Source organism: Cucumis sativus, chromosome 3 (genome assembly GCF_000004075.3).
Source record: "Cucumis sativus cultivar 9930 chromosome 3, Cucumber_9930_V3, whole genome shotgun sequence".
Lineage (NCBI taxonomy): Eukaryota > Viridiplantae > Streptophyta > Magnoliopsida > Cucurbitales > Cucurbitaceae > Cucumis > Cucumis sativus.
Window position 1 is genome coordinate 22,259,485 of NC_026657.2, and position 72,089 is coordinate 22,331,573.

Consider the following 72,089-nt stretch of genomic DNA (forward strand, 5'->3'; position numbering starts at 1 on the left):
TGTTACTACTATGAAGTGGGATAATCACAAATTAGTGTCTTCAAACATTGCACTTTTCATGCATTATATGTCATGTTAATGCTCCTAATTATGAGAATTACCTTCCACTATAATTAGATTCAAAATCATTTTAATTTCCAAATGCCTCTTTAGAACCCCTAGACATTCTACATTTCTCGTGATATAGTACAGGAAATATGTGGTGGTCAATCAATTAATGACAAACTATATCCTGTCACTTGAAAGATCAAGTATACAAAGATAAAAACACAAGAAACCAAAAGTAATCAAAACAGAAAAAGAAGATAAATGCACTAACCATGGTGATTTGGCACACTAGCTGACTTCCAAACTCCAACCTACACAGGGAATGCAGGGAAGAAAAAAAAAAGAGAAATATGAAGTAAATAGAAATGATGTGTGGAGACACTGAAGAAAGATGCAGTACTATGAACTGCAAGAACAAGCAATCTCTTAAGCTAGAAAAAGAAGAAACATGAAAACCAAGGATGTAATTGTTGAATTTATGGAATAAATCTATATTTCATTTATTATTTAGTAGAGATACAAGCCTATATATAACCATAGAGAAATACACTTAAGGAAATAATATCAAATAATATCTCCAGAATAATATCACCTAAGAATAATCTAATTATATTAATAGTTATTATCTATATCTCATTTATATGACGTAAATCGTCGGAGAAGAAGGAAGATGAAGACAAACCCTTCAAGTCCAAAACTTTAGACGACATGATGGAACCGAAAAAGAACAAATCCCAAAATAAAGAAAGAAACTCAAAAAGCTCTGTAAAAAAGGACGCCAAAAATTGCAACCCCACTCCTTCAGAAGGCAATTCAAAAACTTCCTCCAGCCTACAAAACTCTGCAGGTTGAGCAAAACATTTCATGAGTAGAAAAAAAATAAAAGAAATTAAATTACAAAATGAAGAACCATTGATTAAACTAACTTAAACACCACAATTCATATGTACCACATAGTCAAACAAGAAAGTAATGCAACAAATTAAACAAAACAAATCATAAACATTAATTAAGAGATCGCCTTTCAAAAATTAAGTTTCAAAAACACACAAAAACAACTGAAATAGAAGGAAATAAAAAGGTTCTCTCCAACCCTATTTGTTAAAACAAAATCCAGACAAGAAATGGTTTCCTAATTACTATTTCCTTTCTTCTATGCAGCTGCATAACACTTGGCTAAAACCATGAATGCTACTAATACTTTGGTTGAAAATGTTGGTTAAATGGTCAATGGAATCCCATATAATCAAATTTTCACATTTACATAAGAACTAGCAGTTGTAGGGTATGGAGAAGAAAGTTTCTTAATCATTAAAAAGTTGGAAGATTCTAAAAGTAGGGCTTATATTTGATAAAAAACAATACATAAACTTTAAGAACAACCAAATCAGACAAATAAGAAAAAGAGATAAATAACAAAACCCATGAAGAGCAAGGAAAAAGGTACCTGCAACGATAAGGAAATGTCATTTTTTTGATAGATTAAAATAATAAATCTTGAATGTTCATGTGATAAATTTTGGTTGTATACAATTACACAAGTTGTATAAATATATAAATATATAATTTATTTATGTAAATATGGTTGAAAGAATGAAAATAAAATGTGGAAAAGATGATAGCATATAAGGAAATGTCATTTTTTGGGGGGAATGAATTAAAAACTGCCCATGAGAATCAATACCCTGCTGCCTTAATGCCTTTGATTCTCAATCACAATATTCCTCTATATTTCACTTTTAAATTTCATTTATTAACAAAAATAGTTCCTATAATAAAAACTTATAATTACCAATTCCAAAATTCATGCACAACTTCTATTTTTATTATTTTGAAAGAAAAAAAGAAAGAAGCTTAACCTAATCAATGGAGATGGTCAAAAACTACTGAAGAGTAATGGCAGAATCCTCTCTGAGTGTTGAGGAAATTAGCTAAGTATCCCTAACCATGAAGGGAGTTTGAGAAAGCTTACCACTTCTAATAAATTGGCTCCTTCACTAAGTCCCTCCAGCTCTCTTGGATCTTGGTGAACAGGTACCACCCTAAATAGTCAGAAACATGGAACTATTTCTCATCTCTATTATCGTAATTATTTGTGAACTCTCAATGTTCAAGAGGTTGAGTAGCTTTATATGAAATAGGTGCAAGAGCGGTTTGAAGTTCTTAAAAAGAGAGAAACATCAGGAAGCTTCACAGAGCAAGGTAAAGCTTAAGAATTCAGAGTTAGTTAAGATCAAAACCATAATCATAGAACAATCAACAACAAACAAATCTCATATCTCATCAATTTTTTCAAAAAGATAAATAATAGAAAACAAGTAAGAATCAGACAAGCAAACATACAATGTCTATTTTTCCATTTGAATTTTTCTACATCTGTTAAGTTCCAAATATGTTTTTGAGTCATTGGAAATTACTTTTTATATTACAAAATCACTTTTAAAAGTAGACACAAACAAAGGTTAATATGGCTAATGGAACAGTAACCTACAAATTTGTAGGTACTCTACCCTACAAATTAAATTCACAATTCTTGCAACAATGCTTTTGACTTCATTTATATCAAGATATTGATGTCACACCAGTGATACTAATAACAAGAAACAAAACCAAGAATCAATAGTTTCATCATTTTTTCTTTTCTCTTGGGCATTGCCGATCTCATTCTAAAGTGATTTTCCTTAGCCAAAACAACAATGAAATCAAATCACAGTTACTATGAAAATGTTAGTGTAAAGTACGAAGCATTCTTCTTCATTTTTGGTTGATCCATTCTCCATTGTACTCAATGGAAAATTAAATAAAATTATGGAACTGTTTCTTCATCCATTTCCAATAAACCCAGTAAAGAAATCACTCAGAACAACAATAAAATGATAATAAATATATAGCAACTTTGAACAAGAAAACATGTTTTTGAATTGAATCTTTCCCTTAGCCAATATCAAAGTTTTAATACAATCAAAGAACACTTTTAACAAAACATTTATTAATAAAAATAAACTTTGTTAACTAGTTTCTAAAAACACTCTTAAATATGCCTTCCATAACCTGGTTTAAGTTTTGAAGAAAAATGACTAATGGGCTGGGATACTCATGCCATGGAGTGGCAAAAAAGAGACTGAGCTTTGTATTTGAAGTATCATGTTGGTGAAGACATGTAAAAGGTCTTATGAACATTTCAATTTAACTCTTTTGTCTCTTGAGTACTATAGCTTTAGACTAATGATTATTTTCCAGCAGTTTGTCTCTACACAAAAGACCAGTTTGTCCATTTCTACTTTAATTGTCAGCCTTCCAAGCTTGTCAAATACATCAGTTTTTAAGATTTATGTGCACCCCATGTCATTAATCCCTTCCTAAGCTGATTTTCCTTCGTAAATATATATTACACTTAACACTTAAACACACATATTTCAAAGATTGATTCCAAAACGAAAATGAGAAATGAATGAAACTCAAATCAAAATAGAGAAATAGATAGTGGAGGTGAAAATAACCAGAAAATTTACAATAATGCTATGGAGGAAAAGAAGATAAGTAACTGAAGGAAATGAGGACTCATGGAAAAGACTCCTATTGGAAGAAGGAACTAAGTTACCATTTTGAAATTTCAAGAAAGAAACTGATGGATTTGAAATGGGTGTATGTATCTCTATTAGCAACCCAAACTACCGTTTGAACAGAGATTTTATTATACCAAATGCTTATGTAATACTTGGATGAAGAAGATGAAGATTTCATGAGTAGAAAAAAAAAAAAGAGAAATATGAAGGAAACAGAAATGATGTGGGGGGACACTGAAGAAACAGATCCAAAAACATGTTGTACTATGAACTGCAAGAACAAGCAATTTCTTATGCTAGAAAAAGAAGAAACATGAAAAACCAAGGATGTAATTATCTATACCTCATCTGTATGACGTAAATCGACGGAGAAGAAGGAAGAAAGACAAACCCTTCAAGTCCAAAACTTTAGACAGCATGATGGAACGAAAAAGAACAAATCCCAAAATAAAGAAAGAAAACTCAAAGAAGCTCCATAAAAAAGGACGCCAAAAATTACAACCCCACTCCTTCAGAAGGCAATTCAAAAACTTCCCTGGAGCCTATAAAAATCTACAGGTCGAGCAAAACATTTCATGAGTAGAGAAAAAATAAAAGAAATCAAATTACAAAACGAAGAATCATTTATTAAACTAACTTAAACACCACAATTCATATTTTTTTAGAGTTACCCATTGTGCACCCACCAAATCATTCTTAAGAGATTTAAGTTTAACAGTAAAGATCAGAGATGGATCAAACTGTTACACCATTGTTAAAAAGAAAAAAGAAGCCCATAGAAAGGAAGCTATTAAGGAAGATATTTCATTGTTGGCAAAGAGCATTGAAAGGTTGGGTGTGCAGGCTGGACAGCAACAGCAGCAACAACGAACTTTCATGAAATATACTTAAGGAATGATTAAGGGAAAGACAACATGGGAAGAAGTTCCAGAAGGTTCGTCCAACAAGAAAGAAACTATGATTGATGTCAGTGATTCATTTGTGATGGGAGGAAAATCGGAAGAAAAATACATCAAGTTGGAAGGAGAAGAATCTGCAGGGGATCGAAGCAAATTCAAGAAAATTGACATGCCAGTTTCCGCGAGTGTTGCCCGGATTCTTGGTTATTTAGAGTAGAACGTTATTTTCAGATACACAAACTTACTGAGTTAGAGAAGATGACGGTGACAATCATTAGGTTTGATGGTGCAGCCTTGGATTGGTATAGATCTCATGAAGACCGGAACCGTTTTTAATTGGGAAGATTTAAAAGAGAATACTTATTATTCGATTTCGATCAGACCGTGAGGGATCAATATTGGGCAGATTTTTAACGATAAAACGAGACACTACAGTGGATGAATACATAATTTTTTTTGATAAAGTAGTGGCACCTTTGCCTTTTCTGCATAAGACAGTTATAGAAGAGACATTTATGAATGGTTTGAAACCTTGGATTAAGACAAAATTGGAATGTTGGGAACCTGTTGGGCTTGCTCAAATGATGAAATTGGCCCAGAAAATTGAGAACCGAGAGGTGATAAGGGTGAATCTGACTTAAAATGTGCAGGGGATGATAAAACCCAGGTTTCTACTTCTTTAAATACTCAATTTCATGTAGTTTCCAATGACAATAAGTCAGAAGGTACTGTTCCAGTAAGGGCTATCACACTTCGAGGGGCTGCATAAATTAATTGACGGGAAGGACCACCAAGACGACTTTTTGTGATGCTGAGTTTCAAGCTAGACGTGAGAAAGGGATCTGCTTTTGTTGTGAGGAAAAATTTTGTGCAGGCCATAGATGTAAGGTGAAGGATCAGAAGGAACTCAGAGTGTTAGTTGTTCAAGCAAATGGGGAGGAATTGGAAGTAGTGGAAGAGGATGATCGTATAGAGGAACTTGAGGTAAAAGCTAATGGAAAAATAAAATTCTATTTAAGTTTGTTGAACTTGGTATAGAATAAAAAGAACCAGTGATAGAATTGTCATTAACTTCATGGAACACCGGATTAAATGCGATATCAAGTGCTGCTTAATTATCACACCACAATTTTGCTGGTGTGGTGATTTCAAATCCCAACTCAACAATAGTCAAAAAGTTGATATATCCAAATCAATTTGATATATCCAATTCACACAAAAACTGTGCAATTGCTCTATATTTTTTATTATGCACTTGAATGTGACACCACATTTTGTTTCTTACTTTTCCAAGACATCAAATTGCACCAACAAAAACAAATATCCTGAAGTTGATCTTTTGTCTTCTTTAGATTTTACCAATTAACATCTGAGAAATATTCAATATTAGTATGACTATAATCCTTATATAATAAAACCATGCCCGAGAGCAGCCTTCAAATAACACTGAATCATTCCAAAGCAGCTGAATGATCAACTTTAGGGCATGACATATATTGGCTCATAATACTTACTAAATAGGCTATGTCGAGTCGAGTCACTGGAAGGTAATTAAGTTTTCCCTCTAACCTCCTATATCTTTCAAGATCTTTCAACAATTCTCCATCTTTTGTGAGCTATAAGTTAGGCATCGTTGGGTACTACATGGCTTAGCCCCTACCTTCCATGTTTCAGTCAACAAGTCCATATTTTCTCTGTGATAATAGTATTGCTTTCTTGCCTGTTTTTACCTCTAATTCCTAGGAGGTATTTCAACATGCTCAAATCTTTTATTTGGAATTGGCAATAGAGAAAAGTCTTCAAGGACTGGATATCTAAAGAATCATCACCAACAACCACAGTTGCATCAATATATACTACTATTAGGATCACCCACTCTCGGATCTTTTAAAAAAGTTTGAATGATCTAACGGGCTCTTTTGCATTCCAAAACTTTGATCACCTTAATAAATTTGCCAAACCAAGCCCGTGGACTACGTTTTAGTCCATCTAAAGATTTACAAAGGCGACACGCCTTTCCATTCTTCCCCTGAGCAACAAACCCTAGTGGTTGCTCCATATACACCCCTTCTTGAGGATCACCATGAAGAAATGTGTAAGGACCCTAGATAGAAAAATAGTGGATTATTAGAAAGATGGAAAAGACTCGATCGCAGTTGAGAGAGGGACTTGGGAGCAAGCACTTAAATGGGCTGCTAATTGCAAACTTGAGGTGGATGAGAGGGGAGAAACTCCATGGACATGGGAGCATATGCATAAATGGATTGTGGATTGCAAGGCAGAAAGAATACAGAGGAGTGCTAAAACAATACATCAAAAGCTTTCTGAAGGGCTGCAAAGAGATAAAGAAAGAGCGGAAAAGAAACTAGAAGAAATTAAAGTTGAAGAAAAACAGAAATGGAACAATGACTTGAAGATGAAGGAATCGAAGAACGACCATGAAAAAGATGAAGGGAGGAGGAAGCCAAATCTAACTGTGTATTCCCATGGCCGACGATTAAGGGTGAGGTGGTCGGAGACAAACACTTGGTGGAAATGGAAACACCAAACAGAGAAGGCGGAAGTATGGGAAAGGAGGCAAACACTATAGATGAGAAGGAAGGCAAAGAAACGATTGAGGAAGCGATCATTGATACTTGGTGGTAGTGAAGAAAACAAAAAGAAGAATCAAATAGTACATGTGTGGAACAAGTCGACCTGGATACGATCTGTGAAAATAGAAGAAACGACTCATTGGAGTGGCAGCATTGAGAGGCTGATCATATATATAGGCCAAGATTTTGTTGAGGTACGTTACTTTCCTTGCCTTTCTTTTGTGGCGTGCGAGTTATATCAAAGTAGGGAAGGGATGAGGAAGCTAGGCAATGAAGAAGATGAACAAAGGAATTTCGAAGGTCATCGGAGTAAGATAGAATGGGTAACGACAAGGAAGAAAATGGCAATGGAATTAGTACAGGGATCACGAAGAGGCTGGCGAATGGAAACATATTGGGTCGTGTCAGAAAATCGAGGCGGGGATGAACAGAAACCGCGGCAGAGGAAAGATTCTGAGTCGGTCACCAGTGGCCAGAAAAAGAAGAAGATGGATTGTCGAAAAGTCCAGTTACAGGAAGAGGAGATGGAGACAGGGTGCGTTGGAGCTAGTCGACCTAAGGCACAAAGGGAGTTTGTCGGAACGCGGATAGCAACGAAGCTGCAAGTGAGATCGGAAATTGTCGGGAAGAATGCTTTGATATTTGCAGAGGGAGTGAGCAGCTACGGACAAAAAAAATTCAGAAAGGAGGGGGAAGATTTCTTGAAGAAAAACGATTCTTCAACCCACGTGAAGCGTCAGACGTTAGGGCGAAAAATTAGAGACAGTAGTAGTTATGATTTGTTTAATGGGCTGAAATTAAATGAAAAGGCCCAGATTTTCTCAAATGAGCTTGGCTTAGGTGGAGAAATTGGGGATCAAATTCCTAATAAATGGCCAAGAAAAAAAAAGTGGAGGCTAGAGAAGGATTGGCACATGCAAACCTCAATGGTTAAAGTATATCACTGGGATGGCAAATAGGGAAAGAATTTAATCAAAAGTGGGCCAAAATGTTGCTTTTTGGGCTGATTGCAAAAGTAAGGGATGAGGCCCATTATACCTCAAAGAAAAATAAATTGATGGCTTTATCTAAGGAAGTGGAATCCTATTGGAATATGGATGGTGGGCCAAACATGAGATGATAACAAAGAAATACAGCCTTCATAAAGAAAGAAAGGAAATTAATGGGCTTGAATTTGCTAAATTCATGAGACCATTTGTTAGTGTGGCTGAAAAGTAACTTGAAAATGGATCGGAATTGCCTGAAGCTCATTGGTAATTCTAAGAAAGATGGTGTATGGTCGTGAAATTGATTTGGGGATGGGGTCATAAAGTTAATTGTGGGCTTAGCCCATTAGAGAGAAGAGCTTCAAATTAAAATGCAAGTGGCATGGAATTAGGCTCAGGGAATGGCAGTTGGTTAATTGGGATCACTTTCCGTGTGAGAAGAATGAAGATTGGGAAGTTCTTGGAGTCTAAAGGGTTGGATAGCATGAAATGTAATTATTACAACCAATAGAATTTCAAGGTAAAGCTGAATAAATTTCTTCCAAGAAGGCAGGGTATGTAGAGAGTTCAAGGTTTGTAGTTTGTAAGCACACCTTGAGGACAATGTGTCTTCGAAGGGCGGAGTAATGTAAGGACCCTAGATAGAAAAATAGATGGGTTAGGTCTTTTTGTTATAAATAGTAGGAGAGGGGTTGGGGAGAGGTGTGAAGAATTTTGAGAAAGTTTTCCTTGTAAGGGAACCTTGGAGAGTCTAACCCTCTTGAAAGCTAGGGTTACTTGTTACTTGTTATTAAGATCTAATATATATTTCATGTGTAGATGTTTTTTAAGTATTCTTGAGTTCATCTTTTCTTCTTGAGGTAATCCTTGTTAGGTGGGATCCTAACAAATTGGTATCAGAGCCGTAACATCTTGGGGATGACACGGGCTTGGATGCAAAAACAAATGGAGGAGAGGTTGGAGAAGAATAAGGACATTAGGGAACTTAAAGATGTAACTTTGGAGTTGTCCAAAAGCATCGAAAGGCTGGCAGAGGAATTACGAGAAACCAAAGTTAGTTGCCAACGGGAAGAATCTGCTACATCGTAGGGATCGGTGTTGAAAATGAAAGGAAAGATGGAAGATGACTCGACCGCAGTTGAGAGAGGAACTTGGGAGCTAGCACTTAAATGGGCTGCTAATTGCAAACTTGAGGTGGATGAGAGGGGAGAAACTCCATGGACATAGGAGCATATGCATAAATGGATTGTGGATTGCAAGGCAGAAAGAATACAGAGGAGTGCTAAAACAATACATCAAAAGCTTTCTGAAGGGCTGCAAAGAGATAAAGAAAGAGCGGAGAAGAAACTAGAAGAAATTAAAGTTTAAGTATTCTTGAGTTCATCTTTTCTTCTTGAGGTAATCCTTATTAGGTGGGATCCTAACAAAATGCACTTTTAATATCAAGCTGATGTAAAAAAGTTGGAAACAAATATTGAACCTCTCCTCTCCTCTCACCCACCCTCTTCTCTCTTCATTCCGGCCACACCTTCTCACGGTGACGTCGACGGCAACGCCAAACCCGGGGAGTTACAACTCCATCTTTTTCAGAAATGGAAGTCAAAAGTTGAAAAATGGTAGACACTTTCTACTGTATCTAGTTCGAAAAGGGGAGGTTCAATATTGAAGATGTAGACTTCCAAAAAATCCTCACTTTATCCAAGATCCAATTAGAGTGGTTCATTGATTCAATAGATGTTCTTGTAAAAGAACCAAACTGGAAGTTTTTCAACAAATATGCGAGTGATGAAACCGAAACAACAAAGCTATCCAAATTCTGAACCCCATCTGATTGGTTTCTGAGGTGTGTTGCTCGAAACTTCTCTGGAATACAATCCTTCATCCATCTACTCATGAGAAACCAGACAAGGTTGGGTCTCCTTCCTCAACATGATCAGGTCCTTTTTATTGACTCATAATTACACCTCCTTTTCAAAAATATCAAGCTGATGTAAAGGCCAGTGACTGATTGAAGTTAGTGAAATAAACAACCTCACAAATGTCATTTTTACTACTCGAGAAAAAGTATCAGCATAGTTAACGCCATGTTTGTGCGTAGCCTTTCACTACAAGGTGTACTTTTAATTGAGCGACAAAACCATCAGGATTAACTTTAATTGTAACCACCCATTTGCAACTGATATACTTTTTTCGTGCAGGGAGAGAAACTAAATCCCAAGTACAATTATCATCTAAAGTAATCATCTCCTCCACCATTGCAACACACCAACCAAGATGAGAATAGGCTTAATGATACTCCAATGAAAGAACATGCAGAAGACAACTAATGGTTATATGAAACAGAAGAGGAAATAAGATGAGCACACTTAAGTTTACCTTTACGAAGAGCAATAGGAAGATCATCACTCATTTCTGGATCCAATGACGAAGAAGCCTTAGGGGTAGGGCATGGAATTGAAGAAGGTTGTCGTCGATCATAGACTTCAGTGATGGGTTGACAAATAGAAGTAAACACACGTGAAGATGAACCACAAAGAGGATTAGAAGGAGAGATAACATTGTAGATAAAGAAATCATCCTTTGACTCTTGATACTCCCTCGACTCATATTCGAAGAGAAAGAAGGTGAGGAATAAAAGGAGGAATGTTCAAAGAACACGAGAATAACCAAAAAGATATATTTTAAGGTCTTTGGATCCAACTTTGTATGTTGAGGCCGAACGTCTTGGACAAATCAAGTATAACCAATTATTTTGGGTGGAATGAGAAACAAATGTTGTTTGGGGCATAAGATACAAAAAGGTATCTCACCCTTAAAAATGGAAGAGGGCATGCAATTTGTTAAGAAACGGGCTATGGAAACATCAGCCCAAAAAGAAATTGGAAAATTCATTTGAAACATTAGGACTAGTGGTTTAAAAAGGATGACGATTCTTTCATTTTGCAAACCCACTGACTTCATGAAATTAATAAATAGAAGTGTGAAAGTAACATAGACATGAATATATAAGCTAGAGCAAAGGCATGACTACTATACCTGACTACCATTACATAGCGCTAAAAGAAATTGTAATTTTCTTTTTCATTCAATATGTAATTTGACGTAATAGTAATAGTAATTCCTCTTTCAAACAACCACTTTTTTTTTTCAACAAAGAGGACAAGGCTTATGATCCCTAAATCGTTAGCAATTAAGATGCAGCAAATAAGGTAGCTAAGATGCAGAAAATAAGAAAACACCCCAAATCACTACAGTGCATAAGAAATCTATCACATAAGCACAAAGATAAATACTGAGAGTATTAGTTGAAACTTAGCAAACACAAACAGGGCAAACTATTATTTAACGTGCTAGTTTAAATATATATCTAAACTAAACTACACAAGTATTTCAAACTGGCAAAACTAAAATTAGGTTTATAGAAACAACGTGTCCTCATCCTTTCTCCTAAGGAATGCTATTCATTATGATTTTATCTTTTGAGTTTTAAAAATATGCTATTTATTATTCATATCTTTTCTCGTGCTATCTAGAAGCTAACCAAACAACATAGAGAAAGTACATTTGTATCACTAATCAATATTTGAAATGATGACGCAGATTAAATAATACAGAATTCAGAAAGTAGAACTTGCCTGCTAGCTGACTTCAGCTGCTCCCTGAGTTCCTTGAACTTGAGGTTTCTCATGTTCTCAACAGTGAAAACAAAAACTGAGTTGTAATTTTCCACACCCTGCCTGATCGATTCCACCATTGATTTCTTGTGGTCCCTTCCTTTTCTTCTTTGTTTTTGATAAAGTAACTGCATTTATCCCACGAACAATTAGATAGAAGACTTAAAACACTAATCTGCATAGGACTAAGTTCATATTTTTCCTCTTTAAAACACTAATCTGCATAGGACTAAGTTCACATTTTCCCTCTTTCTTTTTAAGTTAAAAACCACATGAGTTTGACAATGATTACTACCACCACAAGTCATTTAACTTCTTCAACTGCCTCATACTTTTCACAAGAAACTGCGTCATACAAATTAACCCATAATAAAGCTATCCAAATTCCGAACCCCATCTGATTGGTTTCTGAAATCAGTAACTCTCATGGAAGGAAAAACTTGGACAGACTGATGCAGAAATTGAGAATGAAAGTTGAAAAAGATAGCTTAGAGATTCTTGCACTAGAATCGTTGTTCCCTGCCATTCTCGAAACAGCCTGAATAGTCATGTTAAGAACACCGAGCCCTGCACTAAAGTTGAAAGAGGGGAAAAAACAGCATGTTGAAACAAATGAAGGTTAAACCAAAAGGATTGAACTATAGTTTCCAAAGTTTTCATCTCTCTTATATTCAGTAATAGTAATAGTAATTCCTCTTTCAAACAACCACTTTTGTTTCAACAAAGAGGACAAGGCTTATGATCCCTAAATCGTTAGCAGTATTGCTATTTGGAGAAAATGTTAAAGTTAAACAGCTGACAATACCTTCCAGCCCCTACCACTACTATCTTTTGGTTAACAAAATCACTCAATGGCCGCCCTTGAGCTCTCACAGTTCCCAATAGTCCAACGAGAGCAACACCAGCAGTTCCCTTTATGAAATGAAATAAACGAAAACGAATGTCCTTTTAAGTAATTATCAACTGCATTAATACATCATCAACTACTCACTTGTATGTCATCGTTGAACATGCAGAACCTCTTACGATAACGTTGTAATGTTTCAAAAGGCCATTTCATTTGAAAATCCTCAAACTGGCATCATTCAAAATCAAATTACGAGATTACGATACTGATTACTGGCAGTGAACACAGTTAAAAATTTGATATCTTAACCAATAAACCTGAACAATAGCTTTAGGCCAACATGTATGCACGGCTTCCATAAAATCATCAACAATTGATAGATACTCTTCTCCCTCCAATCTAGGTATTCCTATTCCCTGAACTCCAAGGTCACCGAGGCCAAGAATACGACTTCCATCTGTCAAGACAATCATGTCAACCTGTAGTTGGAAGAAGAAAATACAATGAACTTCAAATATGGTGTTGCTGGAAATTAAAAGAGATTTTCATTTTTATTTTGCTCAAAATCAATGCTCTTGAGCTTTTAATGTCCCGAGGAATGTGAAAGTTTCCCAATATATCGTGTATGGAAGTTTAAACTTTTCAAAGAAAACAAGGGTGATCAACATACAAAAGCCTCCTGTGGATAGAAAATTAATCAAACAAAAATTCGATTGTTCTGTAGCAGTTTGACTTTGTTGTTAAGGAAATTAAGAGTGATAAGAAGGCGAGGGAGTGACTTTGAGTGGTGGCCATTCGACAGCCAAGCAACTACACTCAAAGTTGAAGGTCGAATAGGCAGCAGGAAGAAACGAAGAAGAAGAAGAAGAAAAGTTTTCGATCTATCAAACATGATCATCATACAATAGACGAAAGTCATTTAAATTATCCAAATATCTTTTGAAGTAATTTTAACATTTTCAAAATAACTCTTAATCATGCTCTAAATATGGAATGAATTGTCTATCCAACTACAAATACAAAAGTTTTTCTAAATCACTCTAACTAATTATACAAATTCCACAACACATAGATCACATGCTTCCCAAGAACCCATAAAATTGTTCAATGCGGCATTTCATCAAACAGTTGGTGGATGGAGACAACAAAAACAAGTGTTTAACAAAATTATCTTAGAAACAAACACATTAATATTACCTGAAGATGGAACTCCAATTGAACAGCCTTGAAAAAGTGATGGAGAAACAAACAGAACATAAAGATTGTGGGACTCCTCAACTCCAATAAATCCTGCAATGGAAAAATGGGTTAGAAGGTGGAAAAGCATAGTAGAGGATTATGATAATGAAAATGGGTAGTAATGTTTTTCAGTAGCTATCTTTTTCTTCTTTTTTTTTTCATGTTGTTGATGGTTGTTCTTGATTGTCTTTATTATTTTTTTTTTTTTCCTTTTTTGCATTTGGGAAAAAACAGTTTGTTGACTAAGAGGTGATGATGCTGGTGAGGGAATTTATTAAAGTAATGAATACTTTTTGGAGGACTTAAACAAGTAAAAGGACGAAATGAAGCAAGCTCAAGCAACAAATTTTCTGTTAAGTAAGCATAAATATTAACTAGAGGCTTAAATAAAATATTTCACCACCACCACCACACACAACAACAAAAAGCCCAGATATATCGTCATTGACAACAGAAACAGAGCAATATAAGCAAAATACATTACAAGGAAAATATGGAGATAAAAGACATGAAGGTTTCCCTTTCACTTACAAAGAGGATCATTAAGTAACTTCTTGTTGTTAGAACCAATATCTAGCATTACTGGAAGAATCTATCAATTAAACAAGAGTAAACTTAATGAAAAGTTGGTTAAAAAAGTTGCTAAAAATGTCACCATTAATGATATTAGTATTCTTAATAATCTACAAATTTCATGAAGAAAAGACTGCAGACTTGAGATTACCCCCACTATCAGGAATACTTGTTGGAACGGAAAAAGATATCGACAAATTCTAAATACGGCACACTAAAACTCTCTCTCTCCTGGTTCTTGCTTAAAATCACATACATGTCAATGCTGATAGTGCCTCTTTCACTGAAACAAACCAAATTTCAGTACCAATTAAGATGCAGAAAATAAGGTATTTAAGATGCAGAAAATAAGGTAGTTAAAATGCAGAAAATAAGGTAACACCCCACATCACTACAGTGCATAACAAATCTATCACATAAGCACAAAGATAAATACTAAGAGTATTAGTTGAAACTTAGCAAACACAAAAAGGACATAAGCTTATTCTCAAATTTCAGTACATATACTCATCAAAATTCAGAATCTCACGTCACAAACCCGAGCTTAGTGCTCAAGGGTTGACAGTCATGCCTTTTATGCAAGATCTAAGAAGCTATGATGCTCATTATTGTAATGAAAAATTTTTGAAAATTTTTGAAATTTGGACAAAATTTGAAATCCCCCAAGTTTAGACTAAACAAGTGAGCTATTATCCACCCTTTGCTTAAAACATTGCTTGGTAGTAGCCCAACATTAGAAGATAAAACAATCTGAATGCAGGCGATCCTATAAACTATTAAAACAATAGCCACAACTGATGAAAATCAAGTTGGATAAACAACCATTTGATGAAGGAGGGCGTTGAGCTTGTCTAAGAACACATACTCTTTGAGGGTTTAGCGCAAGCCAACATACATATCAAGCTTTCTATAGGTATTCCTATTCCCTGAACTCCAAGGTCACCAAGGCCAAGAATACGACTTCCATCTGTCAAGACAATCATGTCAACCTGTAGTTTGAAGAAGAAAATACAATGAACTTCAAAAATATATATATATCTACAAAGCATAACAATTATCCCATAGCTGAAAGAAATAATATTTGTTACGCTATGTATATAACTCACAAATTAATAGACCATCATCTCAATGTACAAATTGTGAAGTTTCTTAATAGACCCAATGGTTAACTGATTCAATAGATGTTCTTCTAAAAGAACCAAACTCGAAGTTTTTCAACAAATATGCGAGTGATGAAACCGGAACAACATAGCTATTCAAAAGTGAAGTTTCCCGTCATTTTTTTATGGGCTTTTTCTGATGTATAATGCATATGTTTGTTTTATTTTAGCTCTTAATTGTCTCACTGTTTTAAGTTTTACATTTGCAAGTCTCTCTTTTATTTCTTTGGTACGGACACAATAACCGGTGGGGTAACCTTTCTGTGGTTCTAGACTTAGTTTCTAAGTTTGACTGCTCCCTTCAGAGTGACAACAAGCCTCGTTTTCCCCTACTATGGAACGGGGATGATTCCTCCTCTTTTCAAAGCCCTCATCAAACTCAATGCTAAGTTTGACTGCTCCCTTCGGAGTGAGAACAAGCCTCGTTTTCCCCCTAGTGTGGAACGGGGAGGATTCCTCCTCTTTTCAAAGCCCTCATCAAACTCGATGCTATGTCTAGAACGCTAACAGTAGGTGGTCTGGTTTTGCTTAGGCCACAAGTGAAGTTTCCCCTCATTTTTTTATGGGATTTTTCTCATGTATAATGCATATGTTGGTTGTTTTTTTTAGCTCTTAATTGTCTCGTTGTTTTACGTTTTACATTTGCAACTATCTCTTTTGTTTCTTTGGCACGCACACAAGAACTGGTGGGGTAACCTTTCTATGGTTCTAGACTTAGTTTCTAAGTTTGACTGCTCCCTTCGGAGTGACAACAAACCTCGTTTTCCTCCTACTCTGGAACGGGGATGATTCCTCCTCTTTTCAAAGCCCTCGTCAAACTCAATGCTAAGTTTGACTGCTCCCTTCGGAGTGACAACAAGCCTCGTTTTTCCCCTAGTGTGGAACGGGGAGGATTCCTCCTCTTTTCAAAGCCTCATCAAACTCGGTGCTATGTCTAGAACGCTAAGAGTAGGCCTTTTTCGTTAGGCCAAAAGTGAAGTTTCCTCTCATTTTTTTATGGGCTTTTTCTTATGTATATTTCATATGTTGTTTTTTTTTTAGCTCTTAATTGTTTCACTGTTTTTATGTTTGCAAGTCTCTCTATTCTTTGTTTGTATGCAATGTGGTAACTAGGTCTTGCTAGAACGGTGGGCTAACCTTTCTATGGTTCTACACTTAGTTTCTAAGTTTGACTGCTCCCTTCGAAGTGACAACAAGTTTGTTAATGTCCACCCTTTTCTAAAGGGATTTAGTTCATTGTGGCTAGACAAACGGCTCCTAACTCATGTTATTTGTTAAAACCATCTCAATTTCTAAAGAGTACCTCCTATCCTTTTTAACTCTATCTAGGCTAGGTTTGACCAAGCGCATCATAGGTAAGTCACAGCAACGCAACAAAGGAAGACAAAGCTAGAAAGTATCCATGCAATCAAGCATTCACAACACACATACCATTTTCTCAATCATGCATTCACATCTGAACAAGATATCGCTAACATCTCAATAAGATATCGCTAAAAAGGGACGTAAACCAAAAAAGACGGCAGCTTATGCTCAAATTTCAGCACATATAATCATCAACATTCAGAATTTTACATCACAAACCCAAGTTCAGTGGTCAAGGGTTGCTAGTCATGCTTTTTATGCAAGATCTAAGTAAGCTAATAAGGTATAATGCTCGTTATTGTAAGGAAATTTTTTTTAGAAATTTAGAAATTTGGGCAAAATTTGAACCCCAAGTTTAGACTAAACATGCAAGCTATTGCCCACCCCCACTTAAAAAGTTGCAAGCTTTTGAAAATCAAAGTAAAGGGAGAAAAATAATGGGGAACTTTGGACTCCCCTGGAAGGATCGACATCCTTGACTTTGGTTTGAAGCTTGCATGGATAAACCGCTTCATTTCTTTTTCATTGATTAATTATCCTTGTTCCTGAAAATCAAAGGAAATTCTCTCAATTTCATTTATTACTAAAATTAGGATAATTATAGTAACTGTATTTTTAACTCTTTGGTAGTTTACGTCTTGATGTGTTTCAATGGTATTTTTATATAAAGTAGAAAGTTTAGGGGTATTCTGTATAATGGAACCTCTTTGACAAAAAAAAATAAATAAATTCAAACCCATGAAGTCTAACTAACCGAACACAATTAGATTTCTAGTAGCAGTAATTTACCACAGAAACAGAAATCAAAGGTTAGAAAATAATTTAATGCATTTCTATAAATTTATCACATGATCTTTCTTCTTTTTTTTCTTTCCTTTTCTGATAAAACTCTAACCATGTAGTTAAGCTTCTACCTGTAGCAGTTAATTAAAACAGAGACAGAAACTATAGATTAACAAACAATTGGAAGGCCTCTCGATCAATTTAATACACAATAAGTTCATACTTGTGTCTTTTTGGAAGTATAAAAAATGAAAAATCGCTATTTTCCCAAAACGAGAAACCTCTTCATTCCTCTTTCGTTGATTATTCATCCTTGTTCTTCAAACCTCAAGCCTTAAAATTGAGGAAGTAGAGGAAATTCTCTCAATTTACTTCAAAGGAAGGATCATGTTCTCTCCTACAAAGGGGTCTTTCTAATTTTCATAACTTTTGACTTAATATTGGCAGTGTTGTATAATGCAAATCCATATAGAAGAAACACCATTTACAGCACAGCCAAGGAAAATGAAGATTCAATATCTTTTTCAAAAACGCTCTGTCTCATTTGCACTTATTTCTCTCTTCTTCTTCCACGCTTAATGAAGAAAACCCTTAATGAAGAAAAAATAAGAAATCAACCCTAAACCCCTCAACCCAACATCCTGGTGTGCTTTCTCAATCTACATCCTTCTCAATGAAACATACTGATGTGCTTTCTTAATCTACATCCTTCTCAAAGAAATGAATTGAAAAATCTCTTCTCAGAGAAATGAATTGAAAAATCTCTAAAAGTTTCCTCATCAAACAATACCATGCAACAATGTTTAAAAGGATAGTAAAAAGAAGAACAATGATGTAATGGTGTTTAAGAGAATGGTAAAAAGGAACAAAGATGGTAAGGAGAAATTTATTTTCAACTTAACCATGAAGAACAGTTCAACAAAAATAAATAATAAAATAAAGGCACTTGGGAAAGCAACAAACCTTCTGTAACTCAAGAAGCTGCCGCTCTTCTCATGAATGTGTTCTTCAAGTTCATGCAAATGTTTTATTTTCTGAGCTCTTTCAATTTCAGAATGATCATGTTCCCTCCTACAAATGATATGTTTCTAATTTTCATAACTCAATGACTTAATATGGCCGTCTTGTATAATATAAATCCATAATAGAAGAAACACCACTTACAGCGTGTCGCGACGTGATCGCTACGCGGAGCGGCCGACCTCCCCGTTTATTTTATTTTAATAAAAAATTTTGGAGTCGCCACCAATCATATTAAGGTGTGATTGGTCACCCAAAAAAAGAAAAAAAAAAATGTCTGCGTACATTCAGAGATTTAAGTTCGGGAGTCAGTTATGTAGGGAAGGTGTTAGCACCCTACAACACCAAAAAATGGTTACCCAATTTTATCTTTTAAATTAAATTATAGAGGTTCACAAAATAAAATTTTTATTTAGGTTTTGTTTAAATGTCTCATGTTTATCAATTCATATCGAAGAAAGTAAAACCTAAGCATGAATTGATGATTATGAGTGGCATAGGAGCCATTAGAAAATTAAGTTTATTTTTGTTTTAAAATATTTTTATTCACCTTAAGAATATTAAGATACCAACACTTGATATTTTAATCTCTATCATAGGTGTTTAATGAAAAATTTCATATATCTAGAATTAATAAATTCATAGAAAATACTACTCAGTCTCATTTAAAATATGAAATGTGTTAATTTAAAAAAAATAATCTATTAATTAAATTTCAAACAGAAAAATTTCATGTATTTATGGATTTTAAATTATAAAATCCATAAAAAACAATACTTTTTCTCCAATTTACATTATTATAAAAAAAAAAAAATAATGACAAAACATTATGAAATTTGAAAAATACTTAGGTGTAATATGCTGAGATAAAATAAATACATTGATAATATATGCAAAATGTAAAAGATATTAATGTAGGATGCAAGATAATTAATTAATACAAAAATGAACATAGTTAATTAATTCAAAATGATGCAAAATAATTGATTAATGCAGGATGCAAAATAATTTATTAATGCATAATTAAACGAGGCCAAATGGATATCAAATAATAATTAACAGTTGAATGCTAAAGTAGGTTTGGCCCAATATGCAAATAAATAATATTGCGAATAAATAATCACACCAAAATAAATATCAAAAATTTATAGCCACATATGCATACTGATTAATTAATACATCATGCAAATAATTAGAATGAGGGAGTGAAAATGTCACATACAAGTTGCTAATTAATTAATAGGCCAAATGAAAAATGGTTGTTGCCAAAATTTAATTATATCATGCATAATTATTAACATGGATAATATATGGATAACAGTAATTATTAACGGAGTATGCCATATGGATACATGGATAAAGTAATTAACAAAAACTGTAAAATGGATGCCAATGAAGAATGAGTATTACCAAATACAAAAGGCTAATTGATTAATTATGCATAATTGATTAATTATGCATAATTATTAAGGCATGCCATATGGATATAAGTAATTAACTGTAAAATGGGTGTCAATGAAGAATGAGTATCCAAATACAAATATATGATGCTAATTAATTAAAAAGAAATTAACACAGAATGGATGCCCAGTAATAAAAGAAAATTAACACAGAATGGATGCCCAATAATAAAAGAAAATTAACACAGAATGGATGCCCAATAATAAAAGAAAATTAACACATAACAGAATGCTCAATATTTAAAAATTAACACAGAATGGATACACATAATGGATACCCAACAATTAAAAAGAAATTAACACATAACAGAATGCTCAATATTTAAAAATTAACACAGAATGGATACACAGAATGGATACCCAACAATTAAAAAGAAATTAACACAGAACAGAATGTTCAATATTTAAAAATAAAAAATAAAAAATTTAATATAGAATGGAAGGTAGAATGCTCAGTATTAAGAAAGATACAAATAATAAAATTAACATGTTAAATGATGGTAAAATAATGAACACGATAGTTCATAATTAAAAGCAGTATATCAAACAAGAAGAAAAAAAAATCATTAAACAAGAATAAGAATAAAAAGAGGAAAAAGAAAAAAAACTTACCAGCAAGATCTGCCCTTCAATGCCAAAGGTTATTCCTTTTGATCTTCTTTCACTCTTCACCTCTTTCTAAATCCTCCAATAATAAAAAAAAGATCTCCCCCTTTCTTTTTCCTCTTTCCTTTTTATAGGGCAAGCTCCATTTTTTTTTTAGATCACGAGATGGAGTGCAGATTACAGAGAAATAGGAAGAAAGTGGGAGAGTGGGAGAAAGTGATAGAGTGGGAGAAAGTGGGAGAGTGATGACGAAGAAAAAGGGATGGCTGAGAAAAAATAGGAAGGAAATCAAACCTTTTATTTTTATTTTTATTATTTATTTTTAAATGTATTTATTATTATTATTGTTTTTTAAAATATAAATTTAAGATTCAAATTCAAATTCAAATTTAATTTCTTTTTAATTTCTTTTCTTCTTTTTTTTTTTCTTTCTTTTATAATAAATATAGGACAAATACGGTATCTACAGTTTGCCCCCCTTTGTCTATCCTGTAAATATTTAAAGGTAAAGAAATAGATAAAGTATTTGGTCGATCTTTTTTATTTTTAGAGAGAGAGAAAAAAAAACATCAACCGTAGCTCTAGGACTAGGTTTGATAAATGAGAAAAGACCTAATAGACAGGTTTCGGCCTCAGCTTCATATCTGGGCTCGATTTAACCAATTTTTTTTATAAAAAAAAAACAACATCAACCTTAGCTCTAGGACTAGGTTTGATAAATGAGAAAGGACCTGATAGACAGGCTTCGGCCTCAGCTTCATATCTGGGCTCGATTTAACCAAATTTTTTTTTAATAAAATAAAATTAAAAAAAAAAAACATCAACCTTAGCTCTAGGACTAGGTTTGATAAATGAGAAAGGACCTGATAGACAGGCTTCAGCCTCAGCTTCATATCTGGGCTCGATTTAACCAAATTTTTTAATAAATAAAATAAAAAATAATAAAAAAAAAAAAAAAACATCAACCTTAGCTCTAGGACTAGGTTTGATAAATGAGAAAGGACCTGATAACAGGCTTCAGCCTCAGCTTCATATCTGGGCTCGATTTAACCAAATTTTTTTTAAATAAATTAAATAAAATAAAATAAAAAAAACATCAACCTTAGCTCTAGGACTAGGTTTGATAAACGAGAAAGGACCTGATAGACAGGCTTCGGCCTCAGCTTCATATCTGGGCTCGATTTAACCAATTTTTTTTAATAAAAAAAAAACATCAACCTTAGCTCTAGGACTAGGTTTGATAAATGAGAAAGGACCTGATAAACAGGCTTCGGCCTCAGCTTCATATCTGGGCTCGATTTAACCAAATTTGTAAAAAAAAACATCAATCTTAGCTGTAAGGCTAAATTTGATAAAGTGGACTCATCCTTCTCTTAAAACTTATTTGAAATTTAATTTAAATATTGTGCTTTTCAAAGGAATAAATAGCTCACTACTCCATTTTACCAATACCATCAACAATTTATGAGCATTGTCGTCATAGGATAGAATAAGACATATATCACGAGAATTTTTTAAGCTGTCGAACTCGCCTCTCTTCGTATCAAAACAAATGAATCCAACTGCGATAGATTGTACTATGTTGTAAAAACATAATATTGTTTTAGTTTTGGACTTCACAAAACATGAATCCTTTAGGATGTAGACTTCCAATTACAACAACTCACAATCATAGAGAAATGTGTCTGGACTTGTAAACGCCTACATTTTCTTAAGTCTTAACAAGAGAAAATCATGGCTTTTACTTGGTTTGCAAATACAATAAGTCGTACTTAATCTTTATTAATTAACGAATAGATAGAACAAATGGGCTAATGAATAATGGATGTTTACTCTACTTTGATGGCATTTAAAAAGGATGAAAGAAAAGATTGACAAATAAAGAAGTGTTTGATATATATGATAAGAAATGAAAAGATAACAACGATTCTTGAATAGGAGTACAAAGAGAGGAGATAAGGGGAAGTTTATACAAATTGAAATAACATTCTAGGAACTAAATGTAAGTTTCCTAGAAATACCCCCGACTTCTTTCAACACTACGAAGTTTTCTATGAAAAGGGCTCACGCATAGTATCTTCGAACATAATCTGAATTCACCGGATTTTTTAACTCAACACCATCCATATTGGTTAAAAGTAAAGCTCCTCCTGAAAATGCTTTTTTACCACGAACGGACCTTCATAATTAGGAGTCCATTTTCCTCGATGGTCCTTTAGAAATGGAAGTATCCTTTTTAACACTAAATCTCCTTCTCGAAAACTTCGAGGGTGTACCTTTTTATTGTATGCTCGCATTAGTCTTTTTTGGTAAAGTTGTCCATGACTTAATGCTGTCAAACGTTATTCTTCAATGAAATTCAACTGCTCATAACGACTTCTTTTCCATTCAGCTTCATCTAACTTAGCTTCCATGAGAACTCTCAATGAAGGTATCTCAACTTCTAAGGTAGGACAGCTTCCATACCATAAACCAAAGAAAATGGTGTTGCCCTGTTGAAGTACGAACTGATGTGCGATATCCATGCAATGCAAACGGTAGTATTTCATGCCAATCTTTGTATGTTGTTGTCATCTTCTCAATAATTCTTTTAATATTTTTGTTGGCTGCTTCAACTGCCCCTTTCATCTTGGGGCGATATGGAGTCGAATTTCTGTGATTGATCTTGAATTTCTCACAAAGTTCGTCCATCATTTTGTTATTAAGGTTCTTGGCATTATCTGTAATAATACCCTCTGGTAGACCATAACGACAGATCAACTCTTTTTTTATAAACTTGAGTACCACTCCTCTTGTAACATTGCAGTAAGATGCCGCCTCTATCCATTTAGTGAAGTAATCAATGGCTACAAGAATAAAACGATGACCATTTGAGGCTTTAGGATCAATGGGTCCAATAACATCAATTCCCCACAAAGAAAATGGCCATGGTGCTGACAAGACATGCAATGGAGATGCTGCTGCATGAATCCTATCCATGTAAATTTGACACTTTTTACATTCTCTTGCATATTTTATGCAGTCTGATTCCATCATTGTCCAATAATAACCAGATCTAAGTATTTGTCTGGCCATAGTATGTCTGTTAGCATGTGTTCCACATATTCCTTCATGAATTTCTATCATAATTTGTTTTGCTTCTTCCACATCAACACACCGAAGGAGTACCATATCATGGTTTCTTTTATAAAGAACTTCACCACTTAAGAAAAAGTTCATGGCCAACCTTCTTATTGTGCGTTTGTCATTCTTTGAAGCTCCATATGGATATTCTCTACACTTTATGTATTGCTTGATATCAAAATACCATGGCTTGTTGTCATTTTCAATATTCATGCAATATGCCGGCGCATCTCTTTTCGTAATTTGGATTGGATACAGCTCATACTCAAGATTAAGATTAAACATGACTGTCAGGGTGCTAATGCATCTGCCATTCGATTGTCTTCCCTATGAACATGGTCAAATGAAATTTTCTCAAAATTTTGAGATAATTTTGCAATGTATTGGCTATAAGGAACCAATTTAGCATCTCTTGTTTCCCATTCTTCCTTGACTTGATGTATTACTAGCATTGAGTCACCCAAAACTTTCAACTTTTTAACACTCATGTCGATTGCTGCTTGAAGTCCCATAATACAAGCTTCATATTCAGCGATATTGTGAGTGCATTCAAAACATAACTTAGCTGTTAGGGGAAATACCTTTCCTTTTGGGGAAATTAGTACAACTCCAATCCCATGTCCCAACTCATTTGAGGCACCATCAAAAAGCATAATCCAAGTCTCATGATCCGTAGCATCATTTTCAACTAAAAATATGTTTTCATCAGGAAAATCAACGCTCATTGGCTCGTAATCTGCTACTGGTTGGGCAGCTAAATGATCAGCAAGCGCACTTCCCTTTATTGCTTTTTTAGTAACATAAACAATATCATACTCTGACAACAAAACTTGCCACTTTGCAATTCTACCAGATAATGACGGTTTCTCAAAAATGTATTTTATTGGATCCATTTTTGAAATAAGCCATGTCGTATGATATAACATATATTGCCTCAAACGGTGAGCGGTCCATACCAAAGCACAACAAGTTCGCTCTAACATTGAGTATTTCGACTCATAATCGGTGAATTTTTTGCTTAAATAATAAATAGCATGCTCTTTCTTTCCTGATAAGTCATGTTGTCCTAGAACACCATCCATAGAACCTTCTAAAACCGTCAAGTATAGGATTAACGGCCGTCCTGGAGCTGGAGGTATCAATACAGGTGGGCTTTGTAGATATTGCTTAATTTTGTTGAAAGCTTCTTCACAATCCTCATTCCATTTTCCTGGATTATTTTTACGTAAAAGCTTGAAGATTGGTTCGCAAGTTGGGGTCAAATGTGAGATAAATCTGGATATGTAATTCAGTCTTCCAAGAAAGGCTCGAACTTCTTTTTCCGTTTCAGGGGATGGCATGTCCATGATAGCCTTCACTTTATCTGGGTCTACTTTGATCCCTTCTTCACTGACAATGAATCCCAACAGTTTTCCCGAGATTTTCTCAACCGATCGAATAATTTTTGAAGTATAGTTGTATGATCTTCATTTGCCTTGGATTTTGCAATCATATCATCAACATACACCTCTATTTCCTTATGCATCATATCATGAAAAAGTGTAACCATTGCTCGCTGATATGTTGCCCCGGCATTTTTCAAACCAAAAGGCATTACTTTGTAGCAAAATGTTCCCCAAAGGGTAATGAATGTTGTTTTTTCTCTATCTTCTTCAGCCATTTTGATTTGATTATATCCTGAGAAACCATCCATGAAGGAGAAAGTTGAATATCCTGCAGTGTTATCCACCAACATGTCGATGTGAGGTAAAGGGAAGTTATCTTTTGGACTAGCTCGATTTAAATCTCTATAGTCCACACACATTCTCACTTTTCCGTCTTTTTTAGGTACTGGAACAATTTTGCCACCCATTCAGGATATTTGGAGACTATGAGGAATCCTGCTTCAATTTGTTTTTGTACTTCCTCTTTTATTTTAATCAATATATCAGGCTTCATTTTACGTAGCTTTTGTCTTACTGGATTGCATTCTGGCTTCAAAGGAACACGATGTACTACAATATCCGTATTTAACCCCGGCATATCCTGATAACTCCAAGCAAAAATATCTGAGTACTCACGTAACAAATTGATTATTTTTTTTCGAGTTTCACTGGTCATTGATGTGCCAATTTTTACCTCTTTTGATTCCTCCTGAGAACCCAAATTGATTACTTCAACTAGCTCTTGGTGAGGACCTAAGACCTTATCTTCTTCTTCTACTAATCTTAACAGTTCTGAGGATATTCTCCCAGCATTTTCATCGTCACTCTCTTTGTCAGATTCCATAGTGTATATTAAGGTATCAAGGGTAGAACTGGAATTACTAACATCTTCGTTCTTATGAATGTTGTCTATGAAAAAGTTTGGACTTTTGTGTTTAATTTGCAAGATGCAAGAAAGAAAGCAGAGAGAAGAAGAAATTAGAAAGAATGAAAGGAAAATGCGAAAATTTCATTAAATAACAAGAAAGAGGAAAAAAAAAAGTACATTCCATTTTGTAAAGCAAACAAAATACTGTGGCCTTAAGTAGAACCAACTAGAAAATTAAAACAAATAAAAGTTTAATCATTACTCTTGAAAATCTCCAGAAAATGTAGGTAGGTCTACAACATCCCAATTGTTAAGCTCAAAATTAGGTGGACATGCATAAACTGTTTCATCTTCAAATGATGCTTCTTGTGCCACTGCTGCAATTGATAAACTCTCCATCTTTGTTAACAAACAATGTTTTGAATCAGAGTCACGTGATGAGTAACTTATACCAGCACTCTTGAAAGTATCATATAATGCTGGTATAAATTTTAGACTTGGATCAAACACCATCATCCCTTGCTTTTCCAAACACCTTTTCTTCTTTTCTTTTTGAAGCCTAATTTTATCATATACGTTTGGCATATAACCCAAACCAAATCTCCCTTCATTGCTTGGTGTATTTAGAAGTGTTTCCAAGCTTTGATTCAAACCATATCCTCCACTTCTCATCATCCTTTTTGTCGTAACTTTAGGCATGTGTGACTTTATTACTTCACCTGCAGTTGCTTCCATCATAGTTGCATGAGCAATTTCAAAAGAGCGAAAAGAACACTCTAAAGCTTCTTCTGTTGCCTCCACATATGGGGTTGATATCGGTTTTGTTATCAGAAAATCTTCCTCTCCCATTAAACAAATCATCTTACTCCCAACAATAAATTTCAATTTTTGATGCAATGTAGATGGCACCACTCCTGCAGAGTGAATCCAAGGACGACCTAACAAAAAGCTGTAAGTAGGTGTTATCTCCATTACTTGAAAGACTATATTGAAAGTACATGGGCCAATTTTGATTGGTAATTCAATGTCACCAATTACTTCTCTTCGTGATCCATCAAAAGCTCTCACTACCATAGTACTTGATTTGATGTATGACATGTCCACTGGGAGCTTTAATAGTGTAGATTTAGGCATTATATTAAGAGCTGAACCGTTATCCACTAAAACTCTTGCTATAACATAATCCTTGTACTTCACTTGAATATGCAGTGCTTTTATATGGCCTAAACCTTCAGGGGGAATTTCATCATCCGTGAAGACTATAGAATTTGAAGACGTAATGCTTCCAATAATTCCGCTGAACTTTTCCACTGAAATGTCATGTCCAACATGTGCCTTATTCAAAATATCTAATAGCACTTTGCGATGAGGCTCTGAATTTAAAAACAAAGATAATAAAGAAATTCGAGCTGGAGTATTATGCATTTGCTCTATGATCTTATACTCACTTTGTTTTACTATTTTCAAGAATTCGTTTGCTGCCTCATCTGTAACAGGTTTTTTGCATTCTATATCTTTTGCTATGACAGACATCTCTACATCCTGCTCTTTGTCATGTTCATTCACATTTCTTTTCTCACTTTTCCTCCCTTGCCCCAATGTTAAACTACTTGAAGGAGCTGTTAAATTATCTGGTTTATAACATCTTCCACTTCGAGTTATCCCGCTGATTCCTGTAATATTATCAACTGAAGGACCTGTAATGACTTGGCAATCATACCGCCATGGCACCGCTTTCAAATCCTTAAATTTGAAAGGACTCGGTACTTCGACAATGAGTTGTTTAGGATTGCAAGAACTTGATTTATTACGATTTTCTTGATAAAAGACTGTCAAAGGCCTTGGTAAAAAGGGATTTTCCTTTTTTGCAACTTCACCCATTAATGTACATATTTTATTGTCTTTCATCTCATCTTTTCCTTGTCCTTCGTATACTGTGAGTATCTTCGAATCCATAAATTGTTGTACTTTAGATCTAAATGTACAACATCGTTGGATAGGTGGCCTGCAACTCCTTGATGGAATATACAACGTTTGCCTTCATCGTATCCTTCGTATCTTATATTGGGGTCTAAATACTCCAAACTAACATATCCTGCTTCAAAAAGACCTTCAAAAAGTGTTTCCATAGGCATCCTTATCTCATGAACTTCATTTTTACACTTTCCAACAAAACAATCTATCGCATTCACTTTTGAATTTTCATGATTAGGAAGTGGATTGTTGTTGACATCCGGCTTCTCACCAGCTTTTTTGAAGCTCAACCATCCAGCATTAATTAAAGATTGCACCTTCCTTTTCAAAGCTAAACAATTTTCAGTTGAGTGTCCCACTCCTCCGGCATGATAATCACATCGAGCATTTGGATCATACCATTTTGGATAAGGAGGTTGTATAGGATTTATTGGGATAGGAGCTAACTGTCGATTATGAACTAGCTGAGGTAAAAGCTCTGTATATGTCATAGGAATTGGGTCAAATCGAAATGTTTCTGAGTTGGTCTTGCTACCCTGACCTTGTACAAACGGTCGAGAAAAGTTTGAATTAACAAGTTTTGGGGCTCCAGAGAGAGTGGGTTGGTACATAGTTGTTATAAGGGATATGAGTAACATTGCTTATATATGAAGGAAAACTTTGGTCATGTTTTCTTTGGCCAAAAGTTGATTTGTGGTTCCCTAAATTAGGAAAACCAATTGCATGAACCTCACCTTCTTTCTTCTTAGGTGTTGCTCCTTTCTTTAATCCACCATACTCAGCTGAAGTCTCTATTAACCTCCCATGTTTTATCCCATATTCAATTCTTTCACCAATAACAATAATGTCAGAAAAATTGGTTGTAGCATTACCAATCATTCGATCATAGAACGGCGCCCGCAAAGTATTCATAAACATAAATGTCATTTCTTTGTCTGTTAATGGTGGTTGAACCTCTGCGGCTATATCTCTCCATCGTTGAGCATATTCTTTAAAGCTTTCTGAACTTTTCTTCTCCATCCGTTGTAAGTCTAAACGATCTGGAGCCATATCAATATTATGTTTGTATTGCTTTAGAAATGCATCAGCTAAATCCTTCCAAACATGAATGTGTGCATTATCTAATTGAATATACCATCGAGTAGCTGGACCAGTCAAACTGTCCTGAAAGCAATGGATCAACAATTTATCATTACCAATATGCGCTGCCATCTTTCTACAATACATTATAAGATGACTCCTTGGACACGATGATCCATCATATTTGTCAAATTCGGGAACTTTAAACTTTGTTGGAATGATCAAACCCGGTACTAAACACAACTGTGTTGCATCTATATTTCCATAAACATCAGTCCCTTCAATTGCTCGCAATCTTTCTTCCAAAACATCTAGTTTTTGCTTAGCCGGAGTGTTTTCATTTTGCCCCATGTCTTGAATTTTAGCCTGAGTTTCCAATTGTTCTATATCTGGGACAGGAGGTGGAACATCAAAAAGTGGATTCATAGCAACATAATGTTGAGCGGTTTGAGACTGTGTAGCGTTCATGTGGCGTGGCGTAAATCCTGGGGGATAAATGGGATCATCGGTGTCTTGAACCGGATTACTTGATTGTGCTGTTTCTACGACGACTTTTCCTTTTCCTGCTGAAAGCAATTCCAGTATTTTTGAAACTTGTTCCCCAAGATTATTAATATCTTGTCTCATTTTATCCATGTCTTTATCTTGTTCTTCCATGATTCGACTTCTATACCGTGTATTGTAAGTATGGAGAATTGGAGTAGGACGAGCTATGTTTTTCTTTGATTATTATGAGAACTTTGAAGACCAAAGAGTAAAAGGAAAGAAAAAAAATAATTAAATAAATAAATAATAAATTCAAATACAATAAATCAACACAAAATATAAACTTGGCAAAAAAAAAAATGATAATAACAATAATAATGAAATGCAATAACAACAACTTTGTTCATAATAGCAAAATAAACAGCTTAATAAAAACGACCAAAATGTCCAAGTTCTCTGCATATCATCTTTAAGAATCTATTAAGATCATCTGAATGTGGTCGTATTGAGAAAAAATTAATCCTTAAATCAGCTGCCCATTCCGCAAAACCATTTGCTCTTCTAGACACTATTCTGAGAAATCCAATTGTTTGATCTACACGTTCAACTAACGTTTGAAAATCTCTCCTTTGCAAGTCATAATCAACCTTCATTTGCATGTAATCTGTCTTCAATAATTTGTATTCTTGCACTATTCTCTCACTTGAATTTTGAAATGCAGTAAGTTGATGGTGTAAGGAATCAGCATAATTTTTCAGTATCTTATAATCTTCAGAGTGCTCGACCATCTTCACATGTAGGCTATCGACAGTTTGGCGTAGAGAACAATTGTGTACTTCCAAATCTACTATTTGTGCTTCCCGTTTACCAATTGACGATTTCAAATCATTGACAAGCTCGAGAATATTCCTTCATGCTTTCTAAGTCTTTAATATATTCATCTTGTGATTCTACTGTTGCCTGTAATATTGTCTTTTCATTTTTCAAACTTCTATTCGACTTATTCATTCGCCTCATCTCTTCATCTAACACCTCAAGATTCTTTTCTAATTTATCTTGGTTTTTTAAGAAACTCTTGGTCTTTTCAAGCTCTCTCTGCAAAAAAGTCGCATGATCTATCCATTGGCTCGTCTCCTTTTGAAGTTTCTCATTCTCTTGCTCTAACAGTCGATTTTTCTCCTCTAATTTAGTGATCTTCTCAACCCACTGGTCTGGTTGTTCAGAGCTTGTCTCCTCTACCCTTTCAACTGATAGAACTAAGTCATGCACAGCGGAAAAAGAATCGAATTTCTACCCTAATTGCCACAATTAACATGTAACCATAAACTAATCAAATTAGGGTTTTAAGAAGTATTACCTTTGAAGCTTACAAAAGGTTTGATGTCTTCTTACCAATTCTACCCGAGACCACCACTAGTACTCAACTGCTATCCTCTAGACAAAGAACCGGGTTGTGGGACCCAATTTTGGTGTAGAAAGTAATGGAGATAAAATGAGATTGGAAGCTTTCTTTTTTCTTTTGTTGAGATTATGAAAATGATAAAAGAGGCAAAAAGTCCTTCAACATTTGGAAACATCTCTATTTATAGCCTAATTACATGCAAAAATGCATGCAATTCATTTGCCAAATCTCAACACCTAATGTTCCACTAACAATTAGTGGAACTTAGTGGGCTAGGTGTCTATATCTCATATAGCCACATATCCCACTAAGAGTTAGTGGGATTATCCAACAAAATGTTGGATTTTCCCACTAACTTAGTCCAAGGGTAAAATGGTCATTAGATTTTTCTAGTCAAAAGTCAAACTTTGACTTTTCTAAGTCAAAAGTCAATATTTTGACTTTTTACCATTTTGTCCGTCTTGACTAATTCCAACCTCCCGAGCATGAATCCGCATTCATTTTTCCAAAATTCAAATCACATTTGAATATAAGGCCGGTCAAAGTTTGACTTTTCAAAGTCAAAAGTCAACATTTTGACTTTTTACTATTTTTGACCAATTCCGAGCTTCTTAGTATGAATCCGCATTCATACTTATAGTATGTAAAACATAAAGCTCTATTTCTAATTAGAAGACCGACGATTATATCACTGTATATGTCGGTTTTCCTTTCTTCTCCCAATTCGAACAATTCGACTTATTTCATCACACTGTTCTAAGTTTAATCCATATGAGCTAGCAGAGGAACCTAATGGACCTATAGATCATGGGCTCCAACGATTCAAGATTAACTAGCTAAACTCTTTTAAACCGAGTTAATCAACATTCGTTAACTAACGGGTCATTCCACTAAAGTCCCGTAGTTGCACTCCCCTCACTATAGATATATTTGTGTCCATTTGATAAAACCATAATCAGTAAGTTAATCCTTCACAGGTTGCTCGTAACCTTGGCTGGGCCAAAATACCGTTTTACCCCCAAGATTACATCTTGCTCCTTAAGTCCCACTAATCCACTATTGAACAATTGGTTTAAGGTTCAACCTATAAACTTAATCCCTCTCGGGCCAATGAGAGGGTGGGGCCCCTGTTCAAGACTTGGATTCAGTGCTTAAGAGAGCAACCTATCTACTAACCCTAAAGCGGGTAGGAGTGAATTCCATCTTGTACCCTATGTTCCCAGCTATCCACCCGATCTTACCCCTGAAATGGGAGGCTTATTGGGTCAACGCTGATGAGCTGCCCTCACCTATGCAGATCTAAAGATAATCTCGTGTGAACAGGAGTTCATAGTTAACTCAGGATTAAGACTAAGTTACCTAGGTCATCAATAATTGAGATAGTCAGTTTAAACAGTAAACGGTGTTATAACGTAAAAATGACTATTTCATGGTTCAGTCTTATGTAAACATTTTACATAGGATGCCCCACTTTCATGTCTCTACATGAACGATTAGGATCACCTCGTTTGTACTACAAAGGGGCCGCATCCATAGTTTCTCTAAATAAGGCGCCCAACCTTTATTTCATATACTATAGACTATTTAGGCTATTACTCGAACTTGATCCACGTTTATGTTTACACATAAAGTTCAAGTTTATTAAAAAAATAGCCTTGGAACTTGATTTATTGGATTTAAGATTATAATATTTAATTTCTCAATAACAACTTTATTGAACAGAATATGATTTACAAACTACGAGTTTTAGGACAAAAATTCCAACAAACTCCCACTTGGACTAAAATTCCTAGTGGTATGAGAGATGTGGTGTGAGAGAATATAAAACTAGGGCACATGGCCAATAAGTCTCCCACTTGTCCTAGTTTACAAACATCGTAGACCTAAACTGTGTAGGTGACCCTCAAACACTTTAGCCGTGAGAGCTTTTGTAAAAGGATCAGCAATGTTTTGCTGAGAAGAAATCTGGGTTACTACAACGTCACCACGATGTACAATTTCCCTGATAAGATGGTACTTGCGTTCAATATGCTTTCCTCTTTTATGGCTTCTAGGTTCTCTTGAATTTGCAACTGCACCACTGTTGTCACAGTATAAAGTGATTGGTAGATGCATATTTGGAACGACTTCCAAATCTGTCAAGAATTTTCTTAGCCATACTGCTTCTTTTGCTGCTTCACAAGCCGCTACGTATTCAGCTTCCATTGTGGAATCAGCTATACAAGTTTGCTTTATGCTTCTCCAAACTACTGCTCCTCCATTTAGAGTAAATACTGATCCTGATGTAGACTTTCTAGCATCTTTATCAGTTTGGAAATCTGAATCAGTGTATCCAGTAAGGATCAGATCCTTTGTACCATACATGAGCATGTAGTCTTTTGTTCTTCGAAGATATTTTAGAATGTTTTTAACGGCTGTCCAGTGATCACGTCCAGGATTGGATTGATACCTACTGACCATCCTACTGAGTAGCAAATGTCAGGTCTAGTACATAACATTGCATACATTAAACTTCCAACAGCGGAAGCATAGGGAATATTTCTCATATCCTCAACTTCTTGAGGTGTCTTAGGACATTGTTCCTTTGACAAATGAATTCCATATCTGTACGGCAGCAGGCCCTTTTTGGAATTCTGCATTTTATATCTAGACAACATTTTGTCTATGTAAGATGCTTGAGACATGGCTAGTGTTTTGTTCTTACGGTTTCGAACAATTTGGATTCCGAGAACGTATTGTGCATCTCCCAGATCTTTCATTTGAAATTGCATAGCTAGCCATTTCTTGATATCAGTAAGATATCCTACGTCATTTCCAATAAGTAGAATATCATCTACATATAAGACTAAAAATGCTATAATGGAATTGACGACCTTTTTGTAAACACAAGGCTCGTCAACATTTTGTTTCAAAGCCATAAGATTTGATCGCAGTATCAAATCTTATATTCCAGGATCTAGAAGCTTGTTTTAATCCATAAATGGATTTTTTAAGCTTACAAACCTTTTGTTCTTGATCTTGTTCTATAAACCCCTCTGGTTGAGACATATAGATACTCTCTTCAAGATTACCATTCAAAAAAGCTGTCTTGACATCCATCTGCCAAATTTCATAATCATAAAAAGTGGCGATGGATAAGAGTATTCTAATTGACTTTAACATGGCAACAGGAGAGAAAGTTTCCTCATAGTCTACTCCCTCTCTCTGGGTATAACCCTTTGCCACAAGTCGAGCCTTGAAAGTCTGTACTTTACCAGCATGGTCTCATTTTCTCTTGTAGATCCATTTACAACCAATAGGTTTTACGTCATTTGTTGATCTACTAGAGTCCAGACAGAATTAAAGTAGCATAGACTCCATTTCAAGGTCCATGGCTTTGATCCATTGGTCACGATCTACATCTTTCATTGCCTGTTTATAGGTTAATGGATCCTCTATGCCATCGTCAGGTATGACGACTTGAGTTTCAATTAAACCCAAATAGCGATCAGGCTGATGAACAACCCTCCCACTACGTCGAGGCTCTCTCAACTGTTGAGAAGGATGTGATTGTCCAGATTCCTAGTCTTATCAACTACCTTAGTGGATGAACTAGGTTTATCTATAGCACTTTTGGAAATTTCTTTTAATACTAGTTTACTACGAGGTTGATGATCCCTGATGTGGTCTTCCTCTAAGAATGTGGCATTTGTTGACACAAATATTTTATTTTCTTGAGGATCATAAAACAAAACCCTCTTGATTCTTTTGGATAACCTATAAAAAAGCATAATTTTGAACGATGTTCCAATTTCTTTGGATTTTGTACCAACACGTGTGCTGGACAACCCCAAATTCTAAAATGACGTAAATTGCCTTTACGCCCTTTCCATAGCTCATAGGGTGTTTCTGAAACACTTTTAGAGGGAACATTATTCAAAATATAAGCAGCTGTTTCTAAAGCATATCCCCAAAAAGAATCTGGCATCTGAGGAAAACTTATCATAGAGCAAACCATGTCTAACAAGGTCCGGTTTCTTCTTTCTGATACACCGTTCTATTGAGGTGTACTAGGTGCAGAGAGTTGTGACTGGATTCCATTTTCTATTAAATAGTCTCGGAATCGTAAGTCCATATACTCTCCACCTCGATCTGATCGAAGTATTTTTATTGTTTTACGCTAATTCGTTTTCTACTTCAGCCTTATATTCTTTGAACTTTTCAAGACTATTAGACTTATGATGTATTAGGTAAATATGACCATACCTTGAATAATCATCAATGAAGCTAATGAAATATTCATATCCACCTCGAGCTTTGACATTCATTGGTCCACAAAGGTCCGAATGTACGAGCTCTAAGGGTCCTTTGGCTCTTAGACCTTTTCCAGTAAAAGATCTCTTGGTCATCTCTTGGTCTCTTAGACCTTTGACATTCATTGGTCCACAAAGGTCCGAATGTACGAGCTCTAAGGGTCCTTTGGCTCTTAGACCTTTTCCAGTAAAAGATCTCTTGGTCATTTTTCCTTCAAGACAAGATTCACAAGGAGGTAAAGAGTTATCTTCTAACGGACTTAGAAGCCCACTTTTAACCAATCTCCCAATCCTATTGAGATTTATGTGACCAAGTCTTAAGTGCCATAAATAGGCATTAGAAGAAACTTTTTGTCTTTTATTCTGAGTTTCAGCTGTTCTGAATATTTCAGTATTTAAGACAAAATTTGCTCTAGTTGGTCTTAACTTATATAAGTTGTCTTCAAGTATAGCAGAACAAACTAGAATACCTTTATAGAAAACGAACGCTTCATTAATTTCAAAAGATATTCTATACATTTGTTCCAAAATACAAGAGATAGATATTAAATTTCTTTTCATTTGAGGTACATATAAGACATTCTTAAGTATGACATATCTATCTCTAAAAAACAACTTTAAATCTCCCACTGCTGAAGCTGAGACCATCTCTCCTGTTCCAACCTTGAGAGTGATCTCGCCTTCTGAAAGCTTTTTCCAAGAACTATTTTCCTGAAATGAGAAGCAAATATGGTTAGTGGCTCCTGAATCTAGTATCCAGGTAGAATTTTCATATTCCACTAAACATGTTTCTACAACTAGTAAATCATATTTACCTTGTGTTTCCTTCTCTGCCTTTTTTTCTGCAAGGTATTTTGGGCAGTTTCTTAACCAGTGCCCGTTTTGGCCACAATGGTAACACTTACCTTTTTCTGCAGCTTTCTTACCCTTGTTCTGTTTGGGAGTCTTTCCCTTTCCCTTCTTTTTTATTTGAGCATTAGGTTTTGAGGGTCCAGCTTTGGTTTTAGAGGACGATCCTCTTATAAATTTTCTTTTTGTGGTAGCAACATTTGCTTCCACTTGTTTTCCTTTACCCATAGTTAGGTTTTGGAATCGCTGGAGTTCATTCAGAAGGGTTGTCAAGTTAAATTCTATCTTGTTCAAAGACGCATTCGTTTGGAATGGAATGAAGCTCTTCGGAAGAGACTCTAAGATAAAACTAACTTGATTAACCTCTTCGATGGGACCACCATTCACTTCAGCGATGTTGAAGTGCATCATCATGTCCAGAACATGTTCTCTAACAGAGGTCCCTTCCTTCATACGCTTAGTGTAAATGTATTTGACTGCCTCGTGTCTTAAGGACCATTCTGGTTGCCCAAACATTCCCCTTAATGAATCCATAATCTCTTTAGCCGTGGCTAAGGATTCATGTTTCTTTGCCAATACATCAGACATGCTGGCAAGAATGTAAACACGGGCTTTTTCATTAGCTTTTATCCATCGATCATATGCATCCCGACTAGTTCGGTTAGCATTAGAGGCAGGGTTTTGAGGACATTCCTCAGTTAAGACAAATCTTAAATCGTCAACCACTAGTATTGTGTTAAGATTTGATTTCCAAGCCGCATAATTATCGCCATTAAGTTTTTCGGAAGCTAAAAGTTGAACTATTGAGCTATTCATGCTGAAAAACAAACATATTCTTTTTAGGAAAAAACTATAATCATAAAAAATATCCAATCTAATTTAGCAATTACTAATAATGTACCCTTTCATTATTTGTATTTTGCAACAATATTTCAAAGGTTTAGAACAACCTTCTCCGAAGGGTAGTTGATTATTCCTCCTTTGAACCAAGACAATCTTGACTAGATGCTATCTCAAGAATAACTCTTTATTCTTTATAGCACTTAGTTATCGCTACTTTAGTCAAGAATATACTAACAACTTAGTAATTCTTGTAAGTGTTACCCACCATTTTCAGATTTTATAGATTAGAATCATTTATGAAAACTAATCTAAGAAATCCTATCCAGTTTTGGAGTTCGCGGTGTTCCGAATCCTATAATACAACCCTCCGAAGGGAACGTCGCTCCAGGGCAGACAAGCAGGCATATTATAGAAATCTCACGGTGCGACCTAATGGAAGAGACCGTGGGATGTGCTGCACAAATCCCTCACCCACTTACTATGAACTACTTCCCCTATTCACCTTGATTTTGATCCATGCAAACACTCTCCGAAGGGAGGCCGCTCCTATGCACGGCACAAAGCCCTGCATGGACCTCACGGTGTGAACTCTTAGGGACACTAGAGCTAAAATACATTATTTTTCTCTAGTTGAAGTGTTCTAGAGAAAAAATAGGGTAATCCAAACTTCAAGATTTATATTTAGGCTAACTTAAACAAATCTTAAGTCTAGATAAAACATCCAAGTATAACCATTATACAGGATTTTAACCTATGATGTCTAGGTGAAAAACCATTTTTATTACCTCACACCTCTCACGAATGCTCATAAAACTAGGTTAACTAGGCTCAAGAACTGATTACGATCTCCAGGTAGGAGGTGTTCCGTAAACCGTCAACTTAAGAACCTCCAACCTTAGTCATCTTATCTGACTTGTTGACAAGATTGAACCAGGTGAGCCTTTTGTAACCAGTTTTACAAGATATCGACCTATTTCTATGAAAAATGGAAGATATGTTTAACCTAAGTGAGCATGCATTTAATCTTTGTTATTGATTTTAAAAGTCTAATTTATTTTATAACACTTATAAAAACTTTTAAACTTAATCAATCATTTTATCAATATATAATATAAAACAATCAATTAATATGGATTTTAATTTATTTAACTTTAATTAAATCATATTTAATTAAATTAAATCAAACAATAATTAATTAATTTGATTAAATCATATTTAATCAAGAATAACTTAATTAATTAAATAATTAATTAATCATATTAATTAATTTCCATATTAATCAATTAACATGCATACAATACAATATAACCTTTATATCATACATTTTAATGCATGAACATGTTAACCTATGGTGGGATTTTAAATCTATATGACATTCAAAATGCACATACAAATTTAAAGTAATTTAATCATACATCACATGCATAAATAAAAAAAACACCCTAAAATGGACTGATTTTTGGCTCCTAAATTAAGCTAAGTGCTAAATTATTACATAATTAATTTGGTGTAGTACAGAACCACTCCCAAAAATTTCGAACCGGCTAAAAAACCAACCGAAACCGCTTGAACCGGCCCAAAAACCAAATTTATTGGCTTGAACCGGCCCAGGCGCACACGGGTCGTGCGAAGGCAGGCGCGCGGGCGAAGGCGGCGCGCGGGCGCATGCGGCGCGCGGCGCATGCGGGCGCGCGGGCACAGGCGGGCGCAGGGGCATGCAGGCGCGCGGGCACAGGCGGCGCGCGGGCGCAGGAGGCGCGCGGGCGCAGGAGGGCGCGCGGGCGCAGGAGGGCGCGCGGGCGCGCGGGCGCGCGGCGCAGGAGGGCGCGCGGGCATGCGGGCGCGTGCGGGTCGCGAAGCGGGTCAAAACCGGGTTTTCGGGTCTGTGACCTTCTTTTCTTCATTTTTTTCAATTCTCTCACCCGGTTGAACCAATTACAGCCTAGCTTCAACTCTAATGACTTTTTTTATTTTTTAAAAAATTACAAACACTTTGCAACAATAAAAATAAGCCATTAACAAGGCTAATTACAATAATTAGAACAAAAACACTTAATCTAGAGCCAAAATTTATCTAATAAATTTGAACCCACCACATGCAATTGGGTAAAAATGAAGCATGCTCTGATACCACATGATAGAACTAAGTCATGCACAGCGGAAAAAGAATCGAATTTCTACCCTAATTGCCACAATTAACATGTAACCATAAACTAATCAAATTAGGGTTTTAAGAAGTATTACCTTTGAAGCTTTCAAAAGGTTTGATGTCTTCTTACCAATTCTACCCGAGACCACCACTAGTACTCAACTGCTATCCTCTAGACAAAGAACCGGGTTGTGGGACCCAATTTTGGTGTAGAAAGTAATGGAGATAAAATGAGATTGGAAGCTTTCTTTTTTCTTTTGTTGAGATTATGAAAATGATAAAAGAGGCAAAAGTCCTTCAACATTTGAAAACATCTCTATTTATAGCCTAATTACATGCAAAAATGCATGCAATTCAATTGCCAAATCTCAACACCTAATATTCCACTAACAATTAGTGGAACTTAGTGGGCTAGGTGTCTATATCTCATATAGCCACATATCCCACTAAGAGTTAGTGGGATTATCCAACAAAATGTTGGATTTTCCCACTAACTTAGTCCAAGGGTAAAATGGTCATTAGATTTTTCTAGTCAAAAGTCAAACTTTGACTTTTCTAAGTCAAAAGTCAATATTTTGACTTTTTACCATTTTGTCCGTCTTGACTAATTCCAACCTCCCGAGCATGAATCCGCATTCATTTTTCCAAAATTCAAATCACATTTGAATATAAGGCCGGTCAAAGTTTGACTTTTCAAAGTCAAAAGTCAACATTTTGACTTTTTACTATTTTTGACCAATTCCGAGCTTCTTAGTATGAATCCGCATTCATACTTATAGTATGTAAAACATAAAGCTCTATTTCTAATTAGAAGACCGACGATTATATCACTGTATATGTCGGTTTTCCTTTCTTCTCCCTTCGAACAATTCGACTTATTTCATCACACTGTTCTAAGTTTAATCCATATGAGCTAGCAGAGGAACCTAATGGACCTATAGATCATGGGCTCCAACGATTCAAGATTAACTAGCTAAACTCTTTTAAACCGAGTTAATCAACATTCGTTAACTAACGGGTCATTCCACTAAAGTCCCGTAGTTGCACTCCCCTCACTATAGATATATTTGTGTCCATTTGATAAAACCATAATCAGTAAGTTAATCCTTCACAGGTTGCTCGTAACCTTGGCTGGGTCAAAATACCGTTTTACCCCCAAGATTACATCTTGCTCCTTAAGTCCCACTAATCCACTATTGAACAATTGGTTTAAGGTTCAACCTATAAACTTAATCCCTCTCGGGCCAATGAGAGGGTGGGGCCCCTTGTTCAAGACTTGGATTCAGTGCTTAAGAGAGCAACCTATCTACTAACCCTAAAGCGGGTAGGAGTGAATTCCATCTTGTACCCTATGTTCCCAGCTATCCACCCGATCTTACCCCTGAAATGGGAGGCTTATTGGGCCAACGCTGATGAGCTGCCCTCACCTATGCAGATCTAAGGATAATCTCGTATGAACAGGAGTTCATAGTTAACTCAGGATTAAGACTAAGTTACCTAGGTCATCAATAATTGAGATAGTCAGTTTTAAACAGTAAACGGTGTTATAACGTAAAAATGACTATTTCATGGTTCAGTCTTATGTAAACATTTTACATAGGATGCCCCCACTTTCATGTCTCTACATGAACGATTAGGATCACCTCGTTTGTACTACAAAGTGGGCCGCATCCATAGTTTCTCTAAATAAGGCGCCCAACCTTTATTTCATATACTATAGACTATTTAGGCTATATACTCGAACTTGATCCACGTTTATGTTTACACATAAAGTTCAAGTTTATTAAAAAAATAGCCTTGGAACTTGATTTATTGGATTTAAGATTATAATATTTAATTTCTCAATAACAACTTTATTGAACAGAATATGATTTACAAACTACGAGTTTTAGGACAAAAATTCCAACATCAACTACATCCCTTAAGGTATATATTACATTCTTCCTTCTATTTGTCTGCCACGCCTCATATCCACTAGTAACCCCTTCATAGTGTCCTTTGTCTTTTATCTTCCTCACAGACTTCCATGCACATACTGCTCGATGTTTTTTCCTTTGACAATCTTCATAATCGTATGCAAAATCAGAGTCTTGTAAATTATGAGTTGGTGGTATAAACTGTTTGAGCCAAACTTGACGCAAAACTAACAATGGTGTATAGTTAACACCTCCCCACGGTCCCAACAATGGCACACTATGGAAATCTCCACATCTGTAAATTACTGCTTTCAAAGGCATCCATTGGGCTTTCCATATGACATCTTCAGAACTCAACGTTGAAAAGAAAGACACCCAAGTCTCCTTCTTTGGATATGTTGGGTTCCAAACTGCCATACCAAACTCACTAATTGTGTTTCGCATTAAATTCCATGGGCTACTGAATTGTAACTTTGGACACCTAAACTCTGCCGGAAATTTGATATGGCTGTGTATCCAAATATATAATAAAGGAACACAACAATTCAATTTTCCTGCACCTTTATTTCTACAGAAGTTAAGGGATCGAAAAGTTTCAGCCAATATAGGTATAATAGGATCGACTCCTCGTTCTATTTCAAAGAATAATCTGATCACTTTCCATCGACATAACCTTCTGCTTTAGGAAAAATCACCGCTCCATAAATGCATAATGCCAAGAGAGCAAGACCTTTGTCTTCATTAATGTACGTCTGTGTCATCATTAATAGATAGTCAAATGGCACATTCTCTTCTCCACCCTTAACTTTTATATGTTTCTGAATTTCAGTGGCATGGACGGTTTCTAAAAATTTTGACAAAGTCCTTTTTGTTGTTTGCTTAGGGTTAAAGAAATAAACAATTTCCCTTTCCTTTCCAGGCATACTAAGCATAGCTTGATATTCTTCTATGGTTGGCAGTAAACACATGACCCAAGTGTGAAACAATTATATGCTGGATCCCAAAAATTAATTATGGCTCTTAAAGCAAAATGATTCACCGGTATGTACATCAACTCTGCTATATGTCCATATTTCTTCGAAAAAATGAATCTCCGTTGAGGTGTCAATGCCTCCCAAATCATTTTTAGTTTTGCTAAATCATTTTGTGTAAAAGAGAGCTGACACTTGGATAGTACTGATATTTGAGAAGAATCATTTATGCTATTCCCAAATTTTTGTTGTGTCTCTTCAGCCCATTTAAGAACATCACTTGGCTCATCAAATTTGGATTCATAAGATGAATGCATTGACATATTGGACATTCTGGTATTTAAACAACTGCTTATTTTTTGCACAATTATAACAAAAAGATATAGTCAAATCACTTTGCACAATAATAACAAAGTAACAAAACATGAGAAAGAGAAAAAAAAAAGAAAGAAAAAAAAAGTAAAAATAAATAAAAATAAATAAATAAATAAAATTAAAAAAAAATTAAAAAATTAAAAAAAAATTAAAAAAATTAAAAAATTAAAAAAATTAAAAAAATTAAAAAAATTAAAAAATTAAAAAATTAAAAAAATTAAAAAAATTAAAAAAATTAAAAAATTAAAAAATTAAAAAAATTAAAAAAAATTAATAATATAAAATTAAAAAAAATGTAAAAAATGTAGGATAATAATAATAATAATAATGAATAACTAATAATAATAAATAAATAATAATTAATAATAATTAATAACAGAAAATTAAAAAAATGTAAAAGATGTAAAAAAAAAATAATAATAATAAAATAAGGTTTTCTAATCTGAGCGAGGATTTTTCATGTGCCTGCACGGGAGTCGAAACCCCTCGAAAGTCAACACTACTTCATCCTCAATTCTAGTCCTATAAGGTTGTAGCCCGGGTAGAGGGCTTGTGAGTGTGTGTAAATGCATGATGACATAAAAATAAAAAATAAAATAAAATAAAATAAAAAATAAAAAAATAATACCAATAACATAGTACAAAATATTACATCTGAATCAAATAAAAACAAATAATTAAGTGAACCAACATATTATAATATAATAATAATAAAAGATAAAATATATGGCTTGACTCTCCAAAATCCCCAGTGGAGTCGCCAAGCTGTCGCGACGTGATCGCTACGCGGAGCGGCCAACCTCCCCGTTTATTTTATTTTAATAAAAAATTTTGGAGTCGCCACCAATCATATTAAGGTGTGATTGGTCACCCAAAAAAAAGAAAAAAAATGGTCTGCGTACATTCAGAGATTTAAGTTCGGGAGTCAGTTATGTGTAGGGAAGGTGTTAGCACCCTACAACACCCAAAAAAATGGTTACCCAATTTTATCTTTTAAATTAAATTATAGAGGTTCACAAAATAAAATTTTTATTTAGGTTTTGTTTAAATGTCCCATGTTTATCAATTCATATCGAAGAAAGTAAAACCTAAGCATGAATTGATGATTATGAGTGGCATAGGAGCCATTAGAAAAATTAAGTTTATTTTTGTTTTAAAATATTTTTATTCACCTTAAGAATATTAAGATACCAACACTTGATATTTTAATCTCTATCATAGGTGTTTAATGAAAAATTTCATATATCTAGAATTAATAAATTCATAGAAAATACTACTCAGTCTCATTTAAAATATGAAATGTGTTAATTTAAAAAAAATAATTTATTAATTAAATTTCAAACAGAAAAATTTCATGTATTTATGGATTTTAAATTATAAAATCCATAAAAAACAATACTTTTTCTCCAATTTACATTATTATAAAAAAATAATAATAATAATGACAAAACATTATGAAATTTGAAAAATACTTAGGTGTAATATGCTGAGATAAAATAAATACATTGATAATATATGCAAAATGTAAAAGATATTAATGTAGGATGCAAGATAATTAATTAATACAAAACATGCAACATAGTTAATTAATTCAAAATGATGCAAAATAATTGATTAATGCAGAATGCAAAATAATTTATTAATGCATAATTAAACGAGGCCAAATGGATATCAAATGATAATTAACAGTTGAATGCTAAAGTAGGTTTGGCCCAATATGCAAATAAATAATATTGCGAATAAATAATCACACCAAAATAAATATCAAATAATTATAGCCACATATGCATACTGATTAATTAATACATCATGCAAACAATTAGAATGAGGGAGTGAAAATGTCACATACAAGTTGCTAATTAATTAATAGGCCAAATGAAAAATGGTTGTTGCCAAAATTTAATTATATCATGCATAATTATTAACATGGATAATATATGGATAACAGTAATTATTAACGGAGTATGCCATATGGATACATGGATAAAGTAATTAACAAAAACTGTAAAATGGATGCCAATGAAGAATGAGTATTACCAAATACAAAAGGCTAATTGATTAATTATGCATAATTGATTAATTATGCATAATTATTAAGGCATGCCATATGGATATAAGTAATTAACTGTAAAATGGGTGTCAATGAAGAATGAGTATCCAAATACAAATATATGATGCTAATTAATTAAAAAGAAATTAACACAGAATGGATGCCCAGTAATAAAAGAAAATTAACACAGAATGGATGCCCAATAATAAAAGAAAATTAACACAGAATGGATGCCCAATAATAAAAGAAAATTAACACATAACAGAATGCTCAATATTTAAAAATTAACACAGAATGGATACACAGAATGGATACCCAACAATTAAAAAGAAATTAACACATAACAGAATGCTCAATATTTAAAAATTAACACGGAATGGATACACAGAATGGATAACCAACAATTAAAAAAAAATTAACACAGAACAGAATGTTCAATATTTAAAAATAAAAAATAAAAAATTTAATATAGAATGGAAGGTAGAATGCTCAGTATTAAGAAAGATACAAATAATAAAATTAACATGTTAAATGATGGTAAAATGATGAACACGATAGTTCATAATTAAAAGCAGTATATCAAACAAGAAGAAAAAAAAAATCATTAAACAAGAATAAGAATAAAAAGAGGAAAAAAAAAAAAAAAACTTACCAGCAGATCTGCCCTTCAATGCCAAAGGTTATTCCTTTTGATCTTCTTTCACTCTTCACCTCTTTCTAAATCCTCCAATAATAAAAAAAAGATCTCCCCCTTTCTTTTTCCTCTTTCCTTTTTATAGGGCAAGCTCCATTGTTTTTTTTAGATCACGAGATGGAGTGCAGATTACAGAGAAATAGGAAGAAAGTGGGAGAGTGGGAGAAAGTGATAGAGTGGGAGAAAGTGGGAGAGTGATGACGAAGAAAAAGGGATGGTTGAGAAAAAATAGGAAGGAAATCAAACCTTTTATTTTTATTTTTATTATTTATTTTTAAATGTATTTATTATTATTATTATTGTTTTTTTAAAATATAAATTTAAGATTCAAATTCAAATTCAAATTTAATTTCTTTTTTAATTTCTTTTTCTTTTCTTTTTTTTCTTTTCTTTTTTCTTTTATAATAAATAAATATAGGACAAAATACGGTATCTACACAGCGGAGCCAAGAAAAATGAAGATTGTATGTAATGTACTGCAATAAAATTAAAATACTAAAGAATGTGTTAGGATGTTAGCGTAAGCAAAAAGTAAAATCAATGGCAAAAGAAGGGAAAAATTGAAGGGCATCAACAAAAAATGTAACCTTTAAGTTGCTATTTCCTTATCTTGTTCCCGCAGAAGATCATCCTTGGCCCAAGCCTGTGAAGAAATTATAGAATAAAAGGGTTAGTGAAGAAAAAAACAGATCATTGCAAAACATTCTTATGCAAGCAAATCAAGCATGAGGGGGAAAAAAAAAACACACCGCGTCGTTGTCTAATTTAATTGATTGCAATTCTCTATCTTTATCTTCTATTTTCCTTTCCAGTTTGCGAATAGCCTGGTGTCTTTCACATAGCCTTTTCCTGTACAGCCACAAAATGTCTCATTGAAGTATTAAAGTAGTCCGCATCTAAATAGTGATTTGCCTAATTCTTCAAAAAAAAAATATTCAGATTTGAGTTGTGGCAATATGAACTAGGATCTCCTTTACAATTGTGCTCTAAAGATATTGAAGACAATTTATAGAATAAATCAATCTTATTAATGATAATAATAGAATTAGTAATGACGATATTACATATCCTTTAAAATTTTTTGTTAAGTGAAAATTATGAGGTTTCTTTCCGCTTTTGTGTGTTCTCATGTTTAATTGTACTTTATCTTACCAATTTAGAATTTTAAAATGTTTTTAATTCACTATTTGAGGCTTCATCTTGCCTCTTCAAGTCAAAATACCTCACAGCCAGCCTTTGTTGAGTTATTTTCTATTGAATAATAGATTGTGTTTTCTCTTTTGGTCAAGAGACCAAAGTAGATTAGTTACAATTAGAAACAAAAAGGTGGATTTCGATTTCCCATAATAAACAATAAGAGTGGATCACCCAACAAGTCATAAACCTACTATCATTTATGTTCCACTTGATCCAAACATAACAAACAAAAATGAAAGGTTTGGACTTACTTGAGAATTAGTGTTGAAAAAAGATAGTTGTATGACCTTGTTAGCATATGAGTAACAACTTGAAAATGCATCAAGAATCTACAAAATTATTAACATTAGTAGTTAAGATGCAGAAAATAAGGAAACACCCCACATCACTACAGCGGATAACAAATCTGCCACATAAGCACAAAGATATAAATACTGAGAGTATTATTTGAAACTTAGCAAACTCAAACAGGACACTGATTTGTAGCTATGCCTGAGGGAAAAATAAATCATGAACACTGATTTCAACTCCAAGATGCTTCTAAAAGGCTTGTCTTACACCGATTGAGGCAAGTCCTTGCTAAACTTTCTCTTTCTTGTATCTTTTTCAAAAAAACGCTCTGTCTCATTTGCACTTATTTCTCTCTTCTTCTTCCACGCTTAATGAAGAAAACCCTTAATGAAGAAAAAAAATAAGAAATCAACCCTAAACCCCTCAACCCAACATCCTGGTGTGCTTTCTCAATCTACTTCCTCCTCATTTTCTTTATACAAATCTTTAATTAACGAAATTCAAGTAAAGAATAGGTTTGCTTTCAAGTAATCCTCTGATCAGGTTTACCTCGTTAAAGAATTCATCTGCATCTGCCCACTGTCCGCTAACTTCATCGACACATAATCTTCTGTATTATATTATCCCCTTCATCTCCGTCCTTGGATGGCGGCAGCAAGCGCACTACCACCTGAAAATCACAGAGACAGTTCACACTAGGCAAAACTTCCAAACTTGAATCTTAAACTAAAACTGTCACTACACCATCGAAATTAAGACAAATAACCCAAAACCCCCATAATCACACCACAACACGTAAAGTACCTTCACACCCGAATCAGACAATCCAGAGATGGAATTCTCAGGAACGGTCTTCATACCTCCCGCTTAAGTGGGTTAGAAGAGGGAGGCCCGCTTCCACCTAGCCGGCAAGGGTTTGGAATCAGGAACCATGGAGTCGGGATCTGACGGTGATGGTGGAACAAAAAGACTTTGGAAGACGAATTGGGTTTTCGAGGGGTCTGCCGCTCTTGATTCCGGCGCCGTTAGGGCTAGGAGAAGACGATGGCGTGGATCGGCAAGATGGGCAACTCACAGAGAGCGAAAGAGAATGGGAGAGGGAAGAGGAAGTAGAGAGAGTTACCGTTGGAAGAAGGATGGGGAATTATAAAAAAATAGGATAATTTTGAAGGATGTAAAGAGATTTGAGATGAATTTTAAAAAATATTACTGTTAGGAAAAATTAGTTGGAAAAAATCTATATTACCCTCAAGTTAAAAAATATCTTCAAATCAATTTATGAATCCTCTCTTCTCCTTCTCCCTCCGTTTTTCCACTTTCTAAAAATATTTCATTTTTCTCTCATCCCTTCTTGTATTTCATTTTCCCTCATTTTCACAAAATTTCCTTTTTCTTCCTTTTCCATTCTTTAATTCGTTTTCTTGAAATTCCTTTCTCAAACTCCTCCCATGGTCTCCCACCGGCCTTTGAAAACCATGTCGTTCCTTATCACCTCATTCTTTGCCTTTTTCAAGCTTCTTCCTTTCTTGAAATCAAATCCTCTTTCATAGAAGTCATTTAAGCTCTCACAGCTCGTTGTCATGGTTGTCTCCCACTATGTATCATCTTCGATATCTTTCTTAGTTGGACTACGTAGCCAAACAACTCGACATCTACCACACAATGTTTAGCGGCATTGGAGGTTTTTGCCTAGCTTGCTATGTCTCTCTTTGGCTCAACCTTCCTCACTGGAACGTCGTCGCCCACGACTTTCTCTGTCAGATTTTAAAGAAGGTATCGTTCAGCTCCATAAGACCTAATTGCCGACTAACATCGCGGAAGCAAATGGTGAAGATGGTTGGTCGATTTTTCAAAATCTGTCTATTTTAGAAACTTGCATGTTTTTACTGTAGCTAAAATTGAGCAATAATTTAAAAAATTTGGTAGATTTCTACCTAATGATGTGTATTTATTAGGTCTTGGAGGCCCTCGCTTTTGATTATTTGTTTGGATTGGCTCACATGGATGGTTCTTGATGCATTTGTTGGTGGTGCCATGAATAGGAAGGGAAAGAGGGAGAGGTAGTTACCAGTCAGATGCTCCTAAGGGACGGTTTGGTTCTCATAGTTTGGGTCGAGGAAGCAGCCAAGATGGAAGCGACTATGGTCAGTTGAGAGGCAACGGTTTCCCTCAGTGGTACCACAAGGTTCAATAGTAATGTTAATTTGTGGGGAATTGATTATCAAGATAAGATGGTACTTTTCCCCCTTAGATGATTTTTAAGATGCAATTCAAGTGGAAAATTTTTGACATTTCAAGTACAAGCACTAGTTAGACAATGGGAGGGAAATAGACTTGAGAGATGAAGACCCTTTTCATTAAATTTTACCCTTTTGTAGTAGTTCCGTAGTCATTAGGTGAATATTGTTGCCATTTTACAATCAAATAATGTATAATTGAGTGAGCATCTTGCCAAATAAACGAAAAATTTAGATCCTTGAATGCCATTTTTTTCACCATGCTTTATAGTGAGATTTTGTTAATCAAAATCAATGAACAACTTGATTTATGAGATGTTTGAATTTTGAAGTTTAGTTTGAAAAAAAAACTCATGTGTTGTGTATAGTTGTTTTTCAAGGATAACGTTGGATCATGATACATGTAAGTCTTTCAATGTGTAACAATATCATAGTGGAGTATGAAAAAAAATTAAGTCAATTTTTATTTTATGTTTTAGTTATTTTTCTAATTTTACAAACATATATATCCCTTTTAAGTGGGTCTATTCCGCACGCATCTCAAACCTATCTCACAACATTTTGCACATTTCAAACTTTCACTATGAGTTTCACAATCAAATTGCTACCGTTCCTAAGTTATCTCGCACGCATCTCGCACACATCTTGCACCTATCTCGCACCTATCTCGTACACAGGTTAATTTGTCCTAAATGTCCTAAATCTTGCACCTATCTCGCACCTATCTCCTACCTTTTCTTCTTCTTAATTTGCTTTCGTCAATTTGTGCAATTCATTCTCAAATCTTTCTTACTCCATTTGTCACTGACCATCAGGTGCAATGGAGCAACAAAGCAAACAGCAAAGAGTGAAAGCAAAAGAAAAAGGTCAATTCTCACATAATTATTTTTAACATTCTACTTCCACCATAAGAAAAATTGCCATAACAATCATGTGAAGCATACCTTGATCTTCAATGCACGATTCTTGCATGCTTATCTTGATACTCGTTTCTTATTTTTTGATTGCTCAACTTTAATTTCTATCAATATGATAGAGTGGGAATCAAGAACGAGTAGCAAAAGCGAGCAAGTGTCAAGTCATCACGAGCTATAACAAGATTAAGTTGCAAGAATCAACTACTAAGAGTTGTCATACATATTTGTTATTGGTAATTTCACTTATAATAGCAAATGCAAAAAAAAATCTAAAATATGGATCCTTTTTAAATTTTAATGGATGATCCATCAACATTTGAAATTTATCGAACTTTGTGTCCACAAAAACATTGTGCCATCTAAAAAAAATCTTATATACATGACGTCCTTGATATTCTAAAAAAGAAAGTTTGAAGACTTCAAATATATGTGTAAATCTTATATACTCTAAAAGATATTTTCAAGGCCTATATACACATATATACACTGTAGTCAAGTAGGCTTGGTTGGATGTTATTGTGACTGTACGAAATCAATTAGAGAACTTTGAGATGGGTTTTTGATGTTGTATTGAAGTGAGTTCAATCAAAGCTTGGAAAAAGCTTTCTTACGAAGGTAAGGGGGCGGTCATACACTCAATTGAGGGGAGTATAAGTACATTATATTGATGGGATCCATACAAAGCTTGAAGAAGAGAGTAATCGTAGGAGTGAGGAGGGAGAAGTTAAAGTTAAAACTAAAGAATAAGCTATACAGATCAATACTCCATTGTAATTTAACTCTTTATAAGTTGATTTTTTTTTTTCTATTAGGGCATACAATCCTCCAAATAGTAAGTAATATTGCACTAAACGAGTTATGAATATTTTCGTCTCACAATCTCTTTGTTCTTCTTTGATATTAAGTTATTATATTTGTCGGCAATTTTGTTACGCAACCATACCCTATTTCTTAGTCATCTCTAAAACATCTCTTTTTTTCCATATATTGACTTTTCTATGTAATTTCTTTTCAAAGTGCATTTAAGAACTAAGTCCCCTAATTTAATTTGCCACTAAAACCACTTACTTGAACAATTGATTCATTCGTGAGAGAAAATTAAAATTTAATCGAAGGAAGAACTTTTTTTTAAAACAAAAAAAGAAAAAGTTAATATATTTCAAAAAAAGAGTAGGTAAGATTTAGAGAACGTGTTTTAGGTCGGTCAAAGAAATTATGTTTTGATCTCGATTAAATTTATTTTTTTAGTACAATAAAGATCAAAAGATGTGAACTACAATTTTTTTGGTCACAACTCATCGATACATTTATATTATCCATAATATGATACTTACCTATTTTACTATTCAAAGCAATCAAATTTACATAGGAGTCTTTTTGTAAGAATGATTTGTTCACGAGGTCTTTTACGATTAATAAACTCGTCCCGTCGTAAAGGATTCTAACATTTTTCTTACATCATAGTGCACTACTACATTTTATAACGCGATAACCATTCCTATTACGGTTTTAGATGAGAAAAATGAAAGAATGTGCTAGAGATGATCGTCAAGTTAAGGCCATGTATACATTATAAAAAGCAATAGTGTGTTCTAAGAATAAGTATAAGTTTGTGAGGGAGAAGTGTTACATGGGAAATTAACAAAAAAATAGGATAATTTTGAAGGGTTTAAAAAGTTTTAGGATAAATTTTAAAAAATATGACATTTAAGACAAATTAACTAGGAAAAGTCTATATTACCCTTTAGTTATAAAAAACCTAAAAAGCAATTTATGAAATTCCTTCTTCTTCTTCCTCCATTTTCTCACTTCCAAAAAGAATATTTCATTTTTCTCTCATCTCTCCTTGTGCGTATTCCATTTTTCCTCATTATCACAAAACCTTTGATTTCTTTTTTCTTCCTTTCCCATTTTTCATTCACAAAACTACAAAAACAATGATAGTTTCGGTGATTTCATTGTGGAACATTCACAAAGATGTGTATGAGATAGGTGCGAGATGTGTACGAGATAGGCTAAGAGGGATTAAAGAAAAGTTCAATCAGTTTACAAGCCTAGAGGATTAATAGTGGAGAAGAAATGGATGGAAGAGAAGAAACGTAGGCACCAAAAGTTGAAGGAAGGAAAAAGAAAAGAGGAAGGAGGAAATTAAATGAGAGTATTTTCGTCATTTCACCTCTAATTTGTCCTAAATGTCAACTTTTTTACAATCAATCCTAAAAATCTTTATCTACCTCATATTTTGCCTATTTTTGTCAATTCCCCAAGAAGGATGGGGAAGAAATTTGACGGGGAATCGCCAAGAAGAGTACAAATTTGACCACATTTAAGACTTTTGAGACCAAATTTTAAAAAGAAGAGTTTTGGGACAAATGGGTATGTGAAATATCTAAATTACCCTTTAGTTTAAAAAAGCTCTAAAATTTTGAAACCCACGATTTCTCCTCACGCAACACATATTCTGCTGCTCGCTGGTGACTCCATTTACAGAGATAACAAATCCCAACCAACAAACGGAGACAATCGATCAGATGGAGTGGCGGTGACTTGGGTAGCAGCGACATCTATTGGGCGACTTGGACAACAACAACAATTTCATTGAAACTAAAGTCTGGGTCTTATGGATTGTGTGTCAACAATTTCTATATCTTTCTTTTTAGCCAACTTTGCGGCCTTGTCCTTCCCCCATTCCGATTTCTTGCATTTCCTAATCATTTCTCTCTCCTTCACCTTTCATCTTCACAAGGGTTCGAGAGATCTTCAAGCAGGTTAGTTGAATCAATTCAATTGCACTTCATTTCTTTCTGAACTCATATGTGATCGATAACCCAATGTGATTTTTCTTTTTGATCTTGATGTTTCTTCGTTTCCTTTGCTTTTTGTTTTTCTTCTGGGTTTTGTTTGTTTGGTCATATATTGTACTTATCTGCTTTAGATTCAATCAAAGCTTTGATATGATTGGTACATGGGACTTACCCATTTTGTGTATAATATACCTTGTTTTGTTTCTCGATGATCCTTTCAATTAATGGTGATTTAGTAGTGTTTTGGATTTGATGTATCTCATTTGGATGTGTTCTTAGTGTGTACTGGAAGTTTGATATTTTAGTTGGGAGAAATCTAGCATTGGATATGGGTAGTTGTTAGGCTAAGCAAATTATTACTTTGAGATGATGACTTATCATAATCAAACTTTTCTTAGATCACTCTTTAATCGTCGATTTGCTCTTAATTGTTACAAGTAAATAGTTTCTTAGACTATATATCAAAACGCTCAACATTCTCTGTTGCTTCCATTTTACTGTTGGAGATTTATTATACATAGAAGAATGATGATGGATGGAATTGGTATTCGGAGGAAATGCTGAAAAACATCAATAACTTTTCATTCAAATTCACAAAACTGTAGATTAGCCAACAAACCCACATGATAGGGGAAGAAAAAACATTGAATGCTTTATTTGAATTAGAATTAAGCATAAGTCAATACTCAATACTTTAGAAAATGAAATAAACAATACTTTATCAGTTTTCTCCATAGTTTTTTTCCTTCATTTTTTCCTTCTAAGTACGTTCTGTTTTGCAACCTAAACGAACATTATATATAGGGTTGGCACTTCATTGCGATTTCTTTTTCTTAAGATGCTGCTAAGATAATTTTGGTGGAAGAAAAGAAATGGATCAATGCCGAAGGGTTTGAAGAGTAAATGTCAATCTACTTTTTGGATTTGAGGAGTGCAAAGTGTCTCTTTTATGAAGGCCTTCTTGGAATGATTCCAATATTGCGTCTTGAGGGAATTGGCTTTAAGGATGGTCCTTTGTTTGCTGCTCTTCATGGAAAGACACAAGCCAAAGAAGTTGAAATACTCATATGTTGTAATACTCTCATGTGATGGTGCTGCAACAAGGAAATCTTCATGGAATCCTCCTAGTAAAACCTTTATGTTGCTTTCTAACTTTTTCCCATTTTCCTGATTTTATTTTTCTTTTCTTGTTTTATTTATTATAATTACTAGTTTTTCCTTGATGCTCTTTCTTTTGTCCTAGTGAGTTGTATCAATTGATGTGTATTTATAGTGATTCTTTTCATTGTTGCAGAGCTTTTTTATATTACATTTCTTGAGGGGGAGACAATCAGGGAATGACTCTACTTCGACAAGTCTAGACGAGCCTTTGAGAGCGAGATCAAATATAAGTATCTACAGCTTAGTCAGGGCAACACTACTTTGTTGAGTTTAGTTACATGAGTCAGATAGATACATTGTTCAGTTCACTTAACGTGTATTGTTGAGTTTTTTTTTTTTATGGTTTTTACTTTGTTCATTTTAGAAAATGAGTTTTTACTTTGTTCTTCTCAATCACATCGGTTACAGCCTCTATATCACAAATGATCAACTTCAAGAATACAATTAAATGGTTCAGCATAAGTTCAAAGAAATACAAAACAGTAACTCCAATTTCTGTAATGCCTACCCTAAAGCTAATTACACCATGTGTGTCCATATCTTTTGCTTTCAATAAGGCATCAAGCGTTGTTTGATACTTGCTTTCCACTAGTTGTCCAATCTTTAACTAGAGCAGCCAAATTTCCTACCTGGTATACATAAGTAACATATAAGCAATAAAAATGAGGAAAAAAATCTATGGAGAAAACATGGACATTTGATTCATCTCTTATTTGTTTATTCATTTATGCACTATTTTATGGACCATTTTCAAGATAGTACCCTTTTGGGTTCACTATTATTGGATCAAAATTTAATTTTTTTAATGAGTTGAATATTCATTTTAGTTTAAGGATTTGATACCATATTAGATAGCATGAGGCTTCTTTCAAAATTAATTGGTGCCCCTAGCTAGAGTGATGCAAATTAAATTCATAAATAATAGAATTAAGTTATCAAGCTAGGAATTCAAATGAATAACAATGAATTTTGAGCTCAAAACAAATATGAAAATCAAAATCATTCACATTCTTACAAAGACTCACCATCCGCCTGATAATCCTTCTTTCCAAACACTGCAACATCGAGTTCCACAATATTGAACAACTTAGTAACAACAGTAGCAACCCCTCTAAAGAACACAAGCCTACTTCTCCCACACATGTCCTTCTCCAAAGCCTTAACCCTCACCGATGTCTCATCCTCTGAACCAGATTCCTCCAAGCAAGAAACATGGGCATTCTAGGACAATATAGACTTTTCCTAGTTAATTTATCGGATTTCTCCATAGATTTTTTTCCTCATTTTTATTGCTTATATGTTACTTATGTATACCAGGTAGGAAATTTGGCTGCTCTAGTTGAAGATTGGACAACTAGTGGAAAGCAAGTATCAAACAACGCTTGATGGCTTATTAAAAGCAAAAGATATGGACACACATGGTGTAATTAGCTTTAGGGTAGGCATTACAGAAACTGGAGTTATTGTTTTGTATTTATTTGAACTTATGTCTAACCATTTAATTGTATTCTTGAAGTTGATCATTTGTGATATAGATGCTATAATCGATGTAATTGAGAAAAATTTTGTTCTTCCATTATCTTTAATGTATTATTCCAACCCTTACTAGATAGGTGCGAGATGTGTACGAGACAGGAGGGATAACAATTTGATTTTGAAATTAATAGTAAAAGTTTTGAAATGTGCAAGGTAGGTGTGAGATGTGTACGAGATAGGTGCGAGATGTGTACGAGATAGGTGCGAGATGTGTACGAGATGTGTACGAGATAGGCTAAAAGCGATTAAAGAAAAGTTCAATCAGTTTACAAGCCTAGAGGATTAATAGTGGAGAGTCGTGGAGAAGAAATTGATGGAAGTGGAAAAGAAATGGATGGAAGAGAAGAAACATTCACCGGAGGCACCAAAAGTTGGAAGGAAAGAGAAAAGAGGAAGGAGGAAATTAAATGAGGGTATTTCGTCATTTCACTTCTAATTTATCCTAAATGTCAATTTTTTTACAATCAATCCTAAAAATCTTTATCTACCCCATTTTTGGCCTATTTTTGTCAATTCCCCAACTTTGACGGGAGAGGGTTTTGTATAAAAGGCAATAATAATAATTCCTATTCTTCTTAATATTATTTATTAATAAAAATAATTAAAAGTTTAAATAATCCATCACACATATACTTCTTATCAGTTATTAGAATGAAAAAAAAAAGTTAACAAATAAAATTTGTAAAATTATCATACATCGAGAACAAAAAAAATACATTTGTGAAATAAAAAAAAAACTGTATAAAAGATAAAAAATGAATTACCTTAATTTTAATAATATTTTATATCTTATCTTGAAAGATATAAAAAATATTAAAATGTATCTATCTCGAAATAGGTTTTCAACTACGTCCCAAGTGGAATAAAAAATTGTTACCAAACTCTTAAATATAGAATTTCATAATCTCTCCATAATTTGTATGTTAGTATGAGTTTGTAGGGTGTGTTTGTCCCATGAAGTTAGAAGTAGTGTATAAAAGTTGAAGTTGTAAAATCCAGTTCTTGTTTGACTTAAATAGTTGGCGGATCATTATTAGAAATTTAATTCTAAGCACTCTACTTGTCCAACATTACAATTTATTCAATTAGATAGTTAAAAAAAATGACGTCACAAGGTTCTTTATTAATGTCCCTACAATTCCTTCTTCCATCTAATGCTACAAATATGAACAATCAGCATTCACGAAAGGACAAAAATTGAACTACATACAGTACAACAAGAAAACAGATAAAGTCAAAGCCAAAGTACATTGTATTGATGCCAAACTTGTTTACGAAGCTCATGAAATAGAAGTTGATGCAGACCATTGGTTGTTTCACACCAACTACTTTTCTATAGAAAAATAGCTTACCCATAAATTAAGAGACAATAACCGAGGAGAGCATAGAAGTTGGAAGGTATTTACATTGTTGTTGATGCAAAGAGATAGTAAGCAGAGGTTGTTAGAGGATGTGGAACTTAAGATCTACAGTATGGTGGATAAATTATTTGGGTCAACAGTAATATTTCAGAGTTTGGAATGATGAAAAGAGTTTATATACTGTGATATTCCATTCAAATGCACTTACCATAAAAACGAGGTAGAAGAAAGGAAGAAGAAAGACTAACCTTGAATCATTAGCTTCAAGTGTCTAACAGTAGCAAAGGATGGACTGGTAGACGACGAACACTAAGCAAAGCCAATGTGGACGACGGTGAGAGATCAGAATGTTGTTGTAAAATCGTGAGAGGCAGGGTATCACAGTCGCCGTGTTGGGTTTTAGCGTGGCTTTAGCAGTTGTGCTAGAGCGCACTATAGAGCAAAAAGAATTAGATTGAAAGAGGCCGAAAATGGGGGAAAATATTTGGAGGGAACTTAAATATTTATTTCCCACTTTTTCTTTGTTGTTCTTTTCCACATCCCATTTAAAATAATGGGCTATTAAAAGTTCGTTTTTGGTGTAGTGCTATTTGTGTCTCGAATCGTCCATTTTCGTTCAAACTACTTTAAAGATACAAGTATTATAACCAACAACAAGATCGAAAAGAATTGGTCTATGCAACTTCAACCTACGTGGCTTTATCAGGTTCACACACACAATGAGTGACTTTCCTTCGTTTGGATCCATTTCGAAAATTGTACTCTAATGGCCCAAAATGAAAGGCCATCGTCTATTTACTCGAATCCTAGCAATAATTTATTCTCACTTAAAATTTTAAACGTATATGGAAAGCCCACAATGCTCGACCCAAAATTAACGTATAAAAATACCAAACCATAGTCTTGCCTATTTGGTAGTTAATTTGAATCTCAAAGCCCAACCCCGATTACAAGAACACTCTCTCATGAGAGACCCCATTATAAGAACACATTCTCAAAGTTTTTAACCACTCATACTTTTTATCCACTATCCAACTAGATAATACAGAAGAAATTTAATTAGAGTAATCACACTAAAACTTAAAATGTTTATAAGTGAGAATTTCTAAATAAATGAAATAGGTTTCTTTTATAGGATTTGAGTCTCAATTTTCTAAAAAAAAGATAACCACATCTTGCCAAACCCAATACTTAAAAACAAACAAATCAAATAATTATCTTTACAAAAAAAAAAACTAAAAAAATACAAGTCGATTCCTATTTATTAAAATAATAAAGAAAACCTGTTACCAAAATATGAAATTTGTTTTTAAAAAATCTACATCTAATGATCTACCATTTTCATAAATTAATAATTCTTTTGTGATTTCACATTGAGATCATAAATAACTTAAAATTACCATGTCAGAAGGAAATTTTGTTTGACAAGAGCCTAACTTATAAATGAATGATGGAAAATAATATGGTGCAACCTTCAAAACAACATAAATAAGAAAATATTGCAACATAGTTAGCAAATAAGAGAAAAAGAGAATGTAACCTGAAAAGGAAGTTTATGAGTAATTTCATCATTGTTGTGGTTTTGTCCATGATCTCTTTAATATTTTCTATTATCTTCATTGCACTCCTAGTAATTGATACCCTTAGGCAACCACTGCTCAACATGATAGAACTAAGTCATGCACAGCGGAAAAAAGAATCGAATTTCTACCCTAATTGCCACAATTAACATGTAACCATAAACTAATCAAATTAGGGTTTTAAGAAATATTACCTTTGAAGCTTTCAAAAGGTTTCATATCTTCTTACCAATTCTAACAGAGACCACCACTAGTACTCAACTGCTATCCTCTAGACAATGAACCGGGTTGTGGGACCAATTTTGTGTAGAAAGTAATGGAGATAAAATGGGATTGGAATGTTTTTTTTCTTTGTTGAGATGATGAAAAATGATAAAAGAGGCAAAAGTTCTTCAACATTTGAAAACACCTCTATTTATAACCTAATTACATGAAAAAAATGCATGCAATTCATTTGCCAAATCTCAACACCTAATGTTCCACTAACAATTAGTGGAACTTAGTGGGCTAGGTGTCTATATCTCATATAGCCACATATCTCACTAAGAGTTAGTGGGATTATCCAACAAAATGTTGGATTTTCCCACTAACTTAGTCCAAGGGTAAAATGGTCATTAGATATTTCTAGTCAAAAGTCAAACTTTGACTTTTCTTAGTCAAAAGTCAATATTTTGACTTTTTACCATTTTGTCGCGTCTTGACTAATTCCAACCTCCCGAGCATGAATCCGCATTCATTTTTCCAAAATTCAAATCACATTTGAATATAAGGCCGGTCAAAGTTTGGCTTTTCAAAGTTAAAAGTCAACATTTGACTTTTTACTATTTTTGACCAATTCCATCAATTTCGAGCTTCTTAGTATGAATCCGCATTCATACTTATAGTATGTAAAACATAAAGCTCTATTTAATTAGAAGACCAACGACTATATCACTATATTTGTCGGTTTCCCTTTCTTCTCCCAATTCGAACAATTCGACTTATTTCATCACACTGTTCTAAGTTTAATCCATATGAGCTAGCAGAGGAACCTAATGGACCTATAGATCATGGGCTCCAACGATTCAAGATTAACTAGCTAAACTCTTTTTAAACCGAGTTAATCAACATTTGTTAACTAACGGGTCATTCCACTAAAGTCCCGTAGTTGCACTCCTCACTATAGATATATTTGTGTCCATTTGATAAAACCATAATCAGTAAGTTAATCCTTCACATGTTGCTCGTAACCTTGGCTGGGTCAAAATACCGTTTTACCCCCAAGATTACATCTTGCTCCTTAAGTCCCACTAATCCACTATTGAATAATTGGTTGAAGGTTCAACCTATAAACTTAATCCCTCTCGGGCCAATGAGAGGGTGGGCCCCTTGTTCAAGACTTGGATTCAGTGCTTAAGAGAACAACCTATCTACTAACCCTAAAGCGGGTAGGAGTGAATTCCATCTTGTACCCTATGTTCCCAGCTATCCACCCGATCTTACCCCTGAAATGGGAGGCTTATTGGGCCAACGCTGATGAGCTGCCCTCACCTATGCAGATCTAAGGATAATCTCGTGTGAACAAGAGTTCATAGTTAACTCATGATTAAGACTAAGTTACCTAGGTCATCAATAATTGAGATAGTCAGTTTTAAACAGTAAACGGTGTTATAACGTAAAAAAGACTAATTCATGGTTCAGTCTTATGTAAACATTTTACATAGGATGCCCCCACTTTCATGTCTCTACATGAACGATTAGATCACATCGTTTGTACTACAAAGTGGGCCGCATCCATAGTTTCTCTAAATAAGGCGCCCAACCTTTATTTCATATACTATAGACTATTTAGGCTATATACTCGAACTTGATTCACGTTTATGTTTACACATAAAGTTCAAGTTTATTCAAAAAATAGCCTTGGAACTTGATTTATTGGATTTAAGATTATAATATTTAATTTCTCAATAACAACTTTATTGAACAGAATATGATTTACAAACTACGAGTTTTAGGACAAAAAATTCCAACACAACATCCTTCTTACAAAAAAAAATAGGCAAAAGACAAGGGGGCTTGTAGAGGTGAATAAAACAAAGGGGGCAGAATAGTAAAGGATAATGAAAACACAAAGAAATGTAATTACAGGGAGAACTATTTGTGGGAGAAATGGTAGAATAATTTGTAGAAATTTGATCGTCTTTTTATGTTAAGAAGACAAGAAGAACAAAGGATAACATAAAAGCAAATTAGAACTCTGTGGAGTTATGATGGAAAAAAACTAGCTGTGAGAGAAAGCTTGAAGAGAAAATAAATGAAAGGTACTCTGATTTTGTGGACAATGGCAATCCACAACTCTGTTGTACATTATTTAAAATAGAAAATAGAAACTAGAATATGAACCTCATTGATAAATAAACTGTAGCCTAACAAAAACCCTAAACCCCGAATCCCTAACCCCTAAACCCCTTTGCTATAGTAAATGGTATTTAAAAATCTCAAATTAACTATCTTAAACACTATTTCAAATCCTCAATTTCCTATAATATTTATTATTTACTACGATATTTCTTAAATTATTTTTTTGTGAAGTTACAAAACTATACTTGTTGAAAAAAAAAAAGATGCAGTGGAAAATACATCCACATATATTTTAACAATTTCAAAATTAATTTGACTAAATACAATTTAATTTAGTCAAACCCTAAACCCTAGACCCGTAAACCCCTAAACAAACTCTTTTGTGAATGATATCTTTGCGCCTATAGCTCCTTTGACCGGAGGTTATCCCCTTTCCTCTCATTCTCTACTCGACTTTATAAACTCCTAATACTAGGATTTTCATAATTCGAGATCCGAACAAGGAGTGAGCTATTTTAGCCAACTCCCTTCCTTGCAAATCTAGACCCAAACACCCCAACATGTTAACAAACGACTGAAAAAAAAAAAAGTAATATCCACAAAAATAGACATGGTCGAAATTCGAAAAATACATGTTCCTTGGTGATAGAATGGAAGGTTTGGGAGTGATTGTGGTGTCCCCATAGTTAGCAACCATATTGGTGGAGATAAAGTATTTGGTGTAAGTTAACAGAAGGTATGAAGTAGATGCTACATATTGCATATTACTGTCACTCATTTTGAACAGCAACCCTCCTTCACAAAACGGTAGGGGGGAGGGGGTTAAACTTCATTTTCTTTTTACCATTTTACCGATAATAAAAATAAAAAAGTAGTCGTTGATCATCAAAATAAAAAAGACCTGGAGCGTATTTGGGGGAGGAGAATGATTCTCTGAGAATGATAAAGCAAATGGCGTTGTTGTTGGGGGTTCTTGGCACGGTGTAGGAACGTTAGTTGAACCTTGCTGAAACTTTTGTTAGTTAAACAATTGAAAGCATTTTTTTATTTTTACAATAATAGCAGCCATACACACATATATAATAAAAGTTTTACATATTCTTGTCTCTTGAATTCATCTTTTCTTAAATAGTACAATATAGAAGAGAAAATATAAAAAGATCGCATGCTCCCTTTTCCTCTTCTTGCTTATAGTTTTGCACGATCTTTACTCTCTCCTTGGTTTTTGATTCATGTCTTCTGCTCTAAATAACATAGAAAATTTTGAAGACATATGATTAAATAAAGAAGATTAAGAAGAGAGAAAGAAACTTAAAAGATAAAATACTTTAGGGCCAAACAATCTTCAAGAAGATCCACCCTTAGAAACACATACCTGAAACCGAAACTTGAAACAGAACCTTGAAACCCTAAACCCCAACCCTCGAACCCCAACAAACGAACCACAAAACCTCCAAACCTTTCAACCCCAAAACCCCAAAACTCCTAAACCCAAAACTTGAAACTTCAAACGCTCCATCCCGATGCTCGAAATCACGAACCTCGAACCGATCCATGCAACCTAAACCCCGAAACCTGAAACCCTAAACTCCAAACCCCCAAACCCCAAAACTCCTAAACCCAAAACCTCAAAACCTCAAACCTCAAACCTCAAATGCTCCACCCCAAAGCCTGAAGTCACGAACCCTGAACCGATCCATACATCTTAAACCCTGAAACCTGAAACACTAAACCCTAAATCCCTAAAAACCTAAAACCGTAAACAATAAACCCTAAACTTTAGCCCCTAAACCATAAACCCTAAAGTACCCCAAAACCCAAACCTCGAAACCTCGAAAAGTCTAAACTTTGAAACCTAAAACCCCTAACCCAACCTCAAACCTCCAACCCCCAACCCCAAACCCAAAAACCCGAAACCTGAAACTTGAAAACCCAAACGCTCTACCCTGACACCTGAAATCACGAACTCCAAACCCTGAAACACCTAAAACCGTAAACCGTAAACCATAAATCCTAAATTTTAACCCTTAAACCATAAACCGTAAAGTACACCAAAGTACCCCAAACCACGAACCACGAACCCCAACCCCAAACCACGAACCCTGGACCCCAAACCCCAATCCCCAATCCCCAATCCCGAAACTTGAACCCTAAAATCCTAAACACTAAACCCTAAAGTACCCTTAACCCCAAACCCCAAACCCCGAACCTCGAACGTCGAACCTCCAACCTTGAACCCTGAAAACGAAACTTAAAACCCAAAAACCACAAACCTCGAAACCCAACCCCCAAACCTTCAAACCCTCAAACCTCAAACCTTCCAACCCCAAACCTTCCCAACCCCTAAACCTCCAAACCCCAAACCCTTAAACCCTGAAACTCGATATCTAAAACCTGTAATCCTAACTTCAAACTTTGTTGGTGGAGATAACAGTTTCTATTATTTAGGCAGTATCTATGCATTTTGCATTATGGATTGGTTTGAAATTTTTAGTTTCTTATTATAATTCGAATTACATGCATTATGGGTATCAAACTTTGATTAATATTGGTCATCGTCTCGGAATCTAATAACACACAACCCTATAACTCTAACCTAAACCCTAAACCCTGAAACCCCAAACGCTCCACCCCGAATCCCAAAATCACAAACACTGAACCGATCCATGCACCTTAAACCCTGAAACCTAAAACCCTAAACCCTAAACCCCTAAAAACCGTAAACCATAAATCCTGAACTTTTAACCCCTAAACCGTAAAACCTAAAGTACCCCAACCCACGAACCCCGAACCCGAAACCCGAACCCAAAATCCTAAATAACAAACCCTAAAGTACCCCAAACCCTGAACCCCGAACCTCGAACCTCAAACCTTGAACCCTGAATGTGAAACCTATAATCCCAAAACTGCAAACCTCGAAAAGTCTAAACCTCGAAACCCAAAATCCCTATACCATAACCCAAAACCTTCCAACCCTCAACAAACCCCAAAACCTCAAAACCTCGAAAAGTCTAAACCTCGAAACCCAACTCCCAACCTCTCAAACCTTCCAAGCCTTAACCCTCAAACCTTCCAACACCCAAACCTCCAAACTCCCAACCCCCAACCCCAACCACAAAACCTCTAAATACCAAAACTCAAAATCTGAAACCTGAAATCCTAACTTCAAACTTTGTTGCTGGAGATAAGAATTTCTATTATTTAGGGAATATCTGTTGGAATTTTTTGTCCTAAAACTCGTAGTTTGTAAATCATATTCTATTCAATAAAGTTGTTATTGAGAAATTAAATATTATAATCTTAAATCCAATAAATCAAAGTTCCAAGGCTATTTTTTGAATAAACTTGAACTTTATGTGTAAACATAAACGTGGATCAAGTTCGAGTATATAGCCTAAATAGTCTATAGTATATGAAATAAAGGTTGGGCGCCTTATTTAGAGAAACTATGGATGCGGCCCACTTTGTAGTACAAACGAGGTGATCCTAATCGTTCATGTAGAGACATGAAAGTGGGGGCATCCTATGTAAAATGTTTACATAAGACTGAACATGAAATAGTCATTTTTACGTTATAACACCGTTTACTGTTTAAAACTGACTATCTCAATTATTGATGACCTAGGTAACTTAGTCTTAATCCTGAGTTAACTATGAACTCCTGTTCATACGAGATTATCCTTAGATCTGCATAGGTGAGGGCAGCTCATCAGCGTTGGCCCAATAAGCCTCCCATTTCAGGGGTAAGATCGGGTGGATAGCTGGGAACATAGGGTACAAGATGGAATTCACTCCTACCCGCTTTAGGGTTAGTAGATAGGTTGCTCTCTTAAGCACTGAATCCAAGTCTTGAACAAGGGCCCCACCCTCTCACTGGCCCGAGAGGGATTAAGTTTATAGGTTGAACCTTAAACCAATTGTTCAATAGTGGATTAGTGGGACTTAAGGAGCAAGATGTAATCTTGGGGGTAAAACGGTATTTTGACCCAGCCAAGGTTACGAGCAACCTGTGAAGGATTAACTTACTGATTATGGTTTTATCAAATGGACACAAATATATCTATAGTGAGGGGAGTGCAACTACGGGACTTTAGTGGAATGACCCGTTAGTTAACGAATGTTGATTAACTCGGTTTAAAAGAGTTTAGCTAGTTAATCTTGAATCGTTGGAGCCCATGATCTATAGGTCCATTAGGTTCCTCTGCTAGCTCATATGGATTAAACTTAGAACAGTGTGATGAAATAAGTCGAATTGTTCGAATTGGGAGAAGAAAGGGAAACCGACAAATATAGTGATATAGTCGTCGGTCTTCTAATTAGAAATAGAGCTTTATGTTTTACATACTATAAGTATGAATGCGGATTCATACTAAGAAGCTCGGAATTGGTCAAAAATAGTAAAAAGTCAAAATGTTGACTTTTGACTTTGAAAAATCAAACTTTGACCGGCCTTATATTCAAATGTGATTTGAATTTTGGAAAAATGAATGCGGATTCATGCTCGGGAGGTTGGAATTAGTCAAGACGGACAAAATGGTAAAAAGTCAAAATATTGACTTTTGACTTAGAAAAGTCAAAGTTTGACTTTTGACTAGAAAATTCTAATGACCATTTTACCCTTGGACTAAGTTAGTGGGAAAATCCAACATTTTGTTGGATAATCCCACTAACTCTTAGTGGGATATGTGGCTATATGAGATATAGACACCTAGCCCACTAAGTTCCACTAATTGTTAGTGGAATATTAGGTGTTGAGATTTGGCAATTGAATTGCATGCATTTTTGCATGTAATTAGGCTATAAATAGAGATGTTTTCAAATGTTGAAGGACTTTTGCCTCTTTTATCATTTTTCATAATCTCAACAAAAAGAAAAAAGAAAGCTTCCAATCTCATTTTATCTCCATTACTTTCTACATCAAAATTGGGTCCCACAACCCGGTTCTTTGTCTAGAGGATAGCAGTTGAGTACTAGTGGTGGTCTCGGGTAGAATTTGTAAGAAGACATCAAACCTTTTGAAAGCTTCAAAGGTAATACTTCTTAAAACCCTAATTTGATTAGTTTATGGTTACATGTTAATTGTGGCAATTAGGGTAGAAATTCGATTCTTTTTCCGCTGTGCATGACTTAGTTCTATCAATATCTATGTATTTTGTATTATAGATTGGTTTGAAATTTTAAGTTTCTTATTATGATTCGAATTACATGCATTTTGGGTATCAAACTTTAATTATATTGGTCATCGTCTTGAAATCTAATAACACACATCCTTAAAACTCTACCCTAAACCCTAAACTCTGAAACCCCAAACGCATCACCCCAAAGCCCAAAATCACGAACCTCGAACCAGTCCATGCACCCTAAACCCGAAAACTTCAAACCGTAAATCCCAAATCCTCTAAACCCCTAAACTCCTAAACCTCAAAACTTCTAAACCTCAAAACTCAAAATCTGAAATCTGAAACTTGTAATCCTAACTTCAAACTTTGTTGGATGAGATAAAAATTTGTATTATTTAGGGAATATTCATGGATTAGTTTGAAATATTGAGTTTTTTATTATGATTCGAATTACATGCATTTTGGGAACCAAACTTTGATTAATATTGGTCATCGTCTCGGAATCTAATAACACCCAGCCCTATAACTCTAACCTAAACCCCAAACACTCCACCACAAATCTCGAAATCACGAACCCCGAACCGATCCATGCACCCTAAACCCGAAATCTGAAATCGCAAACCATAAATCCTAAACTTTAACCCCTAAATCATACACCCCAAAGTACCCCAAACCTCAAACCACGAACCTCAAACCTTAATCCCGAAACTCGAACCCAAAATCCTAAACACTAAACCCTAAATTACCCCTAACCCCGAACCCTAAACCTCAAATCTCGAACCTCGAACCTCGAACCTTGAACCTGGAACCCTGAACCAAAAACCACCAACCTCGAAACCTCGAAAAGTCTAAACCTCGAAACCCAAACCGCAAACCTTCCAACCCTCAAACCCCAACCCCAAACCCCCAACCCAAACTCCAAAACCCAAACCTCAAAAGTTCGAAAAGTCTAAACCTCGAACCCCAACCCCTACCTCTCAAACCATCAAACCCTAAACCCTAAACCCCAAAACCCCAAAACCCTAAAACCCCAAAACGACCAAACAATGCTTAAGTGTAAGTTCGTAACTCACAAACTAACAAAAAGATCAAAATGCGTGAAAAATGCACTTTGAGACATAAAATGACAACCAAGTATGCAAGTGAAACAAACTTAGTCTTAAACAAATCTAAAAAAATTTCAAACTGTGTTTAAGTATCACTTGAACTTTCAGAACGACCTAAGAATGTTTATTCGTAAGTTTGTCACTCATAACCTACCAAAAAATTCAAAAAGTACGGAAAAGAAAAAAACACTACAGGACCCAAAATGGCAACCAAGTGTGCAAGTGCAACAAACTTAGTTCCAAACCAACCTAAAAAGTGGTCAAGGCATGTCCAAGTATTACTTGGACTTTCAAAACGACTTAACAAAGCTTAAGTGTAAGTTGGTAACCCATAGCCTACCAAAAAGTTCAAAAAGTGTGAAAAGGGCACTTCAAGACCCAAAATGGCAACCAAGTGGGTAAGGTCAACAAACTTAGTTTCAAACGAACCTACAACGAGTTCAAAACGTGTCTCAGTATAACTTGAACTTTCAAAACGACCTAAAAAATCTTACGTGTAGGTTCGTAACTCATAACCTACCAAAAAAGTTCAACTAGTGTGAAAAAAGCACTACAAGACCCAAAATGGCAACCAAGTGTGCAAGTGCAACAAACTTAGTGCAAACCAACCTAAAATGTGCTCAAAACGTGTCTAGGTATTACTTGAGTTTTCAAAACGACCTAGCAAATCCTAAGTGTAAGTTCGTAACTCATAATCTACCAAAAAGGTTGAAAAAAGAATTTCAAGACCAAAAATGACAACCAAGTGTGTAAGTGCAACAAACACAATCTAGCCTAAAATGTAATCAAAACGTGTGTAAGCATCACTTGAATTTTCAAAACGACCAAACAATGCTTAAAGTGTAAGTTTGTAACTCACAACCTACCAAAATTTCAAAAAGTGTGAAAAAAGTACTTCAAGACCCAAAACGGCAACGAAGTATCTAAGTGCAACGAACTTAGTTTCAAGCCATATAGAGTTCAAAACGTGTCTAAGCTTTCAAACCGACCAAACAATACTCAAGCGTAAGTTCGTAACTCACAACCTACAAAAATTTCAAAAAGTGTGAAAAACAAACACTTCAAGACCCAACATGTCAACCAAATGTGTAACAAACTTAGTTCCAAACAAACACAGCATGTGTTTAAAACGACCTAACAATGCTTAAGTGTAAGTTCGTAACTCATAAACTAACAAAAAGTTCAAAATGCTTGTGAAACAAGTATGCAAGTGAAACAAACTTAGTCTTAAACAAATCTAAAAAAATTTCAAACCGTGTTTAAGTATCACTTGAACTTTCAGAACAACCTAAGAATGTTTATTTGTAAGTTCGTCACTCATAATACCAAAAAAGTTCAAAAAGTATGGAAAAAAAACACTCGAGGATCCAAAATGGCAACCAAGTGTGCAAGTGCAACAAACTTAGTTCCAAACCAACCTAAAAAGTGGTCAAGGCGTGTCTAAGTATCACTTGGACTTTCAAAATGATCTAACAAAGCTTAAGTGTAAGTTGGTAACCCATAGCCTACCAAAAAGTTCAAAAAGTGTGAAAACAGCACGTCAAGACCCAAAATGGCAACCAAGTGGGTAAGGTCAATAAACTTAGCTTCAAACCAACCTAAAACGAGTTCAAAACGTGTCTAAGTATCACTTGAACTTTTCAAAGGATCTAAAAAAGCTTATGTGTAGGTTCGTAACTCATAAGCTACCAAAAAGTTCAAAAACTATGAAAAGAGCACTTGAAGACCCAAAATGACAACCAAGTATGTAAGTGCAACAAACTCAATCTAACCTAAAATGTATTCAAAACGTGTGTAAGTATCACTTGAATTTTCAAAACGACCAAACAATGCTTAAGTATAAGTTTGTAACTCACAACCTACCAAAATTTAAAAAAGTGTGAAAAAAGCACTCCATGACCCAAAATGGCAACCAAGTGCACAAGTGCAACAAATTTAGTTCCAAACCAACCTAAAAAGTGGTCAAGGTGTGTCTAAGTATCACTTGGACTTTCAAAACGATCTAGCAAAGCTTAAGTGTAAGTTGGTAATGATAGAACTAAGACATGCACAGCGGAAAAAAGAATCGAATTTCTACCCTAATTGCCACAATTAACATGTAACCCTAAACTAATCAAGTTAGGGTTTTAGGAAATATTACTTTTGAAGCTTTCAAAAAACTTTGATACCTTCTTGTCAATTCAAACCGAGACCACCACTAGTACTCAACTACTATCCTCTTGGACAAAGAACCGGGTTGTGGGACCCAATTTGGTGTAGAAAGAAATGAAGATAAAATGGAATTGGAAGGTAGAAATTTTCTTCTTTTGTTGAGAGATGTTGGAGGATAATAAAAAAGGAAAAAGTCTTCAACAATTTGAAAACTCCCCTATTAATAACCTAATTACATGCAAAAATGCATGTAATTAATTTGCCAAATCTCAACACCTAATGTTCCACTAACAATTAGTGGAACTTAGTGGGCTAGGTGTCTATATCTATAGCCACAAATCCCACTAAGCGTTAGTGGGATTATCCAACAAAAATGTTGGATTTTCTCACTAACTTAGTCCAAGGGTAAAATGGTCATTAGATATTTCAAGTCAAACGTCAAACTTTGACTTTTCTTAGTCAAAAGTCAATATTTTGACTTTTTACCATTTTATTCCGTCTTGACTAATTCCAACCTCCCGACATTGAATCCGCATTCATTTTCCAAAATTCAAATCACATTTGAATATAAGGTCGGTCAAAGTTTGACTTTTCAAAGTTAAAAGTCAACATTTTGACTTTTTACTATTTTTTACTAATTCCATCAATTCCGAGCTTCTTAGTATGAATTCGCGTTCATACTTATAGTATGTAAAACATAAAGCTCTATTTCTAATTAGAAGACCGACGACTATATCACTATATTTGTCGATTTCTCTTTCTTCTTCCAATTCGAACAATTCAACTTATTTCATCACACTGTTCTAAGTTTAATCCATATGAGCTAGCAAGGGAACCTAATGGACCTATAGATCATGGGCACCAACGATTCAAGATTAACTAGCCAAACTCTTTTAGACCGAGTTAATCAACATTCGTTAACTAACGGGTCATTCCACTAAAGTCCCGTAGTTGCACTCCCCTCACTATAGATATATTTGTGTCCATTTGATAAAACCAGATGTAAGTTAATCCTTCACAGGTTGCTCGTAACCTTGGCTGGGTCAAAATACCGTTTTACCCCCAAGATTACATCTTGCTCCTTAAGTCCCACTAATCCACTATTGAATAATTGGTTAAGGTTCAACCTATAAACTTAATCCCTCTCGGCCAATGAGAGGGTGGGCCCTTGTTCAAGACTTGGATTCAGTGCTTAACAGAACAACCTATCTACTAACCCTAAAGCGGGTAGGAGTGAATTTCATCTTGTACCCTATGTTCCTAGCTATCCACATGATCTAACCCCTGGAATGGGAGGCTTATTAGGCCAACGCTGATGAGCTGCCCTCACCTATGCAGATCTAAGGATAATCTCGTGTGAACAGGAGTTCATAGTTAACTCAGGATTAAGATTAAGTTACCTAGGTCATCAATAATCGAGATAGTCAGTTTTAAACAGTAAACGGTGTTATTGATAGAACTAAGTCATGCACAGCGGAAAAAGAATCGAATTTCTACCCTAATTGCCACAATTAACATGTAACCATAAACTAATCAAATTAGGGTTTTAAGAAGTATTACCTTTGAAGCTTTCAAAAGTTTGATGTCTTCTTACCAATTCTACCCGAGACCACCACTAGTACTCAACTGCTATCCTCTAGACAAAGAACCGGGTTGTGGGACCCAATTTTGGTGTAGAAAATAATGGAGATAAAATGAGATTGGAAGCTTTTTTTTTCTTTTGTTGAGATGATGAAAATGATAAAAGAGGCAAAAGTCCTTCAACATTTGAAAACATCTCTATTTTATAGCCTAATTACATGCAAAAAATGCATGCAATTCATTTGCCAAATCTCAACACTTAATGTTCCACTAACAATTAGTGAACTTAGTGGGCTAGGTGTCTATATTCTCATATAGCCACATATCCCACTAAGAGTTAGTGGGATTATCCAACAAAATGTTGGATTTTCCCACTAACTTAGTCCAAGGGTAAAATGGTCATTAGATATTTCTAATCAAAAGTCAAACTTTGACTTTTCTTAGTAAAACTTTGACTTTTCTTAGTCAAAAGTCAATATTTTGACTTTTTACCATTTTGTCCGTCTTGACTAATTCCAACCTCCCGAGCATGAATCCGCATTCATTTTTCCAAAATTCAAATCACATTTGAATATAAGGCCGGTCAAAGTTTGACTTTTTCAAAGTCAAAAGTCAACATTTTGACTTTTTACTATTTTGACCAATTCCGAGCTTCCTAGTATGAATCCGCATTCATACTTATAGTATGTAAAACATAAAGCTCTATTTCTAATTAGCAAGACCGACGACTAAATCACTGTATATGTCCGTTTCCCTTTCTTTCTCCCAATTCGAACAATTCGACTTATTTCATCACACTGTTCTAAGTTTAATCCATATGAGCTAGCAGAGGAACCTAATGGACCTATAGATCATGGGCTCCAACGATTCAAGATTAACTAGCTTAACTCTTTTAAACCGAGTTAATCAACATTCGTTAACTAACGGGTCATTCCACTAAAGTCCCGTAGTTGCACTCCCCTCTCTATAGATATATTTTGTGTCCATTTGATAAAACCATAATCAGTAAGTTAATCCTTCACAGGTTGCTCGTAACCTTGGCTGGGTCAAAATACCGTTTTACCCCCAAGATTACATCTTGCTCCTTAAGTCCCACTAATCCACTATTGAACAATTGGTTTTAAGGTTCAACCTATAAACTTAATCCCTCTCGGGCCAATGAGAGGGTGGGGCCCCTTGTTCAAGAACTTGGATTCAGTGCTTAAGAGAGCAACCTATCTACTAACCCTAAAGCGGGTAGGAGTGAATTCCATCTTGTACCCTATGCTCCCAGCTATCCACCCGATCTTACCCCTGAAATGGGAGGCTTATTGGGCCAACGCTGATGAGCTGCCTCACCTATGCAGATCTAAGGATAATCTTCGTGTGAACAGGAGTTCATAGTTAACTCA

At 34.7% G+C, this 72,089-nt stretch overlaps 2 protein-coding genes and 1 long non-coding RNA gene across 4 annotated transcripts; 1 reads left to right on the forward strand and 2 right to left on the reverse strand.

The window, feature by feature from the left end:
• Nucleotides 1-1,975: 1,975 nt before the first annotated feature.
• LOC116402445 (NAD-dependent malic enzyme 59 kDa isoform, mitochondrial-like) lies at nt 1,976-15,305 on the reverse strand. Its single transcript, XM_031881692.1, has 9 exons — nt 15,292-15,305; nt 14,385-14,445; nt 13,812-13,904; nt 12,932-13,093; nt 12,759-12,842; nt 12,573-12,679; nt 12,270-12,339; nt 11,729-11,895; nt 1,976-2,090 (listed from the first exon to the last, which is right to left on the reverse strand). The coding sequence occupies exons 2-9, from the start codon at nt 14,394-14,396 to the stop codon at nt 1,976-1,978; spliced, it is 810 nt and encodes a 269-aa protein (XP_031737552.1). The 5' UTR covers nt 14,397-14,445; nt 15,292-15,305.
• A 7,579-nt stretch (nt 15,306-22,884) lies between these two features.
• On the reverse strand, nt 22,885-29,946 carry LOC116402446. Its single transcript, XM_031881693.1, is given in 10 exon segments — nt 22,885-22,979; nt 22,982-23,266; nt 23,269-23,310; nt 23,313-24,242; nt 24,245-25,363; nt 25,366-25,785; nt 25,788-26,328; nt 26,533-28,179; nt 28,221-28,745; nt 28,819-29,946. Coding segments are annotated over 10 exon segments (6,732 nt in total).
• Nucleotides 29,947-52,409: 22,463 nt separating this feature from the next.
• LOC116402582 lies at nt 52,410-54,367 on the forward strand. 2 transcript variants are annotated; one of them, XR_004215031.1, is made up of 3 exons: nt 52,410-52,726; nt 53,567-53,889; nt 54,057-54,367. It is a non-coding gene; the product is annotated as an uncharacterized LOC116402582 (long non-coding RNA). The 2 variants fall into 2 exon arrangements; XR_004215030.1 differs by lacking the exon at nt 53,567-53,889.
• Nucleotides 54,368-72,089: the final 17,722 nt, after the last annotated feature.

What these genes read in the sequence shown, in the direction of transcription:
- LOC116402445 (XM_031881692.1), bottom strand. An exon ending in AATTGGAGTTCCATCTTCAG is followed by an intron (nt 13,094 to 13,811) that starts GTAATATTAATG and finishes TTCCAACTACAG; the next exon opens with GTTGACATGATTGTCTTGAC. An exon ending in GTAGTGGTAGGGGCTGGAAG is followed by an intron (nt 12,340 to 12,572) that starts GTATTGTCAGCT and finishes TTTCAACTTTAG; the next exon opens with TGCAGGGCTCGGTGTTCTTA.